The sequence below is a fragment of the Ovis aries genome, chromosome 6, assembly GCF_016772045.2.
Source record: "Ovis aries strain OAR_USU_Benz2616 breed Rambouillet chromosome 6, ARS-UI_Ramb_v3.0, whole genome shotgun sequence".
Taxonomy (NCBI): Eukaryota; Metazoa; Chordata; class Mammalia; order Artiodactyla; family Bovidae; genus Ovis; species Ovis aries.
The window spans coordinates 11,742,515-11,814,603 of NC_056059.1; positions in this window are offsets into that span (position 1 = coordinate 11,742,515).

Consider the following 72,089-nt stretch of genomic DNA (forward strand, 5'->3'; position numbering starts at 1 on the left):
AAGGAGTGGTAAGGATTACTATTTTAAGTAGGGAGATCTGGAAAGACCTCACTAAAAAAGGAGCATTTAAGCAAAGACAAGAACAATGCCAACATATTTGAGAGAATAGCATTCCAGGTAGAGGAGACAATGAATGCAAAGGCTCTAAGTTGACACATATCTGGTTTTTGACCTCTATCTTCCTGAACTGAATGTCTTTACCTATAGCTGGGGAATCACAGCCTACTCCAAAGGAGCACAGAGCAGCATCACAACTCCTGACCCTCCCACTCAACCACTCAATCTTGTTTCATTCTGGAGCACGAACAGGAACAAGAGCAGAGAAAGCTCTGCTTTTACTTGTATTCTGATATAACAGAGACACAATGGAAGAATGTCTTTTTCTCCAATCTCATCAAGTACAAAAAGATATCTCTCCTCCCACTGGGACAAGACAAAAACAGAGATAAGAAAGGAATTAGAAGTGCCTCCTTAACTGATTAATTGAATGTGATTTACTTTCCCTCTGCAGGTGGGGAATGAATAAAAACTGTCTTCCTTCTATTTTAATATTATTTTATATTATATATCTTATTCAGATATTATAAAAGAATTGACATCTTTATTCTAAGTCAGTATGAGTAAAACCTCTCTGTAATAAGAGAATCATTTCTACTGCCTTTTCTGTGACCATTGTTCAACCATTTGCATTACTCAATTGTACTAAACAAACATGTGACTAATTCTCTACATAGAGAATGAAATTTTAGCAAAAAGCTATCCAACAGTCCTATCCTGATGTTATCAGTTGCCCACATTCTTTTTATGAGGAGAAGTTATTTTTCACCGTTTTGAGTGTAACTGAAAAGTGAGGGGAAAGGGAGTGCAGAAAAATGACTCAGAATTCTCTGACTCTGGGAAGAGTCAGATGTGGATAAATTACATCCTTAAATCAACCTGGGAAGAAGCCAATATCGCTGACTATACTTTCTTCTCCAATAGGAATCTGAGTAAGTCAGAGAGAAACAGGCATAGGTGGAATGAATAGAGGCTCAAGTATATGTCCATTTTGATAGTTTTGATGAAAAGGTAATTATCATTCCAAAATACCAAAGATGCAATCAACACATATCTCCAAGGAAACTCGCAATTTAGAATTTCAAAATGTTGAACAACTGTAAAGTCAATTTCCTGTACTAATCACCAGTTTTCATACAGATAACTTTAGTATAATTCTGAACATCAAAGATGGTAGATAGGAAATTGGACTTCTCTTTAAACTAATGTAGTTAATTGAATCTAGTCCTGGAGGAACACTTACTCTTATAAAAAGCACTTGAGGCTACATCATTTTATGCATGATTCCAGCTCTAGTTCTTAAGATAAATTTTTTTCAATAAAGGAAAGAATTCAAGTAATGTTGAAATATTCTGTGGACAGAAAATTGTCGAACTAGAAATGAGCCTTGTTCATTTCATTTTATGAAAATTGAATGATGTTCTCTCCTAAAAATTACATTGAAAGCATGTTTTCAGAAATGCTTAAAAAATAGCTGCCTAAGCACATATCTATGACATCTATGACTCCCTTTCTTTTCCTATTCTGTTAGAGACAGCTCAGCTTGTATTTCAAGTGAAACTTATTCCTGGAAAGTAACAGGGCTCTCAAACACATCTGAAGCTTCTCCTCCAGAGAGAACAGGGCAATCAATGCAGGGAGAAGTTAGCATTAGAATGCCCCAGCCTACAGCCCCACAGAAGGACTCATGTCTTGAGGCCTGGGAGATCTTCCTTCCTGCTAGGATCTGAACACAACTTTGACCTCACAGCTGCTAGTGCATTCCAGCTCAGAAAACTGGATGGATTCCCTCAATAGACATAGATGAACCACCAGCCTGCTCACAATATGTATGCTGTTGGGTTAATTTCTTGATCAAACAAGCAAGTGCTGAGTGAAATAGTAAATCAGGGATTACGTGAAAATTTAAACATTCATAGTATTCGCTGATTGATTTTAAAGTGTCACATGAGGATCACAACATGGTTGGATTTTCTTACACTTATTATTTTTGTTGTGGGTTACATACAGTGGAGGGGAGGAGAAGGGATATGCTGTTTTCTTTTCAGGGAGTAGGTCCTCTAAAGGATTTTGTCATGCACTATATGTATAGTCGTGATAGAACTTCAATAATCGGGATGTTCAGTTCAGTTCAGTCGCTCAGTCATGTCCGACTCTGCGACCCCATGAATCGCAGCACTCCAGGCCTCCCTGTCCATCAGCATCTCCCAGAGTTCACTCAGACCCACGTCCATCGAGTCCGTGATGCCATCCAGCCATCTCATCCTCGGTCGTCCCCTTCTCCTCCTGCCCCCAATCCCTCCCAGCATCAGAGTCTTTTCCAATGAGTCAACTCTTCGCATGAGGTGGCCAAAGTACTGGAGTTTCAGCTTTAGCATCATTCCTTCCAAAAGAAATCCCAGGGTTGATCTCCTTCAGAATGGACTGGTTGGATCTCCTTGCAGTCCAAGGAGATGTAGTTAAGCATATTTGAGTGGAAAGTGACTGTTGGAATCAACTGTTCTCCTTCAGTGTAGCTAGGAGCCATTAGAGTTTTTGCTTGTCTAATAGCAAAGAAGCACATTCTGTATCCCTAATCATTTCAAATGAGTTTCCTGGAGAACCTGAAATGATTACTAAGAGTTTGTTTGAGGAAACCCTCACCCAAACACATGAGTAGACAGAGAAAGATTACATATCATAAGAACACACTAATTTTAAGGAGTTAGATCCAGCCAAGTGTTCAGAGCAGTGGTTACCATTGATGATATATTTAGCTGGAAAAATAAAAGACAATCTTGAATGAGCTATAATGTAAATTCTTAAAGTTTTACAACATAGCACAGTGGAATAATCAGAAGACTACAAAATAAATAGTTTAAGGAAAGAGAAGTATGGTTTCAAAATTTTTAGTTTCAATAATGAAGCTTAAAAATGCTGGAAATTGTATTATTTTGTGGGAAGTCATAGGAAACAAAACAAAAATAACATAAATCACAAGTCAAAAGATAAGAGATATGGAACGGATTCAGGGCTTTCTAAAAAGAGAAAGGGATAACTGGGCAAGAAGAAATAATCAAATAGATAATGGAAGAAAATTTCCCTGAGTAATAGAAAGTTTAAATTTTCAATATCAAGGCTAACTGAGTTTAAAACAAGATTAATTTCAAAGGGGGTAGGTAAAGAATTTTCTGAAAGAGATAAAGAGAAAATTTTATAAGCCTACAGATGGAAATAATAGATTACTTACAGAAGAAACAAAATCAAAACAGCAACAAGTTTCTCATGGAATCTAAGAAAATAGATTTCTAGAGGAAAGAACTACAGTCCAGAATATTTCATCACAACTTTTCATTCCTATACAAGACAAAAGACACACATGTAGGGACATGCAAGGAAGCTAAAACTCACCACTTTTATAATTTTAAGTAGTTGAGGAAGTTCAACAGAATGAAAATTAAGGCAAACCAAACATCAATCGGAGTCTCTTAAACTGCTTGGGCCGCCGAAACAAAACACCACAGACCAGGGACTTAAAAAGCAGTCTATCTTCTCACAGTTCAGGAGGTTGGACATCTGAGATCAGGGTGGCAACATGATTCTTCCTTGTGATGGCTTTCTCCCCAGCTTGGCGATTGCTGCATTTTCCCTGTGTTCTCACCTGGCAAGGAGGGAGCAAGAAGTAACCACCCACAAGCCAGGAAAAGAGTTCTAGCACCAGAAACCAACCACTCTGGAAACTTTAACACTGATCTAGGCCTTCCAGCCTCAAAAACTGTGAGAAAATTAATCTTTGCTGTTTAAGCCACTCAATTGGTGGTATTTTGTTATGGCAGACTAAGACAGCTCTTGGTACTGAGAATAGGGTGCTGCTGCAGGAAATACAGAAAAAATGTAGACATGGTTTTGGAAATGGGTAATCAGTAGAGGCTGGAAGAGTGTTGAGTGCATGCTCGAAGGATGTATATTAAGGATGATTCTGGTGAGGTTTCAGGCATAAAGGAGGAACATGTTATTGGAAACTGGAGGAAACATGATCCTTGTTATAAAGTGGCAAACAACCTGGCTGAACTGTGTTCTAGTGTTTTGTGGAAAGCAAAACTTGCAAGTGATAAACCTGGATTTTTAACTGAGGAAATTTCTAAGCAAAGTGTTGGAGAAGTGCCTTGATCCTTTCTGACTGTAAAAGGTGTAGAGAAATGAATTGAAGAAGGAATCGTTAAGCAAAAAGGAACCAGAACTTGAGGTCTGGTAAATTCTCAACTGACCTATATCACAAAAACATTAGAAGATATGTCCTAAAAAGAACACTAAGTGTGGCTGCTCAAGCATTTGATTGCAGAATCATCAATGGTACTTATAAATTTAATCAGGCAAAATCATCACCTGCATTGGCAGGCAGATTCTTTAGCACTGAGCCTCTGAGGAAGCCTGGAACAGCAGATAATTGTTGAAACAGTAGGATCCTTCTATCATGGTTTACAACTCTTCCAAAATATTGGCAGGCTGCTGGAATGATGTGAAAAAGCAGATGGTATTCCTTGCTGGTATCATTCTATTCATTGCCCCAAGATATCTCCTTTCTGAAGTATTCACTAAAGCATTCTCATTTTCTACTTCTAGTTGGTATTTTTAATGTACATTAAAACAATCTCAAGGGTTCTGTTTTCTGTTTAGATTGCAGAGAATGAATACCTACTAGAAACCAAAAGTTTAATACAGCATTAAGTATAGGCTTTATCTTAGACCCTATGGTGGGCAGATATCCTGAATTAAAAGAAAAATCTTTCTTAACATTCTTCATCTGTTTGAGTATTTCCACAGACTTAAGTAAAACTCAACAGAATAGTGTAATCTGTCAAGGTCCACGCACTCTTGGGTAAGGAGGGATATAACATGCAGGGTGTTAGAGGACTGCTCAGCTCCTCTGGATTGAAGTCCTGTTGTGTTGAGAGATTTTAAGAACTTGATATTCTCTAAGAAATTGGAGATGAATTTTAGTGCCTTTACTCTACCATGGTAATTTTGTCTTGTCCATCAGTGACTGCTGTGAGGTAGGTGCAAGGTGATGAGCTACTTGAAACGCTACAGCAATGCCCTCGGGGCCAGTAAAGGCTGGCTCTTCAAGCAAAACTCCTACATGATCTTGTTGCACTCCAGGATTATACCTTTGTTATGATAATAATGTCTCCATGACTTCATTAAGTCATTTTCTTTTCCATTTTTATCTGCTCCAGGTAGCTCAGTGGGTAAAGAATCCGCCTGCAGTCCTGGAGACACAGGAGACCTGGGTTTGATCCCTGGGTTTGGAAGATCCCCTGGAGGAGGAAATGGCAACCCACTCCAGTACTCTTGACTGGAGAATCCCATGGACAGAGGAGCCTGGCAGTCTACAGTCCATAGGGTTTCGCAGAGTCCGACACCACCAAAGCGACTATGTCCCCTTCTATCACCACAGACTTCCAGTTGAATGTGGGTAAGACTTGGGTTAGTGAGCACCAACTGACATAGAGCAACGTGAGATGGCTGTGGCATGGATTAATACCTCCTTTTCTCAGGGGTTTTCCAGGAGTTTAGCCCCTAGGGCATAAACAGTCTGAAGGCTATCTTAGTGACTATTCTGAAAAAGGCCTTAAATAAACCTTGTTGTAGTGGGGGAAAGACTGATACACTGAAAGTGATTAGGATGGATTCCAACAACATGAACAAACAAAATCCAAGATATGTGAATTCAAGGTCAAATGCTGTAATGGGAAGTGTAGTGGACTGGTATGCATGCTAACAAGTTGTGCTTTGGAAAACTTTGGTGGAATATATAAAAAGAGAAAATCATTTCCAGATGGACCTGCTATACTATTAGGTGACCAGCCAAGTGTATATTTATAAACTAGGAGTTCAGCAACTGCCTCAGGAATATTGAGCAGTCATGACTGAGGCAAACTTGGCCCAAAGGAATGGTTTAATCATTGATTTCAAAAAGTTTTATTTTTCCATCTGTGATAATGAGATTAAAACTTTCAAAGGGAAAAAGATACCAGCTACCAGAATATGAAAATGAGGGTAGAGTAACAAATTTGATATGTAGAATAATGAAGGAGACAGTAAGGGTTTTCCTACTAAGTGAAAATGAAGTTGCTTATTAATAACATTTTGATCAGCTGGGGAACAAACAGAATTAGTAATAAATACTCCAACTGGTAAAGTAGATATTTTACTGTAAGAATATGAATATGAAAAGCTTCTCAGTTCCATGCATTATTTGGGAAATCCAAATAAAACTACAATAAGATATTATTTTAAAACTATTAGATATATATAAAGTGTTTCTAAATTTTATTATATTCAGTGTTAATGAGGGTGTGGGAAAACAAATACCTCTGTACACTACTGATGGAGAGTAAAAATTTAGCAATATATATAAAAATTTTAAATTATAAAAATATTTAAATGAAAAAGAAAAATATTACATATTCTTTGACTCAACAATTTCACTTTCAGAACTTTACCATAAATACAAAATTTTAGCTTACACAAATGTAAATATGCAGTATAAGTTCAAAAAATGGAACAATTTAAATATCTATTGGAAAGCTTGGTGATGTCAATTCTATCCAAAATTATGTGTTAATCCGGAGAAATAATAATCATAGTTAATAATTCTTTTTATAAAGCTTGAATAAATTATTTTTATAAAACTTTGACCTTTATATGTAACAGAAAATTATGCAAAAAATGCAAGAAATTTAGTAGAATTAGAGGAAACATAATGAGAAAAGATACTATCCAGCATTTAAAACATAAATTAAATACAAAATTTAAATTTAATTGGTTAACATAGTAATAAACGGAAGAGTAAGAGAATAGATAGGAGAGTTCAGAATAATCTATGTTTATGTGGACATATTTATTGTTAAATATTTGACATTAGTGATAAAAGCATGTATTTAACAATTGGTATTTAGAGAGACCACTGATAATAGACTAGTAAAAAAAAAGTCCGGCTCTTTGCAACCCCATGAACTGTAGCCTATCAGGCTCCTCCGTCCATGGGATTTTCCAGGCAAGAGTGCTGGAGTGGATTGCCATATCCTTCTCCAGGGAATCTTTCCAACCCAGGAATCAAACCCAGGTCTCCCGCATTGCAGGCAGACACTTTACCGTCTGAGCCACCAGGGAAGCCCAGTAAAAAAAATAAGTTACTACATTTCACTGATTCTAAGACTCACACCTTTTTATATTTTATTATTTCTGAAATCAGTCTGCATCTTACAGTTAATGAAGGGTCATAGGTTAATTGGAAGTATTTTTTCTTTCTTACAGATATGTACATTAAAATAATCTTAGAGTGTTAGACTTAACAATATAAAGTAGATCCCTACTTACTGCAACATGGGAAGATTCAATCCAGAAAATGTGAAGAACTAAATGTTTACACACACACACACACACACACACACACACACACACACACACACACACACACTAGCTAAAACAAAAGATTAGCAATTTTTATTTATAATTTGGCTTCAAGCCAAAATCCTATGTGTTCTTTCAAGCCCAAGCATCAGTAATTAAGACCTTTACCTAGCGATTCTTATGAGTGGAAAACTGTCCTTCCCAGTTCAAATTTGGTGCAGAGCAGTGCATTCAGAGGGAGTTTGAAGACTCCCTCTCAGAGCGAGGAGTCAAAAACTTGGTCTCCTAGCCCCTGGATCACCCTCTAAGACGTGCTCACACACAGATCTGCATTCCTAGCCTTACTGAAGAGTGAGAGAGGGCGAGTGTCTCTGATCAGACATTTTTTAGGTGACTCCACTGAGACTTCCCATTCAAGGGGTGAGAAATGTCCCTGAAACACTTTTTTGCATTATGACTCAATATTTCCACTCCTGGCCCCTCCTTTAAGACCCAGGTTCATAAAATAGCAGGAGACTTTAGTACAGGGCTCCCTCCGTAAAGACACAATTTCCTCCACCTGCACTGCAACTCATCTGACTGGCTCTCACCTGGAGCCAACCAATGGAGGAAAAAAATGGGATACTGAGGGAGCCAGCACTTGTAGTAAGTGAATAACGGTTTAATTACTAGTTTCAGTTTGGCTCATTATTCTAGTTGACCAACTGGATATCTGGTAGCTCTTGACAATAATCATGTTATCAAGAAAATCACAAACAACAACAACAAAAAGCTTGATAATATCCAATTAAAATTATACAGCATAGAAGGAATGGCCAGAATATGTGAAATATTTCTACATATTAATAAAGGAAAGAAAAATTCACAGGAAAATAAAAACTGACACCATTACTACACAAACATACACACACAATCGAAAGATAAAAACAAAATATCATTTTACACCTATCAAAGTAATAAAGTATAATTTAAAATACTGAAAATATTCACTGTTGATTAGACCCCATGAAAACAACCTTCTTTATATACTGTTAGTAAAAAAAAAAAAAAAACCACAGTAAATTAAAGGCTAACATTCCTGACAAATATAGATGCAAAAATTCTCAATAAATATTAGAGAACTGAATTCAATTATAGACAAAAAGGATCATATACTAAAATCAAGTGAGATTTATTCCAGGGATGCAAAGATGGTTCAAAATCTGCAAATGTCATCAGGCTGATGACACATCACATTAACAAAATGAAAGATTAAATCACATGACAATCTCATCAGATGCAGTAAAAGCTTTTGATGAGATTCAACATCCACCTATGAAAAACAAACTCTTACCAAAGTGGGAATAGGGGGAATATACCCCAACATAATAAAGGCCATGTACGACAAAGGCACAGCCAACATCATACTCAGTGGAGAAAAGCTGAAAGTTACCTAAGATGAGGAAAAAGATAAAGCTATGTACTCTCATCATTGTCATTCAACATAGTATTGGAAGTTCCAGCTATGGCAATTAGGCAAGAAAAAGAAATAAAAGGCATTCAGATAAGAAAGGAAGAAGTAAAATTGTCATTATTTGCAGATGAAATGCTAATATATAAAAGTCATAGAATATGAAATTCAGTATAGAGAAATCTGTGGTGTTTCTATACACTAATAATAAAGTATTAAAGAAATTAAGGAAAAACTCCATTTACACTTGCATCAAAAAATACCAAGAAATAAACATAACCAAGGAGGTGAAAAACCTGTAGACTGAAAACTACATCAATAAAGAAAGTGAAGAAGACACAGCAAACAAGAGGATATTCTGTGTTCATGGACTGGATTAATACATATTATCAAAATGTCCATACTAGTGAAAGCAATCTAGAGATTCAATGCATTCTCTATCAAAATTCCAATGGTATTTTTCACAGAATTAGAGCAAGTAATTTAAAAATTTATGTAGAACCACAAAAGACCTTGAATAGCCAAAACAATCATGAGAAGAAAAACAGAGCTGGAAGAATCACACTCCCCAATTTCAAACTGTACAGAGAAAGCTACAATAATCAAAACAGTATGGAAGTGGCACAAAGACAGGTATACAATTCAAGAGCCCCCAAATAAACCCACAGACTTATAAACAAATGGGACTATGTCAAACTCAAAAGCTTCTGAAGAGCAATAGAAACCATCATCAAGATGAAAAGGCAAACTACTGAACGAAAGAAGATATTTGCAAATCATATATCCAATGAGGGGTTAACATACAAAATATACAAAAGAACTCAAACAACTCAACAGCAAAACACAAACCTGATTTTAAAATGGGCAGAAGATCTGAACAGGTATTTTTTCTAAAAGGACAAAGATATGGTCAACAGGCACCTGAAAAGACGTTCAGCATCATTAATTACTAGGGAAATGCAAATCAAAAGCACAGAGAGATTTCACCTCTCATCTGTTAGAATGGCTATTCTCAAAACGACGAGAGAGGACATCGTGGTCCTCTCAACACAGGAGGACTGGCTCAGGGTAGGAGGCTGGCTCCTGCCCATGAGCTGCACAGCACAGGGCACCCGGTGAGTCCAGGGGTTCCCAAGCTGCTACCTGGAAGGATCAGACAGAAAAGTGAGTGCCAAGAAAAGTCAACAAAGAAGGATTTCTCTAGGTAGTGGTATTTGGGCCTAGTGAATTTCAGGCCTCACAATAAAGGTGGAAAAAGTTACTCCAGATAGAGATGGATGCCAGATAGTTCCATTAGTTGTCCTGTCTCACACTGGTCAATATAATTTTCTGTACCCCTCAGAAATTATTAAAATTTTGAAAGATGAAAAACAAAACAAATTTTTTTAATATAAAACTCTCTTCATATAATTCATGATATTAATAGTGTGGCCGGCTTTGTAGACTGTCTTTCTCAATAACCAGTTAAGCCTCCTTCAGGAATACTTTTCTTGTCCTTAGAGGCTGGAAATCTAAAATCTCCATTTTCCAGTTGCACATGAATCTAGCAAGGTGGGGACAATGTAGGTTCTGCTGATCAGACATGCAAATCAGACTTTGAAGTTTAAATTTTGAACTGAGTTAAGCAGGAGGAGAGGCAAAGAGTGAGAATCTGCTTTGTAACAAGGATCGAGGTAGTACTTTGTGGACCCCTGGAGACAGCTTCTTGAATCAACAACTTCAGCTAAAGGATTATGGCAGTCACTGTCCAATTGAGGGCAGGGAGTATGATACTGAGGAGTGGTGGCTGTACTTGGAAGCCCAACCTGGAGTCAGCTGTTCCAGCTCTTTATATAAAAAGATTGTGAAAGTCATGAAATATTAGGTGAGAAAAGAAGGAATCAGAAATATTTTCTGCTTAAACTAGCTAGGGTGATATTTGGTGCCTATAACTGATAAATAGGTCCAAAAAGAAAAAACAGCCACTTTCCTTGATATTAAAAAGATTTTAATAAAATACAATTATCTTGATCCCTGTTAGACTTTCTTAATGAAATTGTGATATAGGTGAATCCTTTCTTAATGAAATAAAATATATACCTTTTAAACAAGTTGATATCATGCGTACTAGATGGACACTAAAAGCATTCCCCACTAGTGTACAATGCAAGGTTGCCTACATCTTCACCAGTATTTTTTGAATTTTATCTGGATGTAACTGGCAATATAGAGAAGTGAAAGGAAAAAGAACCATAAGAATTGAACAGAAGAAAAAAAAATTATTAGTTTTGTAACTAGAAAATCCAAGATGATCAAGTAAGATTTTTAGAAAAAATAATTATCTAGTTATTACATTAATATACAGGAGTCAAGCTTCTCTATTTACAAATAACTGTATAGAATAAGTGGGGAGAAACCCCATTTATAAGCCACCAAAACCAAGAGAAAATAAACAGAACCTAAAAATAAGCTTAAGCAATGTGTTAATTCCATCTGAAGATAACTTTAAATTTCCAAAAGCCATAAAACAAGGCTTGAATAAACAGAAAGGCAATTTCTTATTGCATATGAACACTCAGTATTTTAAAGACGTCTAAACTATGAATCTACATAGTTTATATGACTCCAACAAAAATACCAAGAGAATATTTAATATCTATTTTTTTAAAAGTAGATTAATTACAAAATTACAGTGAAAACAAGCATGCAAGAAAAGCTATAAAAATTCTGAAATGTTAGAGATCATGTAATTTATGATAATGGTTACTCAAAATTCATTTGAGAGCTATAGTCATTTTAAAAATGTGCTGTAGTTTCATGATTAGGTGGAGAGTTTCAGAAATATGTCATCCTAAATAAGTGTCAGCAGGGAGTTTATGATAAAAGTGGTATATGGTAGCAGTGGTATATGGTAGCAAAGGTGGTTCAATCAGAAAGAAAAGAATTTTTAAGAACTAATTCCAGATAGATAAAAAGTTTAAATTAAAAACAAAAAAAGCACAACCAATCACAGTACTAGAACAAAAAATGGAAACTTTACTCCGATCTTGCTTTAGGTAACTCCTTTTTAAAGTAAGACACAACATATAAAAACCACGAAGAAACATTTATAATTTCAACTAAATCAGAATTTTGCATGGCAATCATATTAAACTAAGCACAAAAACAAATAGTAAAACGAAAAGGTATATAATTACAACACATTGGTCATGGTACTAATTTGCATTTTTATAAAAGTTTTATTAAAGTATAATTCACAGGCCATACTATTCACTTAAAGTGCACAATTCAATGGTTTTTAGTGTAGTCATAGGATTGCACCATCACAATAATCAATATTGGGATATTTTCATCACCCCAAAAGGAACCCTGCATCCATGTGCAGTTACTCTTCATTTCATTCCAACCCAGGTCCCTTAACCCCAGGCAACCTTCTGTCTCTGTGTGTGTGAGCGCTAAGCCAACTCCGACTCTTTGCAACCCCACTGTAGCCTGCCAGGCTCCTCTGTCCATGAGATTATCCCAGCAGGAATGCTGGAGTGGGTTGCCATTTCCTCCTCCGGGGATCTTCCCGACTCAGAGAGCAAATCTGAATCTCCGGTGGCTCCTCCATTGGCAAGTAGATTCTTTACCACTGAGTCATCTAGGAAGCTCCTCTTTCCGTCTCTATAGATTTGCCTATTGTGAGTATTCCATAAATATGGTATATTACAGTCTTTTGTGACTGATTTCTTTCACTTAGCATAACACCTTCCAGGTTCATCCATGCTGTGGCATAGCATGCAATCAAAGATTCATTTTTTTAATTGAAAAACTTTTTATTGATAATATTTCATTGTATGAATATACTACATTTTATCCATTCATCTGTTGATGGACATTTGCGTTGTTTCCACTTTGGGGCTATTATGAATAATGCAGTTTAAAAACATTTCTGTACAATGTTTTGTGTAGATGTATGTTTTCATTCATCTTGGATATATATCTAGAAACATATATATATATACACAGATATATATATCTGGATCATATGTAGTTTTATTTTTGAACTTTTGAGAAACCATCACACTGTTCTCTGAAGTGACTACATCATTTTACAGAACATTAGAAGTGCAGGGGGGCTCTACTTTCTCTATATACTTGAAAAACATTTGCTATAATCTTTGTGAAGTGTTATGTGAAGATTTTGATGTGCATTTCTCTAAAGGCTAATGATGCTGAAAACGTGCTTATTTATCATCTGTACATTTTCTTTGGAGACATATCCAGATTTTCACCCATTTTTAATTTGAATTGTCTTTTTATTTATTAAGTTGTGCTCAGTCATTCCAACTGTTTGCAACCCCATGAACTGTAGCCTGCCAGGTTCCTCTGTCCACAGGATTTCCCAGGCAAGAATATTGGAGTGGGTTGCCATTTCATGAAACAGAGATATGGTGTGAAAGTATTTTCTCCCATTCTATGGGTTGTCTTTCCCCTTTCTTGATAGTTTCCTTTGAATATGGCCTTCTAAACTCCCTTTTTCCAGCATGGAATGCCCACTCTATGGCTGCCCTGGGCTGGGGGAATCTGAGTTTGCATATTCTCAGCTTGCCTCACTTGGAGTAGAGCCTCCAATCTATGCTTGGACAGGGAATGAGACAAAGAATCCCACAACCTCTTAGCCTCATTTTTTCATAATTCTGTCTCTTAAATTTGGAATTGGAGAGAATGAGAAATGCCGGTGACCTGCCTCTCAGGTGAGATACCGTATCCCTTGATAGAGAGCCGAGAACACCTATCGTGTCCTCTCTTTGGCCGCACATACCTGGGGGGAGTGGAGAGGGTTATGACTCAGGTGCCACAGACATTCACTCTTCTTCAGAATATTTGGTCAAACAGATGTGTTTTTGGGTTTTTTCTTCAAATAAATGTTTCTTCATTTGTTGTGTGTGTGCAGGACAATTTCCAACAATTTTAAAATGTGCTGTTTTTAAGATTTTCTACCAATTATTGTTGCCTTCCTGCAGACAGATCCATAAGGCTCTTAATGCCACCATCCAGGAAGTGACACTGTACTAATTTACTCTTTAAAAGGATTCAAAAATTTTTTAATAATTTAAAAATAATTTATCTTTAATTTGTCCATTCTACCTGTATTGCATCTGAACCACATTATGTTACATTTAGAAGGAACTTTTGCAATCATCTGCTACAACCATCTCATTTTATATATGAGGAAATTACTCCTTTAATAACAGAAAGATTTTTGCTGAGGTTCACACAGCTACTCAGTGCTAGAGCCAGTACACAATCCATTGCCATTCACACTTTTAATGCCAACGTGGGAAAGAAAACTATGCCAGTGTTCTAAACTCAGGGATGAGGGAAACACCATTATCACTGCCTTCTTCACGTGTGCATCATACCTTCAACACGTGCAACACCTTTTGCTTCATTTGTGTGGGGTGCTAGTTGCTAAGAAAATAGGAAAACAAGGTAACGTCCAGAATGAGAATGCGAATGAGAGGAGAGAGTTGAGGCCACTGTTGCTACAGCTTCCTCAGCAGCATGTCTGCTGTTTTTTAAAGGGTTATTTTGGACAGACAAGGCAGTAACCCCACCAACTGAGGACATGAAGGAAATGATCTTAGCCACAAATTTTAGTCATCTGAAATACTCTCCCACGACTTTTTTCCAATCCAAATTTCCTTAGTGGTTTCAAAATATTTTGTATTAAAGATCATTTCTGACCCACTGAAGAAGTCCTGAGTTTGACTTAAAGGTACTTATATAACTACAACCAAGATTGATATGCTGGGGATTTAGGCACACTGATAACCGAACTGATGGCTGCAGATAAATATATATTTAAACTTCCAACGATTTCACCAATCCACTCTTAATAGTCTCATATCTACCCTTTCCCATTGCTACCTCGGGGCTAAAAGAAGCATATGCCTGCAGATGAAAAAAAACCCACAAAATTTTCCCATCCTTCAAGTTTCTGCCTCCCTCAGCCAGGCAAAATGCCCAGTTGGCCGACTTTGAGGTCAGGTTGCAAGACATGTTTATGTAAAATATCTCCTTGAGGCTAGCAGTTTTAATAATGTCTTCAGCTTTGAACTATTGCTGAGTTTTGTTTTATTTGATCCTTGATGCAGCTTTTGAAAAGATAGAATCAAAAAGCAACTAAAAGGTCATATAAAAGAAGTAGAATAGGATAAGAGAAAATAATGAAAAAGCATGTTTAAAGGGAATGCATTTCTTAAAAGAAAGAAGAAAGAGAAATGTGAAAATAAAGAAGATAATATAACGAGGAACAAAAAATGAAGAGCAGAGTGAATACAGGAGAAAAACTAGAAAGTATGGGAAAGTAAATAAAATGAAGGGAAAGATCTAAACCTGTTAATTATACAGTTTTAACTGCTTGATTCCATACTTCCCTGTGCTGACATTTCTACTCCTGCTAATCATCATTTTTGGTGTTATTTTTGTCTGTTTCTTTTAGGCTGAAATATAAAGACTTGCAGGATGTGAATAAGCAAGTATACCTCTTAGATAAGTTTGTGTTATTGTTCCAAAATTCAAAATAGCATCCATTGCAGATTCACTATTATCTGTCAAACAAAACTTCTGAAGATAAATAAATGATATAATGAATGAATAGGCTAATAGTACTAGCCTAGAAGAAATTTTGTTGAAAAAATATTTAGATTAGAGTAACTGCCTCTTTCTCCTTGTGCCAGTTCTAGATTACGTCAGGGCCTGCAATGCAGGAGACGTGGGTTTGATCCTTGGGTCAGGAAGATCCCCTGGAGAAGAAAATGGCTACATGGCTACCTACTCCACTATTCCAATATCAGCAGTAAGAGAGACTCTACCTGAACCTAAAAAATGGGATCAATTAAAAAAAAAAATAGAGGTGGGGTATAGAACCTTGAGAGAAGTGAAACAGTACTTTACAGATAGCTAGATGATAGAGGTGATACTTGATAGACTGTGGGTAGGTAGCTAGAACCCCTGGAAATAGCTCTGTCCCAGTAGAATGAGGAAGCTGATGTTCATAAAGCATCCACGGAGTGACCGGCTTATCAATGCTAACCCTCTGTTACTTCAACCCTTTAAACTATTGCCTGTAGCTTCAAGACTTTCCAAATTCTAAACTGGAAAATTTTATTTTTGTGATTCCTAATCTTGGGCTTCCCTGCCGGCTCAGGTAAAAATCTGCCTGCCAATGCAGGAGATGTGGGTTCCATCCCTGGGTCAGGAAGATCCCGTGGAGGAAGGCATGGCAACCCACTTCAGTATTCTTGCCTGGGAAGTCCCATGGCCAGAGGAGCCTGGCAGGCTACAGACCAGGGGGTTGCAAAGAGTTGGACAAGACATAGTGACCTCCACCATCACCACCAGTGTAATAGGGATTTGAGGAGCCAAACTAACATTCTAGTTCCTGTCTCACCTTTCACTGAGGATTTGGTCTTATTGTCCACGTTAGTGGCTGGTCTGGCCTGTGTTCAGGGCTTTAGAATCTCTGAGACCTTACCTCATTCTTCTGTTTCCCTGGATGCTTGATGCTCCTCTGTGGCCCAATCCCTATTCTTCCTGGTCAGAACTCCCTGCAGCCACAGTCACATCTACCTGGATTTCAAACTACAGCCACCTGTCAGGCAGGTCTAGTGTGATGTCTCCTATCTGTTGTGAGCAAGCTACTTTTGGAGGCTCATCACTGATCCCCACTTTCCTCCTGCCCAACCTTCACCCACTGCTTGCTGACAGGAACCCTCATTCTACTGCCAGGACTCTGTCTGACCACAAGCCTGGTGGTCCCTTCCTGCCACCACCCAAGCCAGGATTATAACACATTGAGACACTGGGAAGAGCTCAAGATCTGTTCACATCACAGTTTTAGAAAGAAGGATGATAGAAAGCATTGTCATAAACTGTCATTAGCAAAAGCTAGAGGAAACATGGGAATCTTCAGTGAGTATATTACGAGGGATCTGGAAAAACCACTCATGTAGAAAGCTTCATTTTTCAACAACAGCAAGTATAAGTAAATGTACACATTTTCTCATTATTCCATTTGACACAAATATATTTTAAGATAAGCATTTAAAATGCCCCTTAAAGATAAGTGCAGTGCAATATGTGGAGACACTGAAGCCCCATCTGCTGCTCAAGAGATGCTACTCTTGCCTGAGAAGTAGGGGGCAGAGTTGTTTTTGCTTTCGGAAATAGAAATAATACTGCCATAAGCAAAAAGTCTCAGTGTCCACATTGTCTTTTCACCTAACCCAACATTTCTCTGAAAGAAAGGTATCATACAGCTAAATACTAATCTAGACCCTTTCCCACATTAAGCACGTTCTCTTTTCAGTGTGGATGCAAAGACAGCCTTTACAAGAGAAGCCTCACAAACAAGGCTGTCTTGCCGCTCACAATCATATCCTCAGGATGTGCCCAGCTTTAAAGGATTTAACAAAACCTCTCTGTACCCCTTAACTATACCCCTATGGCTGCCCATAGGGGTCCATGCCCTGTATAAATAACAGGCTTCTTCAGATTCCAAGCATCTTTCTATTAGAGAAATTTGCCGTGTCAAGAAAGCTACAGGAGGTAAAAGCCAGTGGTTCTGTTCTTTTGCATTGCTCTCTATTCTAACGTGCAAAATAGCACACGTCAGTCCTTACGTAAGAAAAATAATTCAAACATGTTTTATGATAAAGTCTTATACTAAGAGTAAAATTCATTATAAAGCCAGGAATAAACAGAATATCAGAAAATGTCCCCCATATTTGGAAAGAAGTGCACCAAAGGAAAGCTTATAAGGTTTTTGGTCTCTATCAGTCATCTTCATTTTATTGATCTAGTCGCCTAATTGAAGAGTCACCAATAAATCTGTTTTGTTCAGAGGTAGCCTTGTGACTGAGAAAAGTGAGAAGCAAGGGCCGTATCATACAATCAGGGCAACCCATTTATCAAAGCTACTCTGACAAAGAAAATAAACTGAACTATTAGTGCTATTAATCATGGCACAAATATAAATAAAATCAGGGCCAACACCTGTTATTCTTATATTGTCCTCGGAGGGAAAAGTCAAGTAAAATAAACAGACTAAACTGATCATATTAAACATAAGTGATGTAGGCAAATATTTTACATGTCTTATAAGTAAATTTTAAATATCAGTAAGCACTTCTTGAGCTGCTTCTCAAGTGTATTAATTTTCTGTATTTTTTTTTCTAACCTGCTTCCTTATGTCCTATGACATAGTAACAGGATGCTTAAACATGAGACAGAGGCAGAACATAAAACACCAAACTAATTTGTCCTTTACTGGGTGACAGTTATCACTCAACTGACTGATTTACTAATGACTCGGCAGTCAGTGTGGACTTGATACCAACCAGTGAACTGCTTATGCCGTGACACAATAGGGACTTGTTACCAGCTAGACAGAAGTTTGACACTATTAGAAGGAAGATTTCCATGCTTACTTCTCTCTGACATGTCTATGATAGCCAGGTAGATTTTTAATTTTATGTAAATTGTGTTCTGCCCTATAAAAACAAAACGTCAGAGTCAGCAAGGGGACCCATCTTAGCTGGAGGGTGAAGCATACTGATTGACCAGGCATAAGTAGCATTCCAAGATGCTCTTCAAATAAGAAATATACTAAACTGTAGACATTCAAAGCAGATTTCTGCAAATGTCTGCATTATGAATGCTTTTTATTCATGTTCTCAAATAAGTGAAATAAGTTAATGTACACAAATATATCATAAATGCCAAAGCTTTGCAGATTAAACATGTTTGTGTTTTATTAATGTTGGTTTTCAAAGGAAAGAAAATTTAGAAGAACTGAGTTATAGTTGATTGGTTGTTATTGATAGTCATTTAATTACTAGAACATATTATAGGCACTCAGACTTATAGCAGTTTAATAAAAATAAACATGCTTAAGGGTCTGCTGGAAGAGGAAGAAGCTTAGTTAGTTGCCTTACATTTGTAAAAGTATACATTCTTACCTCTGGGAGGATGATGGTGCTAGTGGAAACTTGGGAGCCAGGTATCAATAGCAGAGCCACCCCACCAGTATGTGACAACTTATCTCTGGATTTCTACTGAGGACAAAAATAAACTTTGATTTAATTTGTGTCTCTGTACATTCCAGTCCCTTTTTAGTAGCAGTCTATCCTGTCCCTTCACTAATACAATTTCTAAACACTGTCTATATCTAGAGAAAGCCTTTGACAAAATTCAACATCCATTTATGATAAAAACTCTTCAGAAAGCAGGAATAGAAGGAACATACCTCAATATAATAAAAGCTACATATGACAAACCCACAGCAAACATTATCCTCAATGGTGAAAAATTGAAAGTATTTCCCCTAAAGTCAGGAACAAGACAAGGGTGCCCACTTTCACCACTACTATTCAACATAGTTCTGGAAGTTTTGGCCACAGCAATCAGAGCAGAAAAAGAAATAAAAGGAATCCAAATTGGAAAAGAAGAAGTAAAACTCTCACTGTTTGCAGATGACATGATCTTCTACACAGAAAACCCTAAAGACTCCACCAGAAAATTACTAGAGCTAATCAATGAATATAGTAAAGTTGCAGGATATAAAATCAACACACAGAAATCCCTTGCATTCCTATACACTAATAATGAGAAAATAGAAAGAGAAATTAAGGAAACAATTCCATTCACCACTGCAACGAAAAGAATAAATACTTAGGAATATATCTACCTAAAGAAATTAAAGACCTATATATGGAAAACTATAAAACACTGGTGAAAGAAATCAAAGAGGACATTAGTAGATGGAGAAATATACCCTGTTCATGGATCGGAAGAATCAATATAGTGAAAATGAGTATACTACCCAAAGCAATTTATAGATTCAATGCAATCCCTATCAAGCTACCAACGGCATTTTTCACAGAGCTAGAACAAATAATTTCACAATTTGTATGGAAATACAAAAACCCCTGAATAGCCAAAGCAATTTTGAGAAAGAAGAATGGAACTGGAGGAACCAACCTGCCTGACTTCAGGCTCTACTACAAAGCCACAGTCATCAAGACAGTATGTTACTGGCACAAAGACAGAAATACAGATCAATGGAACAAAATAGAAAGCCCAGAGATAAATCCACACACCTATGAACACCTTATCTTTGACAAAGGAGGCAAGAATATACAAGGAGAAAAGACAATCTCTTTAACAAGTGGTGCTGGAAAAACTGGTCAACCACTTGTAAAAGAATGAAACTAGAACACTTTCTAACACCATACACAAAAATAAACTCAAAATGGATTAAAGATCTAAATGTACGATCAGAAACTATAAAACTCCTAGAGGAGAACGTAGGCAAAACACTCTCCGACATACATCATAGCAGGATCCTCTATGACCTACCCCCCAGAATATTGGGAATAAAAGCAAAAATAAACAAATGGGACATAAGTAAACTTAAAAGCTTCTGCACAACAAAAGAAACTATAAGCAAGGTGAAAAGACAGCCTTCAGAATGGGAAAAAATAAAAGCAAATGAAGCAACTAACAAAGAACTAATCTCAAAAATATACAAGCAACTCCTGCAGATAAACTCCAGAAAAATAAATGACCCAATCAAAAAATGGGCCAAAGAACTAAATAAACATTTCTCCAAAGAAGACATACAGATGGCTAACAAACACATGAAAAGATGCTCAACATCACTCATTATCAGAGAAATGCAAATCAAAACCACAATGAGGTACCATTTCATGCCAGTCAGAATGGCTGCTATCCAAAAGTCTACAAGCAATAAATGCTGGAGAAGGTGTGGAGAAAAGGGAACCCTCTTACACTGTTGGTGGGAATGCAAACTAGTACAGCCCACTATGGAGAACAGTGTGGAGATTCCTTAAAAAACTGGAAATAGAACTGCCTTATGACCCAGCAATCCCACTTCTGGGCATACACACCAAGGAAACCAGAATTGAAAGAGACACGTGTACCCCAATGTTCATCACAGCAATGTTTAGAATAGCCAGGACATGGAAGCAACCTAGATGTCCACCAGCAGACGAATGGATAAGAAAGTTGTGGTACATATGCACAATGGAGTATTACTCAGCCATTAAAAAGAATACATTTGAATCAGTTCTAATCAGGTGGATGAAACTAGAGCCTATTATACGGAGTGAAGTAAGCCAGAAAGAAAAACACCAATACAGTATACTAATGCATATATATGGAATTTAGAAAGATGGTAACAATAACTCTGTATGCGAGACAGCAAAAGAAACACAAATGTATAGAACAGTCTTTTGGACTTTGTGGGAGAGGGCGAGGGTGGGATGATTTGGGAGAATGGCATTGAAACATGTATAATATCATATATGAAATGAATTGCCAGTCCAGGTTCGATGCATGATACTGGATGCTTGGGGCTGGTGCACTGGGATGACCCAGAGGGATGATACGTGGAGGAAGGAGGGAGGGGTGTTCAGGATGGGGAACAACATGGTAGATTCATGTTGATGTATGGCAAAACCAATATAATATTGTAAAGTAATTAACCTCCAATTAAAATAAATTTATATTTAAAAAATAAAAATAAATGTGTGTATTCTAAAAAAGAAAACAGTCTTACATGTTTTTTTAAAAATACATAAAGATTATTATCTCTTAAATGCCACTCAATTTCCATCTGTTTACCCTAAACAGCACTGCAATGAACATCCCTGCACATTTTCAGTGTGTGCCTTAGCAAGAGTTTTGAGTTTCTCAGTTTACACTAAAGATGTAAGATGTGTGTGTGTGTGTGTGTGTGTGTGTGTATCTATACATATATGAGCTTCCCAGGTTTCTCAATGCTAAAGAATGTGCCTGCCAAGCAGAAGACACGGGTTCAATCCCTGGGATGATACCCTAGAGAAGAAAATGACAATACACTCCAGTATTCTTGTCTGGGAAATCCCATGGAAAGAGAAGCCTGGTAGGCTATAGTCCACGAGGCTGCTGAAGAGTTGCATGCAACTTAGCAACTAAATAACAAAATATTTATATATATACATATATAGACATCTCTTTACTAAGTAACCACCAAACTGTTTTATAGAATCTTATCACCTGTTGTCATTGCAACAGCAGTGAATGAAGGTCCCCCTTCCCAACATTTTTGCCAGTACCTAATATTAACTAATTTTATAACTTTTTGGTCAATCTAGTCAATAGAAATTTATATCTGCAACTTTTTTTTAAAATTCTTATTTCTTTCAGTTTACTCTGGTCACTCCTTTTCAGTCTTCTTGAAATGAGCATTTATCTCTTTTTTTTCAGTTATTTTTGTACCTAAAAATATATAGAAATGTATCACTTTTCCTAAGTACTAAATTAAATATATTTCATATATTTTGACATAAAATGCTTTCCTTGCCATTCGGTTCTAAAATTTTAGTAACCTAACAATTGACATCCTCTTCAACTAGTTATTTAGTATTTTTAAAATGTTTCTAGTCACATAGTATATTTTACAGCTGGCCATTTATTACTGATTTTTAATCTTAGTGCATTCTGATTAGGGAATCTAGCCTGTATGATTAATCTTTTCAAAATTGTTGGGGTTTTTATGAGGGACAAGCATATTATCAATGATTGTAAATATTTTATGTGTGCATGAAATGAACAAAAATGCTATATATTATATACACACACCAATATATACACATATATATGTGTGTATATATATATATACAAACTATATATATATATATATATATATATACACTTAATAAAAGGCTTACTAACATTGCTATTGAATTTTTCTATACTTTTACATATATTTTATGTGTTGGACACAACAATTTTCGAGTAAATCCTCTAAAATTTCCAGTTCTTTTTCATAACATATCCCCACCCACCACCACTCAAAGGGAATAAATATCACTTTCCAGGATCTAGAAGCTAAACTGATACTCAAAGCTGTGTTTTCTGTTTCTGTAATTTTTCCTCAATACTCTTAAATATAGTTTATGATATATAACTAAGTGAAAAGGGCTTCTCTGATAGCTCAGCTGGTAAAGAATCCGCCTTCAATGCAGAGGACCCTGGTTTGATACCTGGCTCGAGAAGATTCACTAGAGAAAGATAAACTACCCACTCCAATATTTTCGGACTTCTGGTGGCTCAACTAGTAAAGAATTCACCTGCAATGCGGGAGACCTGAATTTCATCCCTGGTTTGGGAAGATCCCTGGAGAAGGAAACAGGTAACACTCCAGTATTCTGGCCTGGAGAATTCCATGAACTGTATAGCCCATGGGGTCACAAAGAGTCGGACATGACTGTCCCTTTGAGGAGATGCAAATTCAGCTATTCTATTGCTACAGACATTCCTTAAGAAAATAAATTTTAAATGTATAATTTAATTAAGAAACACTCTCTAGGAAAATGCAATTACTATGAAATAACATAACACTTTTAGATTGAAAAACATTACTTATACGTTTTAATTAAAAAAAGGGAAAAATATTGGTTCATTAAAATATTTCTTCCCATTAATTGCTTCTTTGCATTTTCTGACCAATTCCCTGTAAATTATGGTTATTTCATGGTGAAAAAGCCTAATTAAAATGCAAAGTGCAAAAGAAGGACAGGATTTGGCTGACATATGTAAATGCAAATAAAAAGTGTTCTGTAGGGAAGTGAGACTTCATTGAAGGTGACACGCTTGTGGAAGGAAGACATGCTGAGCAAGCACCTCAGCTAAACAGGCAATTTGGGGCAGTGCCATAAGCTGCAGGCATTTTAGAAAAAACACATTGAAAAGGTAATTGGGAACAGCTTGGATAATTAGACCCCAAAACAGCATCAATCTTTAGGCCTGAAAAAGCAGAGGAAAACAAATTGGCAATCAATAAGAAATGGTGATGATGCAAAAGCAACAACAAACACGTAAGGAGAAACACACTTTGCTTTTAACTTGTGGGCAAATAGCATTATGAAAGTCTGTTTTTAAGTCAGATATATACAGATGTGGATTTATACATTCATGTGTGCTCCTTTATGTGTACTTGTACAAGAGAAACATGTATTAACACAAAGTAAACTGTCTTGGAAACAAAGTGGTGTTCTGTAGCACTCAGATATTTTTTTAAAAAAAAGGATTCTAAAGGAATCTTTCTTCTTTATAACAAAAATTGTGTTTGGAAACCAGGACAATGAGACTGTATAATGCAAGATCTCTTAATAGGTGCATGCAAAAATCTCACATGCTCTTAGTCCCAGCACAGAGGCAATAATTTGAAAGGAGCCTCAGTCAGACCCACTGCTAGTCCTGGAGGGCCCCCTCAAGAGAGGGAGCAGAGGACTTTCTCCGAGAAAACAGACATTGGCAGCAGCCATTTTTAGGAGCTCATTCTAACATGAGGACACTGTTTGGCAAGGGCCATTTTGGAGTCTTCTCTCTGGCCTATTAGTGTCAAGGGCTTACCAGCTCAACAGCAGGTCAGCACCAGTCCTAAGACCCCCAAGGCAAGAGACCCAGCCCCCCTGCCACCAGTGGGCCAGCATCCACTGCATGAGGAAGGCCTAGCAGCAAACTGGTCCAGAGACCAGCTCCACCTACTGGCATGCCCACAGCATCTGGCCTCATCATGAACAAAAGGGCTCACCCAGCCCACACAGGGGGTACCCCTGGAGTACATAACTCTGGCGGCCACAGGGAAAGGTGCTGTCAGTCCCCATAAAGATTTCTCCTATATAAAGGCACCACAACAAAATCAGAAAAGGCAAACAACATACCTAACACACAGAAATAAACACAGAGAACTAGGAAGAATGAGGAATATATTACAGATGAAGGATCCAGAAACCAACCATTACAAGTTGCATGCAAATTATTTTTTTTAAAAAGTTCAAGGTAACGATCATAAAGACACAAAACAGGACCGTGAAAGAAGTTATTACCAAATGGAAAGGCAGCCTACTGAATGAGAGAGCATATACAAGTGCTCCATCTGATAAAGGATTAATATCCCAAATATGTAAAGCACTCATACAAATCCACATCAAAAATACAAACAACCCAATCTGAAAATGGGCAGAGAACCTAAATAGAAATGCAGATGGCCAACGGACATGTAAAAAGATATTTGGCATGGTTAATCATCAGTGAAACGCAAATCAAAATCATAACAACCTATCACCTCACACTTGTCAGAATGGCTATTATCAAAAAGACAATATGTGTTTTTGAGGATATGGAGAAAATAGAACCCTCATGCACTGTGGGAATGTAAATTGGTGCAGGCACCATGATAAAATAGAATGGAAGTTCCTCAAAAAATTAAAAACAGAACTACCACATATGATCCAGCAACTCCACTTCTGGGTATTTGCCAAAGAAAACAAAAAAAAAAATACTAGTTTAAAAAGACCCATGTGAGACTTCCCTGGTGGTCCAGTGGTTAAGAATCTACCTGCCAATGCAGAGGACACAGTTTTGATCCCAGGTCTGGGAAGATTTCACATGCCACAGAGTGACTAAGCCCATGAGCCACAACCACTGAATCCCACGTGTCACAGAGCGCATGCTCTGCAACAGCGGAAGCCAACACAGTGTGAAGCCCAAGCTCAGCAACTAGAGCTCAGTCCTACTAGCTGCAAACAGAGAAAGCCACACACAGCAACAAAGTCCCAGAGCACCCAAAAATAAATAAATAATCAACATTTAAAAATAAATACAAATTAAAAGATACATATGTAAAATGGATAAACAATAAGGCCCTACTTCAGAGTATAAGGCCCTGTATTCAATATTCTATAAAAACCATAGTGGAAAAGAATATGTATATATATGTATAACTGAATCAGTTTGCTATACACCAGGAAATAACACAACACTCTAAATCAATTATACCTCAACTAAAAATAAATTAGAAAGATCCACATACCCCAGTGTCCAACAGCAGCACTATTTACAATAGCCATTGTATGGCAACAATCTATGTGTCCATTGATAGATGAATGAAAAGAAGATGTGGTGTATACACACACACAAACACACGCACATATATATATTTATTTACATATATAAATATATATACTTCCTAAGGCTGAGTAAGATTCCATATATATATATGGAATTTAAAATTTTTTAATGAAATCTTACCATTTACAACAACATGGAATGGACCTAGAACATATTATGCTAAGTGAAATAAATCAGACAGTTAAAGACTATACTGTATAATTTCACTTATACACAAAATCTGAAAACAAAACAAACTGACAAACATAAGAAAACGGAAACAGACTACAGATACAGAGAATAAACTGATGTTTCTCGAGGGGAATAGGGTGGAAGATGAGTGAAATATCTGAGGGAAATTAAGAGGTACCAGCTTCCAGTCAGGTAAGTCACAGGTATGTAATGCACAGCACAGGAAATATGGTCAGAGGCATTGTAATAACTATGCGGACTTTTGTGGTGATCATCTTGTAATGTATAAAAATATCAAATCATTATTGTGTTATCTGAAATTAATGTAATATTATAAATAAATTATACTTCAATAAAAAGTTGAACCAACCAATAACAACAAAAACAAAAAAAACTTCTTAAATAAACTTCACTCAGCAGAAGGAACATCTCAATAAATGTAAGTTATTGTCAGTCCTATAGATCTTCAATTTGGTAGTATATTCACTAATATTATTATAATTATATAATATATATTTATATTATATTATTAAAATTTTAAATTATATTATTAAAATGTTTAATTTTATTAAAGTTGACTTACAATGTGTTTAATTTCTGCTATAGAGCAAAGTGACTCAGTTATACATATATATATATTCTTTTTCATACAGTTTATCATAGGATATTGAACATAGTTCCCTGTCCTGTACAGTAGGACCTGGCTGCTTATCCATACTATATATATTATTTTGCATCTGCTAATACCACACTCCTAATTCTTCCTTCAACCACCCTCTCCCCCTTGGCAACCACAAGTCGCTTCTCTATGTCTGTGAGTCTGTTTCCATTGCATAGATAGGTTCATTTGTGTCCTACAAAAATAAAATTTTTCATGTGGCCATGCAGGGCTCACTGACAGTGTGTCATGAATTAAGGCTTATTATTAAACTAATTCTGAATACCTGATGTATGCATTTTTTTTAAGAGAGGGAGAATGGGTCAGATGCACTTTTCACTCCACTTTTTCAAAGGGAATGAACAAAACAGATAATAGAAACAAAAGTAAATACAAGGAACTTCTTAATCATGAAAATTGGATTATAGTTGCAAAGTCTATTCATACCACACCTTTAATATAGCAGGATGAACACTGGATATGATATAAATAATAATACATCTAAATTTTCTACTAGGTCAGGTCTTTACTGAATTCAATCAACCACAAAGGAAAAGAATGGGTTGATTACACTACTGGATGTGACTGGATACCTTCTAATGAAAAACAACCTCTGCACTGTTTAAAACTTTGTAAAAAACCTAGCACTTAGCACTCATAGTGGCACTTAAAAGATATTTTGGTGTTTGCAATTTCAGTAAATGCAACTCATACATTCTCAAGCAGTAACACAATGTCACCCTGGTTGAGAAAAGTACATTACCAGTCTTTTTATTTTCTTTCCTATGGGTCATATTTTACAAACATCTTTTAGAAAATTCAGTCTCCTTAGTTCTCAAGATTTTCCTGTGCATAGAAGCACATCTTTGTTTTAAGCCTGAAACAAACTCTTGTGTTCACTGAAACTAGATTCCAACCATAAATTTCTCCAGAATTGACTTCCTGTAAGAACCATCTATTAACGTTCCTGGATCTTGTACTAATTCTGAGTTACATATTCACCAAAAATGACTATATTATTGTGCTAATTATCCTGAAGTGGTCAGAGGACAAATTAAATCAGAAGCAGAGAAAAATTCTAGAATGTGAAATAAAACATTTGTTCTCAAGAAACATTTATTCTATAAAGACCAATATATTAGCATATTTTGGATTTTCTTCAAATTCCAAAGGTGACCGCATTAGATTTTTATACTTTCTTTTTCTGACCCTGAAACTTTTAAAGTATAAAGCTCAGATTTACATAAGGAAGGAAAAGAATTTCTGACATCACAAGGGAGAAGGCACTATTAAGATTTTTTTTAATGTTTCATGAATTGAACATTATTGAAGATAATCTGTTTCATTTCACATTCAATATGATTTGAGTAGTGTCATAGGTGCAGTTTTTTAGTCTAGAACTTGGAGAATATTTTATTTTATTGGGTAAAGAGAAAATCATGTAAGCAAGAATATTCCATGATATTCTTAGTTCGATCATGACAGTCAGTCAAAGAATTCTGAAAATCTCCAAAAGAAATCAAAAATTTTTCATGTCACTATATAAATAAAACTTTTCCCAAAACACTGTAAGTGAACTGCTAAGATTTGAGGCAAAAACTGTGGTTTTTGTTATGACTGGCCTTGCTGTTGATGGGTAAGAGCTCAGTTAATGAAATCAAAAGCATTTTAATTTAATGTGATACTTAACTTGTACCAAAGTGAGAAGGCTGCATCAGAATAGTCCAAAATTAAACACCATAGAATTTTTTTAAGCAGAAAATAATTTTTAAAGATAAAGAGAAGCCTGTGGATTCCATGATCTTATGAAAAATATTAACAAAAGAGAGATAACTAAGATTACTGTGAGTCACAGATTTGAATATCATGCAATTTATAAAATGAAATAGGTCAGTATCACTGAGACACAGCATTTGTTCATGAAAGCCTTTACTTTCTATGCATATTGTTGGATAATTTTCTACTGTAAGTACAAACAATTTTATTCAAAAAATCTTTTTGACTATCAATCTTCTTATCAAATGCTATTTCTTTTCAAAAAACTAAAATACATGTTGCCTAATATCATGCGTAGAATCATTTGTTAGGAAGCAGCTGAATATTCTTAGGGATACATAAATTCAATGATTAGCTTAAGGTCACACTACAATTCAAGGACAGCTTCAGGAATGTAACAGTAGCATCTTGGCATCGGGTTGACGGTATACTTACTGTCTCATCCTAAAATTTTCAGAGAACAGAAACAAAAGTAAAATTAAAGCAACTGGCCTCAGCTTTGTATTTGAGTATTATTTCAGGAACTTTGAGAATTCTCTAACAGTAATATTTTATGGAGTACTCCTAAAATTAAAGTTTGGTACATATTTTAAATATACTTCGGAATAAGTATACATTCATAGAACATTACAAAGAAACTTATAAATAGGTCCTTACATTTTTCATTAGACTTTCCCAGTGTCAACATCTTGTATAACTACAGCACAGTACCAAAACAGGAATTTGACATTTGTATAAACCATGAAGCTTATTCATATTTCACCAGCTGTACATGCACTTATGTGTGTGTATATTTATGTAGGTAGCACCCTGGAATTCTATCAGTTATATAGCTTCATATAACCATCACAAATTTTAGCACTTTTATTATGTCATTCCACTGACTTGTGGCCTCCACTGTTTCTTTTTTTTTTTAATTATTAACTTTCATTTTATTTTTTTATTTTTAAATTTTAAAATCTTTAATTCTTACATGCATTCCCAAACATGAACCCCCTCCACCTCCCTCCCCATAACATCTTTCTGGGTCATCCCCATGCACCAGCCCCAAGCATGCTGCATCCTGCGTCAGACATAGACTGGCGATTCAATTCACATGATGGTATACATGTTAGAATGTCATTCTCCCAAATCATCCCACCTCTCCCTCTGAGTCCAAAAGTCCGTTATACACATCTGTGTCTCTTTCCTGTCTTGCATACAGGGTCGTCATTGCCATCTTCCTAAATTCCATATATGTGTTAGTATACTGTATTGGTGTTTTTCTGGCTTACTTCACTCTGTATAATCGGCTCCAGTTTCATCCATCTCATCAGAACTGATTCAAATGAATTCTTTTAACTGCTGAGTAATACTCCATTGTGTATATGTACCAAAGCTTTCTTATCCATTCATCTGCTGATGGACATCTAGGTTGCTTCCATGTCCTGGCTATTATAAACAGTGCTGCGATGAACATTGGGGTACATGTGTCTCTTTCAATTCTGGTTTCTCGGTGTATGCCCAGAAGTGGGATTGCTGGGTCATAAGGTAGTTCTATTTGCAATTTTTAAGGAATCTCCACTGTTCTCCATAGTGGCTGTACTAGTTTGCATTCCCACCAACAGTGTAGGAGGGTTCCTTTCTCCACACCCTCCAGCATTTATTGCTTGCAGATTTTTGGATCGCAGCCATTCTGACTGGTGAAGTGGTACCTCATTGTGGTTTTGATTTGCATTTCTCTAATAATGAGTGATGTTGAGCATCTTTTCATGTGTTTGTTAGCCATCCGTATGTCTTCTTTGGAGAAATGTCGATTTAGTTCTTTGGCCCATTTTTGATTGGGTCGTTTATTTTCTGGAGTTGAGCTGCAGAAGTTGCTTGTATATTTTGAGATTAGTTGTTTGTCAGTTGCTTCATTTGCTATTTTCTCCCATTCAGAAGGCTGTCTTTTCACCTTGCTTATATTTTCCTTTGTTGTGCAGAAGCTTTTAATTTTAATTAGATCCCATTTGTTTATTTTTGCTTTATTTCCAGTATTCTGGGAGGTGGATCATAGAGGATCCTGCTGTGATTTATGTCTGAGTGTTTTGCCTATGTTCTCCTCTAGGAGTTTTATAGTTTCTGATCTTACATTTAGATCTTTAATCCATTTTGAGTTTATTTTTTGTGCGGTGTTGAAAGTGATCTAGTTTCATTCTTTTACAAGTGGTTGACCAGTTTTTCCAGCACCACTTGTTAAAGAGATTGTCTTTACTCCATTGTATATTCTTGCCTCCTTTGTCAAAGATAAGGTTAGGAATATATCTACCTAAAGAAACTAAAGACCTATATATAGAAAACTATAAAACACTGATGAAAGAAATCAAAGAGGACACTAATAGATGGAGAAATATACCATGTTCATGGATTGGAAGAATCAATATAGTGAAAATGAGTATACTACCCAAAGCAATTTACAAATTCAATGCAATCCCTATCAAGCTACCAGCCACATTTTCACAGAACTAGAACAAATAATTTCAAGATTTGTATGGAAATACAAAAACCTCGAATAGCCAAAGCAATCTTGAGAAAGAAGAATGGAACTGGAGGAATCAACTTGCCTGACTTCAGGCTCTACTACAAAGCCACAGTCATCAAGACAGTATGGTACTGGCACAAAGACAGACATATAGATCAATGGAACAAAATAGAAAGCCCAGAGATAAAGCCACACACATATGGACACCTTATCTTTCACTGTTTCTAACTGTAAAACAGCTATTGATCTTATCGAGTTGTTTGTATGTGATGAGTCACTTCTCTGGCTTCTTTCAAGATTGTTTTTGTTTTGGGCTTTCAACATTTTAATTATGATATGTAGGTGGTGGTCATTTTGAGGTTATTCTACTTGGAGATCATGGGGCTTCTTATATGTGCAGATTAATTTTGCTTACCAAATTTGAGAAGTTTTCAAATAATATTGAAATATTACTTTTGCCTCTGTTTTTCCTCTCCTTTTGGGGCTCTTGTTGTATTTATGTTGGTGTGTCTGATGGCATTCCACAGGTCTCTAAGTCTCTGTTTATTTTTTTTCCTTATTCTTTATCTTTCTGTTCCCAGAAGATAATCTCAGATGCCTTGCCTTATCTTCCAGTTTGCAAATTCCTCCTTCTGGCTGCTTATATCTGCTGTTGTGACCCCTGCTGAATTTTTCATTCCAGTTAACATACTTTTCAACTCCACAAAATCTATTGTTTTTAAATATGGCTCTACCTCTTAATTGACATTCTCTTTTTAAGGAAATGTGTTCTCATACTTTTCTTTAGTTTTTTGATAGTTAAAGTATTTGTCTAGTAAGTTGAATATTTAGACTTCCCCAGGGATAGTTCCCTTTTTTTTCCTCTGTTAGGTCATACATGCTTGTTTCTTTGCCTGTCTTGTATTTTTTGTTGTTGTGGAAAGCTAGACATTTTAAATATGAGACAAATCTGGAATTTTTTCTTTCCTCTCCCCAAGACTTGTTGTTGTCATCTGTTTGTTTAATCACTTTCTGAACTAACTTTGTAAAGTCCAGTCTCTGTTGTGTAAAGTCATTGAAGTCAGTGTTTGGTTAGCTTAGTGGCCAGCTACTTATATTTGACAAAGATTTCCTTAAATGTAAAGGGGTAAAAAGTCTCCCAGTCTTTATTAAGGGGTTCTGTTCATGTGATAGAGCAAACCCTCAACACTTTTGCTAGGCAGGTCACTCCTCTGACTTAATCTTCATTTTCTATGGTGTCTCAAGATCAGTCAAAGATGAGAGAGCATAGGGTCTCATTGGGTCTTCTCTGAGCATGTGCAGAATCCAATTTATGTGTGGCCTTTTAGATATCCAAGAATATGTCAACACTTTTCAAAGCCTCCTCTGGAAATTTCACTACTCAGTTTTTCCTTTTGTTTTTTAGCTAATTGTTTGCCCCAACTTTTAATACCACTGCAGTAAGGTGTGAAGTTAAATAATTGCCACTGATTGTTTTCAACAAACGCCCCTGGGGGAAAAGGCTGTTCACACTAAGTGATTTCTGCTGCTGCTGCTGCTAAGTCGCTTCAGTCGTGTCCAACTCTGTGCGACCCCATAGACGGCAGCCCACCAGGCTCCCCCATCCCTGGGATCCTCCAGGCAAGAACACGGGAGTGGGTTGCCATTTCCTTCTTCAATGCATTAAAGTGAAAAGTGAAAGTGAAGCCGCTCAGTTGTGTCTGACTCTTAGCAACCCCATGGACTGCAGCCCACCAGGGTCCTCCATCCATGGGATTTTCCAGGCAAGAGTGCTGGAGTGATTTCTGAGTCAAGTAAAATAAATAAAATCCTTAGAAATGGAGATTCCTGAATACTGTCAGACAGGTTAAAAAAAAAAAAAAGAAACGATGACAATTTCTTGAAAATTATTCTTGAAAGAGATGAAACTGCTCTTTTGAGTGCTCCATTGTGTATCAGGCTAACAGTTTTCACTGTGATTCTGGGCTATTAGCTTTCAAGGCTATCACAGAACTGGAGAGGAGAAGGAAGGATCAAAATAAGGGAAAATAAAATGCCATAAATTTCACAAGATTTGGTTATATTTTTTCTTGAATAGATTGCCCACAGATAGTTGCAAGCCTAGTTAATTTTTCTTGTTCAGTTGTTAAGTCTTGCCTGACTCTTACGTGACCCTACAGACTGTAGCCTACCTGGCTCCTCCATCCATGGGTATTCCCCAAGCAAGAATTCTAGAGTGGGTTGCCATTTCTTTCTCCAGGGGAACTTCTTGACCCAGGGATCGAACTCATGTCTCCTGCATAGGCAGGCAGATTCTTTAACACTGAGCCACCAGGTAACTCCAGTTAATTTTTAAATTCCTGAAAAGTTGGTTTTGATGGGCTTTGCCAAAGTCCTTATCACTTTTATTGGGGAGATAATTTTTATACTCCACTACTTTTTGCAGGGAGAGATTTTTTTTACCAGGGAGAGGTTGCTAGATTTTTATTTTTATCACCTCTGGTTGTTAGATTTTATTGAGAATTTTTGCATCTATTTTCATGAGAGATATTGCTTTGTGGTTTTCTTTTTCTGTTTGTGTATGCTGCCTTTTGTTGTCAGAGTAATACTTGCCTTATAATAAGTTAGGAAGTATCCCCTACATGTATATTTACTGGAAGACATTGCATATTTTTAATTTTCATCAAATGTTTGGTAAGATTCTTCATTAAAACCACCTGTGCCCAGATATGTCTTTACAGTAGATTTAAAATTCAATGTCCTTAGTAAATACAGAACTATTCAAGATATCAGTTCAATTTTGGCTGAGTTGTGGTAGTTTGTCTGTTTTGAGGAATTCGTCTATTCCTTCTAAATTGTCAAATTCATGAGCATAAAGGTATTTGTAACAGTCCTTTTAATGGCTGCAGGGTTCTTCTGTTAGTCCCTGTTTCATTCCTCACATTGGTTATTTGTGTCTCCTCTTATCTTACTTAGTGAAATAAGACTTCCTGCATAAAACCTGGGCCTCCTGAAATATTTTGCCTATCACAACAATGATATCTATATCCTTTGGCCCTTGCTAATTACAGTGATCAGGGAGAAGAATAAAAATTTCTTTTATTTTCTAGATAGAGCTGGTGGCTATTGCCCTGAACTAGGTTCTGAGGTTAAGCTCCAAAAGTCCAGGAATTCTATAACATTATTTCCTTAGATATTTATATTTCAATAAGAAATGAGGCTAGCAACTTGGAGACATCTATAGGTATGAGGCAAATAGGGCTATCTGGCTTCTAGAAAGACATTATTTACATACCAAACAGTCGCAGTAAGAAGATATTCTCTAAACTAAGGGGAGCACTTGCCTCCTTTCCTTTTATTAAGCACTGAAAAATCATTCTGCCTTTTCTCCCACCTGCAGGGTATCTATCTATTCATGTAAGACAATTCACCTGATTTATCACATTTCCCTAAGGATATGGATGAGGGGAAATGTTGGAAGGGGGTAAATAGGATGCATTTATTTGCTATAAGGTATTTAATGAGAAATCTGTTTATAATCCAAAACTCCTAATGTGCATAGGATAAAATGAATGAAGATGAATATTAAAAATTCAACATTTATCTTTGCCAATCTTAGTAGAGTTTTGTCAATTGTATTGACTTTTATTTTAAAGAACTGGCCTTTAATTTTATTGAATTCCTCTATCATTTTCCTATTTTCAAGTCCTAAGTTTCCTAAGCAGTTCATGTTCTTCTTTCAAGTTTCCAGAATCATTTTATTACTGTCTATTGAATGATCTTCTGGGTATTTAGTCATATTTAGAGGGGAGAAACAGTGGGGAATGAATCTATGGCATCTTATTCCAGAACTGGATGTCAATATTTTAATGATGCAAAATATATTCCTGAGAATTTGATATTGCCATCCAAAGTATAACCTCGCCAGAGGCTAATGAAGACCAAGCCACACATTCCGAGTTAAACTTGCTCTAGGTTTTTCTATTCTGTTGCTTAGCAACTATACATATCAATTGTAATATCTTTAAATAGATTGCTTTGGTTATTAGAACAACAACATTAAATCTGGTAACTTTCTGGTATATCTCTATTTTGTGATTTCTTTTGTACTATGCAGTGTTTACAGAGGCATCAAAAAAGTAAAAAAAAAAAATAAAGCATGTAAATAGGTGCAAATGTCTATTTATATTTGCTATATTTGATATTTTCATCCAAAATAAAATAAACAGAAGATTGCCTCCATGTTACACAACTATGAAACATAACCATAATATAAAAATCTATATTGTAAGATAAATTTAAAGAGTATGTGTTTTATAATTAAGCAAGTACTGAGGTTTTGCTAAAATTTTTTATTTAGGGACACTGAATTTGAAGATATTAATGCCAGGAAAAGAGATATAAAGCTATCCAGAATGACAAAGCTCCATGCCCAGGAAGTATTTAAATATCCACTTTAAAATTTTTAGAATCTCAAACTAGGTATCATTATGTGGAGATACTGGCATAGGATTAAATAATATTTATTTTCATGCATTGAGAATTGCATTTGATATGTGTACAGCTGCTTGTCAATTAAAACCATCTAATGTTTGGAGTTAATGTGGAAAAGAAAAAAAAATCTTTAGATTTTATTAATACTATTATTCAAACTCATTCAATACTATTTTATTAAACTTATGTTTTGAAAAGTTGTTTTGAAGAGACCATCTTTGAACAATAACGTTACCAGACACTTTATATCTGCACTTTGCACTTATGAAGCAAATGGGCATGTGGGCAAGAGATTTAATGAAATATATATTTAAAATTTTCAAATAGCCAATCTGAGTCTTTTTAGTTTCTAATAATCATTCAGTTAGATTTCTAGGAAATGAGCCAAGACTTATCATAAAAGGGCTAGACTAAATTATTATTTCAACTCTTGAAATCCATGCTGAAATAGTATTAAGTAGTTTTAGAGGTTCCAGTAATGAGGCATTGGCCTAAATTCCTGTTGTTAAGTAGTTAGAATAGGAAAAAGGAGTCCAGAATGGTAGTGGCTAAAAGACAAAGAAGGGAAAAGCCCATGAAAATTGAACAAAGGAAGGTCAGAGTACCAGAGTGAGAACCTCAGGTGAAGTGAACAGCCCTCCCGGCTAGCCCAGTTTACACAGAGCAGGCTCAGGAAGAGGAGGAAAAAACACATAAAAAGAGGAGCCAAAACTGAGCTTTCTCTCTCTTCTATTCACACCTTTTGTTTCAGCCTGCCCTCAACCCTAGAGGATGTATTTTCCTTTGCTTGCCAAATAAAACTGAGCTGTAACAATGGTCCACCCATCGCTTCAAATTTTTGCTGCAGCGAGACAGAACCGAGGAAATTACAAACTTCCCTGGTGTATATGGTGCTGTTTCTCAGCTTTAACCTAGCTGAAACAACTTTGGCTAGGCCCTTGCAAGGCCGAGGCCAAGCACAGCAAGAGGCCAAGCACAGCAGAAGCCCACTCGGTGAGAGCTCCCACAGGGGAAGATGAACACAAAGAAAACCCAGTGCAGTGGAAGAGACAAGAAGCCCAGCATGGTGGAAACTGGGATAGCGAAAACAGACTTGGCAGAAAGCTCACGTGGCTCAGTCTCAGATTCCAGAAGACCTCTGGTTAAGGAAGGAGGTCCTCACTCCTATGGCTGGAGGGACATATGGCTAAAAAAATCTTAATTTCTTTACAATCTCTTGTTTCTTCTTTCCTCCAACCCACGACAAACAGGCTAGTAGCAGTGGGTGCAACTGAGGAACTTCTCACTAAGTGGCAGGGGCTGCTTAGTAGCTGTTGCCCAAGTGGGCGGGGGTTCTTCTGTCCTTAATTTTCTTTGTGCCAAGGATCAGGCCAATGAAAACTGTAAGCACAGGTCAGGTATTTAGCAGATTTTCCAGCAGGTTATGAAGGGGATTCCTCAACATGTTTTTCCAACTGCTTTTTCCTCCCAGCCTTCAGTCCTCTCTCCTGGGGCTTGAGCCTGGCCAAAACCCATGCTGCCTGGCTTCAGGAACTAATGAAGCTCAGGCTCTTGATGTCTCATTGCAAAACTTCACTGAGAGACACAGAGGTAGGTAAGAGGTGGATTTGTTCAGATTCGAAGAAAGGCACACTCAACAGAAGGGAGTGCAACAGCCATAGGATGTGGTGTGGTTAGTTTTTGCTAGTTGGGTGATTTCATATGCTAATGAGTGTGAGGATCATTCCAACAATCAGGGAACCATCCACTCCTCTGTCTTTTGACAGTGACTTGGACCTGTCCTGTCACCTCTGGGTGTGTCATTTAGCTTGAAGATTGAGGATCAAGGTTTACTTGAATTTGATTTGTCCTCTTGGATCCACACAATTGCACTCATCTCACATGCTAGTAAAGTAATGCTCAAAATTCTCCAAGACAGGCTTCAGCAATATGTGAACCATGAACTCCCTGATGTTTAACCTGGTTTTAGAAAAGGCAGAGGAACCAGAGAACAAATGGCCAACATCCGCTGGATCATGGAAAAGCAAGAGAGTTCCAGAAAAACATCTATTTCTGCTTTATTGACTATGCCAAAGCCTTTGACTGTGTGGATCACAATCAACTGTGGAAAATTCTGAAAGAGATGGGAATACCAGACCACCTGGCCTGCCTCTTGAGAAACCTATATGCAGGTCAGGAAGCAGCAGTTAGAACTGGACATGGAACAACAGACTGGCTCCAAATAGGAGAAGGAGTACGTCAAGGCTGTATATTGTCATCCTGCTTATTTAACTTCTATGCAGAGTACATCATGAGAAACGCTGGACTGGAAGAAACACAAGCTGGAATCAAGATTGCCGGGAGAAATATCAATAACCTCAGATATGCAGATGACACCACCCTTATGGCAGAAAGTGAAGAGGAGCTAAAAAGCCTCTTGATGAAAGTGAAAGAGGAGAGTGAAAAAGTTGGCTAAAGCTCAACATTCAGAAAACGAAGATCATGGCATCTGGTCCCATCACTTCATGGGAAATAGATGGAGAAACAGTGGAAACAGTGTCAGACTTTATTTTGGGGGGCTCCAAAATCACTGCAGATGGTGACTGCAGCCATGAAATTAAAAGATGCTTACTCCTTGGAAGAAAAGTTATGACCAACCTAGACAGCATATTCAAAAGCAGAGACATTACTTTGCCAACAAAGGTCCGTCTAGTCAAGGCTATGGTTTTTCCTGTGGTCATGTATGGATGTGAGAGTTGGACTGTGAAGAAGGCAGAGCACCAAATAATTGATGCTTTTGAACTGTGGTGTTGGAGAAGACTCTTGAGAGTCCCTTGGACTGCAAGGAGATCCAACCAGTCCATTCTAAAGGAGATCAGCCCTGGGATTTCTTTTGGAAGGAATGATGCTAAAGCTGAATCTCCAGTACTTTGGCCACCTCATGTGAAGAGTTGACTCATTGGAAAAGACTCTGATGCTGGGAAGAATTGGGGGCAGGAGGAGAAGGGGACGACAGAGGATGAGATGGCTGGATGGCATTACAGACTCGATGGACGTGAGTCTCAGTGAACTCCGGGAGATGGTGATGGACAGGGAGGCCTGGCGTGTGGTGATTCATGGGGTCGCAAAGAGGCAGACACAACTGAGCAACTGAACTGAACTGAACTTGGATCCATTTGATTTTAATTGGTTTATGTTATGCCCTTGGGCTCTATCATTATTTCAAAAGTTGTGCTATGCCCCCTTCCCTCCTCCTTCATGCTCTTTTCCTGAGCCACATCTGGGCCCACAATGTTGCCTCTACAATCTTCTGGATGGTCAACCAGAAAATAGCTAGCCCTTGGGAGGGATATTCTGTATAACATTCAATCCCTCTAGAGATTCAGGCTTTCATCTTCCATGTTTCCTACAACATGGGCAACAACAGCATCTCTCAGTGAACCTGCTAGGGCGGGCAACAAGCTCACAATGCCTGCTAGTGTGACCTCCCTTCCAATTCCATCAGTTGACATCCCTTCAAAGGCACCTGGGCTTCCAAGGATAATGTTTGCCAATTTGGGAGTTAGCTCTGCAGGCTGTTTGGGCCCAAACCCTTAACACCCTTCTCCTAAAGTTACAAACATATCCCCATGGGACATCTGGTCTGTTGCCTCTTATCAATTTGTTCTTAAGCCACTTACTAACTCCTACAACCAGGACCCTGCCCCCTTGAAGACAACATTGCTCCACCCCACTTACTATTAAAATACTCTTAATGTCCCTGACAGGGCCAGATAACCCATTCGTTTGTCATTACTTCTGTTATTACCTAAAGTGGGTCTATGACGATGAAATGTTTACCATTGGAAAACCCTAAGCTGTTCTTATGGAGGACTAGGGGAGAAAATTAGTGACTTACATTCCCTTAGAGCAGTAAGAGGATAAGGCTTATGGCTATTTCACCAGGTTCCCAGTCTCAGGGCACAGGCTTGGATTGCTTTACATCATGATATCTATTCCCATCTGCAGTGAACAAACTGGCAATGAGTTAAAATTACAACCCCTTAATCCTACCCAGCACTGGTCACACTAGAGACCTTGGGGTTGCCCAACTCCTGTCCAGGGGTCCCAGGAGGTCGACCTACCTAGGGATCTGGTCCTTGAAAAGTTGTCATGCCTCAACCTGCTCAGGGATCCACCAGTCCAGGAGTCTGAGGAGGTCGTCATGCCTCGACCTGCCCAGGGACCCAATTCTCAGGAGGCTGACCTGCCTCAACCTGCCCAGGGATTCGATCTCCAGGAGGATGTCACACTTCAGCTTTCCTGGGGATCTGCACCCTGAGTCAGGGATGCCCAGCTCTCAGGTTGCAACAGGAAAGGAAGAAAAGGAAAGAGACAAGGCATCCCAGATGCTGGCTGCCCTCCAGGGAAACCCAATGGCAAACCCTGAGTCCTTAAATGACAAAGCACGAGCCAGATGCCTAATCTGTGGACAGGCAGAGCATTGGGCCAAAGAGTGTCCAAACCATGACAAGTCTCCTGAAACAGCTTGCTACAAATGCCATCAATGGAGACATTGGGCGGCACTCTGCCCTGGGGACCCAAGAGCCTCAGAGTCAAGCGCCAAGACTTATTTCATGATAGTTCAACAGGACTGAAGCGGCCCGCTCCAGCCAGCCCACCTGTCACAGATAACCATCACGGGGCTGGAGCCAAGGGAGTAATTGGATGTGGCAGGTAGGTCTGAGAATTTCTTGGTTGACACAAGGACTACCTACTCTGTCCTGACCTCCTACCCTGTAGCCTTCTCCTCCCAAACCTGTACCATTTTGGCTGCTACAGGAAAAACAATTACTAAAAGGTTCACCCAGGCACTTTTTTGTTGTTGGGATGGACAAATATTTTCCCACCAGTTTCTTGTGGACCTCTTCCTTTTGGGAAGAGATATACCCACTAAACTTGGGTCCACCCTTGTGATGGGAAGCTTTTCAACCCCTAGAGCCCTACAGCTTTTGGTTACTACTAAGGAACCCACTACACCCTCATCAATAGAGAAGGACCAAAAACTATGGGAGGACAAAGTTAACCGCCAGGTGTGGGACCAGGGGACTCCTGGACAAGCCCACTAAGCTGAAGCAGTCATCATTGTCCTCCAAGATTCAACTCTGTTTCCTAATTGGAAACAATATCCCCTCAGATAAGAGGCTATAGAGGGACTACAGCCTCTAATAAATAAATTCCTTGCCTGTGGGCTATTGGTCCCCACCAGTTTGCCATGGAACACTCCCTTTTTGGTGCCCTTTACAGTGGGAGACTGAAACCTCAGCGGACAGACGGACTGCCTCCGGGAGTCTAAGGATTTGATCACCATATTTGATTGGGGACCTTGAGGTAGCCTCTTTCTTTCCAAATAGCAGCATGTGCATGTAACACCAGAAAGGCATACTTGGAATCAGTGTCAATGGCTACTCTTTTTCCTTTTCCCAGGTACTAAAGCTTGAGTCAGGGCTATGAGCTCAGCTAATTGGGCTGATGTATCTGGTGGCAAAGGTTTAGCCCCTATGGTCTCAAAATTGGAGACTAATGCATATCTGGCTCTTCTTTTTCCATCCAAGGTAAAGATGCTTCAATCAGTATACTAGATTTCCTCAGGATTGGTCAGAGGATCTTCTGACAGTACCTCTTGGGGTTTTGTCCAGTGGTCCAAGGTTTCTAGGCAAGAGTGAAAGGGGAGAGAGCCCTCGGGGATAGGCAGGAGGGTGGCTGGGTTAAGAACCTCACAAGGGGATGTAGTGAGGCCTGGATTTTCCATTAGCACTAACTTCATATCTGAGGATCAGACATCTGATATCTGATCCTTTGGTCAGATATCCATAAATGGCCTCCCCAGTTCAGGAGTTGTTTCACTTGGTGGCTGCTAAAAATAGTTTGCTTCCAAGAGAGAGATATAAGCATCTTCTATTAGGATTGCAAGATATCAAAGGCAAGGAGGCCAGCCTTGGGCAGTTGGGTTGAGTCTCTTGGATAAGTAAGCTACAGGTTGGGTCTCAGATCCCAACCTTTGAGTGAGCACTCCCAAGGCTATTCCTTTCTTTTCGTGGCAAAAGTTGGGATGCTTTTTCTGGGTCTGATATCAAGGCAGGTGCTTGAGTTAAGGCTTGTTTTAGTATAGCCTCTGCCTTCTTTTGAGGAGTTCCCCACATCAGTGGGACTGAGTCATCCCATCCCTTCAAGCTTTCATATAAGGGCTCAGCAATTAGACCATAGTTGGGTATCCAGATTCTGCGATACCTAGTTAGCACCAGGAAAACTCGCAATTGTTTTCGAGTTGTGGGGGAGGGCAACTGGAGGATTCCTTGTACTTGATCAGAGCACAGCCTCCTGGATCCGTGTGTAACCTGAACTCCCAGGTAAGTGACCTTTGTCTCAACCATCTGTGCTTTAGCATAAGAGACTTTATATCCCCTTTCTGCCAAAAAGTTTAGAACCTGAATTGCATGTTGTTTGGCATTTTCCTCATCTGGAGAGCAGACTAGTAGGTCATCTATGTATTGTAACATTTTCCCATTAGATCCCAGGTCCAGATCTAGAAGATCACAGCTGAGAGCCTGTCCAAACAGATGGGGGCTATCTCTGAACCCCTGAGGTAATACTGTCCAAATCATCTATTGGTGTTTTTCTCCTGGAGCCTCCCACTCAAAGACAAAAAGCTATTGGGATTCTTTAGCCAGTGGTACGCAAAGGAATGTATCTTTGAGATCCAGGACTGTAAACCACTTGGCACTGGGCAGGATTTCTCCCAAGATTACATAGGGATTGGGTACTGTGGGGTGGAGGGGGACTACAGCTTCATTTATGATCCAGAGATCTTGAACCATTCACCAGGTTCATCCTTTCTCTTCACAAGGAGAATTGGGGGTGTTCCACAGTGAATTGGTGGGGACATATAACCCACAGGAAAGGTTTAATTTATTAGAGGCTGCAGTCCTTCCTGAGCGGGTGTTGTTTCTGGTTTGGAAACTGAGTGGGATCTCAGAGAACAATGACAACCAGTTCACCTTGGTGGGCTCATCCAGGAGTCCCCTGGTCCCATCAGTTCAGTTCAGTTCAGTCACTCAGTTATGTCTGACTCTTTGCGACCCCATGAATCACAGCACGCCAGGCCTCCCTGTCCATCACCAACTCCCGGAGTTCACTCTGACCCACGTCCATCGAGTCCGTGATGCCATCCAGCCATCTCATCCTTGGTTGTCCCCTTCTCCTCCTGCCCCCAATCCCTCCCAGCATCCAAGTCTTTTCCAATGAGTCAACTCTTCTCATGAGGTGGCCAAAGTACTGGAGTTTCAGCTTTAGCATCATTCCTTCCAAAGAAATCCCAGGGCTAATCTCCTTTAGAATGGACTGGTTGGATCTCCTTGGAGTCCACGGGACTCTCAAGAGTCTTCTCCAACACCACAGTTCAAAAGCATCAATTCTTTGGCGCTCTGCCTTCTTCACAGTCCAACTCTCACATCCATACATGACTACTGGAAAACCATAGCCTTGACTAGACGGACCTTTGTTGGCAAAGTAATGTCTCTGCTTTTGAATATGCTATCTAGGTTGGTCATAACTTTCCTTCCAAGGAGTAAGCGTCTTTTAATTTCATGGCTGCAGTCACCATCTACAGTGATTTTGGAGCCCCCCCCCCCCCAAATAAAGTCTGACACTGTTTCCACTGTTTCCCCATCTATTTCCCATAAAGTGATGGGACTGGATACCATGATCTTTGTTTTCTGAATGTTGAGCTTTAAGCCAACTTTTTCACTCTCCTCTTTCACTTTCATCATGAAGCTTTTTAGTTCCTCTTCACTGGGGGTAAATTTCTCCTCCCATAGTTTCTGATCCCTCCCTATTGGAGAGGATGTAATGGGTTCCTCAGTAGTAACCAGAAGCTGTAGGGCTCTAGGGGCTGAAAAGCTTTCCGTCACAAGGGTGATCCCCAGTTTAGTGAGTATATCTCTTCCCAATAAGGGAGTAGGACAGAGACAAGAAGAAACTGGCGGGAAAGTATTTGTCCACCCCAGCAACAAGAAGTGCTCAGGTGAATCTTTTGGTAATTTTTTCCTGTAGCAGCTAAAATGGTACAGGTTTGGGAGGAGAAGTCTCCAGGGTAGGAGGTCAGGACAGAGTAGATAGCCCCTGTGTTAACCAAGAAATTCTAGGACTTACCTGCCACATCCAGTTACTCCCTTGGCTCCAGCCCCATGATGGTTATCTGTGACAGGCAGGCTGGCTGGAGCAGGTAGCTTCAGTCCTGCTGAACCATCATGAGGGAAGGCTTGACACTTGACCTTGAGGTTCTTGAGTCCCAAGGGCAGAGTGCCGCCCATTGTCCCCACTGATGGCATTTGTAGCAAGCCATTTCAGGAGAGTTGTCATGGTTTGGACACTGGCCCAATGCCCTGCCTGTCCACAGGTTAGGCATTTGCCTCCTGCCTAATCCTTCAAGGACTCAGGGTTTGCCATAGGGCTTCCCTGGAGGGCGGCCAGCATCTGGGATGCCTTGTCTCTTTCCCTTTCTCCCTTTCTTGGCCCTTGGCCTCCTTCTCCTGTTCTCTGTTATAAAAGGTATTCATGGCTGTCTGGACCATCTCATCTAAAGAGGCAGCAGGGTCTTGCTGCTGTAGATGTCGTAACTTTATCCTGATGTCTGATGCACACTGGGATAGGAATTTGTCCTTTAAAACCACCTTTTCCTCATCACAGTCTAAGTGCAGACTGGTAAACTTTTGGAGGGCCTCTTTTAGCCCTTCCAGAAAGGTAATGGGGTTTTCTCTGGGTTCCTGAGTTATTGCTGGGACCTGGTTACTTTTTGCTGGGCTGCTTTTAGTTCTGCCTTTACACAGATCAGAAAATGATCCATTTCCCAGATGTGCTCAGGGTCATTATAATTCCAATTAGGATCTGAAGAGGGGATAGCAGGTTCCCCTACTGGGGATTTCATCATTTGATATGGTAAGCCCCGTAGCATACCTTCAGGCTTCCTTTAAGACCGCAGCATGCTCAGGGTCAGGTAAAGTTTGACTGAATATGACCGTGACGTCCTTCCATATCAAGTCAAAGACCAACGTAATGTGTCGGACGGTATCTATATATTTGCCTGGGTTATCTATATAGCTTCCCAGGTCTTGTTTGATCTGTCTTGGTTCTAAGTGGGAGAAGGGCTTATGGACCCAGGTTTGTCCGAATTTTTCTCCAGTTTCAACTAAGGGACATACTCGAGTTGGCTTTTGTGGAGGGGGTGCTGCCAGATATGGGGGCGTGTTTGGATACAAGGAAGGGGCACCAGGCAACTCGGGAGTTACAGGAGGTGGGCCTTCATGGGGACCTTTCTTCTCTTGGTTATCTGTGCCTAACACCACTTGCCTAGTAGGCTCACTTTTAAGGCATACAACAATCCCATACTTAAGACAGAGTTTCTTCTTATCTCTTAGTCAGAAGAAAATTTGGACATAGGGGATCTCAGTCCATTTCCCTTGTTTTTTGCAGAATGATTCTAGTTGCAGGAGGGTATTGTAATTTAAACGCCCATCCTCAGGCCAGTGTTCCTCATCCCCCAGAGGATACTGTGGCCATGCAGTGGCACCAAAGAATTTCAAGTGACTTCTCCTTAGAGGATCAGACATCTTCCAGTTACCAAGGATGCATCTCAAAGGCATCAGTCAGGAAGTGGACTGGTTATTTCCCATCTGAAAGACAGTGACGACAGGGAGGAAAAGAAACACACACACACACACACTAATAGGCCTCCTTCTATTTTATGGGTGGACTTCCTTAGGGGTGAGTCTTTGTGAAGCTTACCCTACCCAGTAATGTTGCAACCTGAGAGCCGGGCATTCCCGAGTCAGGGTGCAGATCCTGAGGCAGGCTGAGGGATGACAGCTTTCTGGAGATTAAATCCCTGGGCAGGCTGAGGCAGGTCAGCCTCCCCAAAATTGGGTCCCTGGGCAGATCGAGGCATGTTGACCTCCTTGGACCCCTGGATTGGCTGATCCCTGAGCAGGTAGAGGTGTGACACCTTTCCGAGGACCAGATCCCTAGGCAGGTCAAGGAAGGTCGACCTCCTGGGACCCCCAGACGAGTTGGGCAACCCCAAGTTCTCCAGAATGACCAGTGCTGGGTAGGATTAAGTGATTGTAATCTTAACTCATTGCTGGTTCGTTTACTGTGGATGGGCATAGATATCATGATGTAAAGCAATCCAAGCCTGTGCTCTGAGATTGGGAAGCTGGTGAAACAGACATAAGCCTTATCCTCTTATTGCTCTGAGGGAATGTAAATCAGTAATTTCCTCTCTTAGTCCTTCATAAGAGCAGTTTAGGATATTTCCAATAGTAAACATTTCATTGTCATATTTAGGTAATAGCAGAAGTAGCGACAAAGGAGCAGGTTATCTGGTCCTGTTAGGGACATTAAGAGTATTTTAATAATATGCAGGGTGGAGCAATGTTGCCTATAAGAGGGCAGGGTCCTGGTTGTAGGAGTTAGTAAGTGGCTTAACAATAAATTGATAAGAGGCAACAGACCAGATGTCCCCTAAAAGTGGAGTGGAGATTTGGTCTGGGGGTATGACTGCAGCTATGAAATTAAAAGACGCTTACTACTTGGAAGAAAAGTTATGACCCACCTAGGTAGCATATTCAAAAGCAGAGACATTACTTTGCCGACTAAGGTCTGTCTACTCAAGGCTATGGTTTTTCCAGTAGTCATGTATGGATGTGAGATTTGGACTGTGAAGAAGGCTGAGTGCCGAAGAATTGATGCTTTTGAACTGTGGTGTTGGAAAAGACTCTTGAGAGTCCCTTGGACTGCAAGGAGATCCAACCAGTCCATTCTAAAGGAGATCAGCCCTGGGATTTCTTTGGAAGGAATGATGCTGAAGCTGAAACTCCAGTACTTTGGCCACCTTATGAGAAGAGCTGACTCATTGGAAAAGACCCTGATTCTGGGAGGATTGGAGGCAGGAGGAGAAGGGGATGACAGAAGATGAGATGGCTGAATGGCATCACGGACTCGATGGACATGAATCTGAGTGAACTCTGGGAGTTGGTGATGGACAGGGAGGCTTGGCGTGCTGCAATTCATGGGGTCACAAAGAGTTGGACACAACTGAACTGAACTGATGTTTGTAACTTTAGGAGAAGGGTGTTAAGGGTTTGGGCCCAAACACCCTGCAGGGCTAACTCCCAAAATGACAAGCATTATCCCTGGAAGCCCATCTGCCCTTGAAATGATGCCACCAACAGATGGACTTCTAGCAGACATTGTGAGCCTGTTGCCCGCCCTGGCAGGTTCACTGAGAGATGCTGCTGTTGCACATGTTGTAGGAAACATGGAAGATGAAGGCCTGAATATCTGGAGGGATTGGATATTATACAGCATTTCCTGCCAAGGGTCAGCTATTTTCTGATTGACCATCCAGGATTGTAGAGGCAACATTGTGGCCCAGACGTGGCTCAGGAAAAGAGCATGAAGGAGGAGGGAAGGGGGCATGGCACAACTTTTGAAATAATGACAGAGCCCAAGGGTATAACATAAACTGATTAAAATCAAATAGGTCCAAGGTGACAAGTCAGATTCAACTAAACCTTGACCTCCCCCCACCATCTGTAAGCTAAATGACACACCCAGAGGTGGCAGGACAGTTTCAAGTCACTGTCAAGAGACAGAGGAGTGGAAGGTTTCCCAATAGTTGAGATGATCCTTCCACTCATTAGCATATGAATTCACCCAGATCACAAAAACTAGCCACACCATATTCCACGGCCGAAGCACTTGGCCTCTGCAATGACCCACACCCTGCAGAGTGCGCTTCTCTTCGAATCTGAACAAATCCACCTCTTACCTATCACTGTGTCTCCAACTGAATTTTTGCAATGAGATATCAAGAACCTGAGCTTCATTAGGTCCTGAAGCCAGGCAGCATGGGTTTTGGCCAGGCTCAAGTCCTGGGAGAGATGAGCTCAAGGACGGGAGGAAAATGCAGTGGGAAAAATATGCCAAGGAATCCCCTTCATAACCTGCTGGAAAATCTGCTAAATACCTGATCTGTGCTTACAGTTTTCATTGGCCTGATCCTTGGCACAAAGAAGATTAAGGACAGAAGAACCCTCACCAGCCTTGGTAGCAGCTACTGGGGCTCAGCAGATAGTGCAGAATTCAGGACACACTGAGGAGTAGCCTCTCCAGAGTCCCTCAACTGCACCCACTGCCACTTGCCTGTTTGCAGGGGAGTTCAAGGAAACAAGAAATGAGAGATTGTAAAGGAATTAACATTTTCCTAGGCATATGTCCTTCCAGCCATAGGAGCGAGGGCCTCCTACCTTAACCAGAAGTCTTCTGGAATCTGAGACTGAGCCTCATGAGCTTTCTGCTGAGTTCGTTTTTCACTGTCCAGGTTTCCAGTACACCTGGCTTCCTGTCACTTACCCTGTGCTGGGTTTTCTTCCTGTTCACCTTCCACCACGGGAGCTTTCACTTAGTTGGGCTCCTACTGTGCTTGTCCTCCTCCTTGCTGGGGCCACGCTGAGCTTGTTTCAGCCGGGTTAAATCAGAGTCACGGCACCGTAGATGTAGGGGGTTGTGTAGTGTCCTCGGTTCTGTTTCATCACAACAAAAATTTGAAGCAATGGACCAGCATAACAGCCCTCGGACAGGCCAGTGTCACAGCTCTCGGATGGACCAGTGTTACAACTCCGTGTTACAGCTCAGTTTTATTTAGAAAATAAAGGAAAATATATCCTCGAGGCATGAGGGCATGCCGACACGAAGAGAAGAGGGCGGGAGAGAGTGAGAAAGTGCATGTGCACAAGGGAGAGAGATCGGGAGACCCCCGACTCTTTGGCTCCTCTTTTTATAGGATTTTTTCCTCCCCCTGGGCCTGCCCTATGTAAATCGGGCTAGGCAAGAGTACCTGAGGTCCTCACTCCGGTCCTTGGACCTTCCTTTGTTCTGTTTTCACTGCCATTCTGGACTCCTTTTTCCTATGCTAACTACCTAACACAAGAAAACATCAGAAAAGTCAAATGCAGAGACATTCTACAAAACAACTGATAGGTACTCATCGAAACAGTCAAAGAGTGAAACACAAGAAAAAATTAAGGAACTGTCACATATTGAAGAGGAATATGGAAACAAAAGCTAAATGCAATGTAAAACTCTAGGTCAGATTCTGGTACAGAAGCAAATATACTAGCAGAAAAAATAGTGAATTGGAATAAGATCTATAGTTTAGACTAAATTTGAATAAAGTCTATAGTTTAGATAATAGCATTATGTTAATTTTAACAATAACCATTCTACAGTTATATAAACGGTTAACACTAGAGGAAGCTCAGGCTTCCCTGCTGGCTCAGTGGTAAAGAATCTGCCTGCCAATGCAGGAGAACCAGGTTTGTTCCCTGGGGAGGGAAGATCTCCTGGAGAAGGAAATGGCAACTCACTCCACTCTTCTTGCCTGGGAAATCCCACGGACAGAGAAGCCTGGTTGGGTCCATAGTGTCACAAAAGAGTCAGACCCAACTTAATGACCAAACAACAAGAGGAAGTTCAGGGGGAAGGGCATATATAAACTCTGTAAAATATTCATAGCTTTCTATAAGTCTGAAATTGTTTCAAAAGAAAAAGGAAAAAAAGGATACTGTATTATATTGTAGAATATTTAATCCAAAGCAAATTGCTAATTCAACAACAATATATCTTGTGCTATTATTCCTTCTAGAGTAACAAGGAACAAACAAGTGAAACTTTCTCCCCTGCGTTCTCCTAGATTGAGGCCTGCTATATCTCAATTTTTATTCAGCCACATATTTGTTATGACTGAACTACAAACCCAAAATACTGCAGTGTGATGGAAGAGACACTTAAATAAGGTATGGTTTTTCTTATTGTAATCAGTCTGTATCATCAAAGCAAGCTACACAGCTCAAGCAAGAAGCTTACATGATGAGGTGTTCATTAAGCTCTTTCCAGATAGATCTCATTTTGATAGAAGATACAATACCTAAAATTTGCAATTATTTTTATTGCAGGCACACTGTCAATAAGTTCTCTCTAAAACTTCTTGTTCAAACTTTAATGGAACCTATTTTATACAAATCAAAAGTGGAGATTTCCTCCTTTAAAAAAAAAAAAGATACCACAGAAAGTCTTGCAACTGAAAATTTGAAACTGAAAAACATTTTAACTCAAATAACTCCACACTTTAAATATTATTTGGGGGAGGTGGGCAGAACTGAACTATAAGACTTCAATGAGTAACATTATAGACTTGAAAAGTGATCTGAACTCCAAATAAACTGCAATTTGCTTTCCTTTTTTATAGTAGAAAAAGCTTAGTTCTTTGTCACACTTTTTACCCTAAACATACTCAGTATCAAAGCTCTTAGATAATTTAAGTCATTCAGTAGGATCCAAGGTAACAGAGCCAATATTTAACTCACACTGTTTACCATTACTGTCTATTCAGTTTCACCACTCTTACTAAATTTACTTATAAGTTGAAGTCCACAAAATTTCCACTAGGTTATTTTTGCAATGATCTATATTAATGGAAGTAATTTAAATGCCTCAATACTAATCTAATTCTCCTGGATTCACATATTAGGATCTAGCCGTAAGTAACTCTATAAATAAACTGTTCTTCTTTAATTCATCAGAAATTGCTGCCTTCACAATTATTTTAAGAATAAATTAATTTACCAGTTGCTTAAATTGCTTAATATGTCATATAAATTTTCTTCTCGTAAGAATAGCAAGCTGACATCCTTTTATTCTCTATTCTCTTTCCATTTCCTCTGTTTCATAATCTACATGATATGGTCACAATACTTTCTCTGACCATCATCTACAGATCTATTTACCAATCCAGTACTCTACAATCTTCAGTTTTGGCAACTGGATTTCATAATTAATGTCCAGTCTTCACTCTACTACAATTTATATGAATGCTCACCTTGATAACATTTGTGACATCAGAGCCGCTAAGTTTCAAAACATCTTGACCCTAAGGACCATGATCTCCATTTCAGCTGCCCACATTAAACCTTCCAAGGTGTGTATCCTTCAAAGCTTGACCTTTCCTGTGTGTCCAGTCCCTCTTGTCTAGTCCTATCTCCCAGTTCCTCTCCTGACCTCACTCGATTTCTTACCATTTCTTCCTGACCATGGTCAATCTTGCCATCAAGAATTGATCTCTGCTTTACATACCTCAGCAGTTCCCAAATCTGTGTTAGTACTGCTATTTCTCCATATCTATTTCAAATAACTAAGCAGAACAGGAGGAAATTCACATTATTGTGCCAGCTGAAGGCACTATAAACCATGAAATCTAGTTGCACTGAATAATAAATATTGTTAATTATTATTTTACTTATCTCAAATACATTATCTCTTCAATAACCCCTTCCACTAGCTTCAACCTTTGCCCATCTTTAGATACAGCCAAATCTATTATCAAATAACTTCACCTTCTTATTTATTTAAAAAGTATGCAACTAATTCCTTTAAATTTCTTTTCTTTTTTTCTCAAATGTTTAATTCCCCATTCTTTGCTATTTACCTTCTGACACAAAAGGAGACAACGAAAAAAGCAAAATAATAATAATGATTTGCTATTTGCTTACTGGGTATCCTTAAGCCAATTGTCTGTCACCTCAGTTTCTTCATCTGTGAAATAGGTTTTATACATCTTAAATATACATCTTAAAGTTATTGCAAAAATTTTAAAGAGATATTAAAAGACCTGATACAGAGCACTCTACAGCTAATTGGTACAGTATAGTGTTAATCACTCAGTCCTGTCGGACTCTGCAACCCATGAACTGTAGCCCGCCAGGTTCCTCTGTCTGTGGAATTCTCCAGGCAAGAATACTGGAGTGGGTAGCCATTCTCTGCTCCGGTGATCTTCCCAACCCAGGAATCAAACCTCAGTCTCCCGCATTGCAGGAGGATTCTTTACCATCTGAGCCACTAGGGAAACCCCATAGGTGATTATCTGTATTCAAAAACTTCTATCCTTTCCCCTTCACTTAATCTCTTAATTTCATTCTTTCTTCATTTGTCCAGTCATCTGCTTCCTCTCTTATCCCTTTAATTCAATGTTTCTTGACTAATTATCTTCATCTCAGTTTATAAACATAATAAATGTATTCAGTTCTTAAAATAAATCACGTCCTGTCCTTACCCTGTGTTTTCCTCAAACTATTATTCCTTATCTCTGACTCACAGCCCTGCTTTCCTTAAGATGTCTTCTTGATTTGCAGACTACATTTCCTTTCTTAACCTAGACTCACCAACCCACTGACACCAGGATTTTTTGTCCACTTTGCTGAAATTTTTCATTATTAAAGCTGCTTCATAGTCGTTCAGTCACTCTGTGGTGTCTAACTTTTTGCAACTCTATGGACTGCAGCACGCCAGGCCTCCCTGCCCTTCACCATCTCCTGGAGCCTGCTCAAACTCATGTCTATTGAGTCGGTGATGCCATCCAACCATCTCATCCTCTGTCTTCCCCTTATCCTCCTGTCTTCAATCTTTTCCAGCATCAGGGTCTTTTCCAATGAGTTGGCTCTTCGCATCAGGTAGCCAAAGTATTGGAGCTTCAGCTTTATCATCAGTGATTCCAATGAATATTCTGGACTGATTCCCTTTAGGATTGACTGGTTGGATCTCCTTGCAGTCCAAGGAACTCTCAAAAGTCTTCTCCAACACCATAGTTTGAAAGCATCAATTCTTCAGCATTCAGCATCCTTTATGGTCTAACTCTCACATCCATATGTAACTACTGAAAGAACCATCACTTTGACTATATGGACCTTTGCCATATAGTAAGGTCTCTGCTTTTTAATATACTCCCTGGGTTTGTCGTAGCTTTTCTTCCAAGGAGCAAGCGTCTTTTAATTTCATGGCTGCAATCACCATCTGCAGTGATTTTGGAGCCCCCAAAATTAAGTCTGTTACTGTTTCCTCTTTTCCCATCTATTTGCCATGAAGTGATGGGACCAGGTGCCATGATCTTAGTTGTTTGAATGTTGAGTTTTAAACCTTCATAAGGCTGCTTAATGATTATTTGTCAAATCAGATGACCCCATAAATCCTGACCATGCTGCAACATTCTGCTCATTTTAATATCTCCTCTCTTGTAATTTTGTGATCCTGTATTCTTTTCATATTTTTTCTCATGCCTTTCTGAGGGACTCTAATTCTACACTCTTTACTGGCTAATTTTTCTTTAGTTATCTCATTAAAGCATATTTCCCCAAATTCAGGAGACAAAAAAATTAGTTGATATACCAAATTTAATATTAACCACAGTCACAGTTTTACAAACTCACCATGAAGTATACTTCCAAGTATCAGTTTTGATCTCCTCACTGTGTTCCAAGTCTGTATTTCTAACTTCCAATGCTAGCCCCACAGTGATACTCTGTTAGAATCTCAAACACATTAAATCAAAGCCCAGACTCACATGCTTCATTCAAAACTGTTCCTTCTTTCAGGTATGTTTCAGAGTTCATGGCACTGCCACACTTCCAGACACCTTGATTTAGTGTTAAAGAAATACTTAACGTTTCCTTTAGCTACTACAGTTATTTAACACATCCAGCCAATTTTAACATAAAACATTCTGAGATTTGTTCCTTTCATTTCTCTCACTATTATTCACTCTCCCAGACACTTTTTCTATATTTACTGGTCTAAAACCAAGTTTTTCCTAAGGTGAATTATAACCTCAGCCTCATTTATTCTCACTCCTTAATTACCATCATCTAAAACAAGATCTGGAGAAGGCAATGGCACCCCACTCCAGTACTCTTGCCTGGAAAATCCCATGGACGGAGGAGCCTGGTTGGCTGCAATCCATGGGGTTGCGAAGAGTCAGACACGACTGAGCGACTTCACTTTGACTTTTCACTTTCATGCATTGGAGAAGGAAATGGCAACCCACTCCAGTATTCTTGCCTAGAGAATCCCAGGGATGGGGCTGCCATCTATGGGGTCGCACAGAGTCAGACACGACTGAAGCGACTTAGCAGCAGCAGCTGCAGCAGCAGCAAAACAAGATCTGATTGACATCACTACTGTCCTTTAAAAAAAGTTTCACATTACTGAAAACAGTGCAATTTTTTCGCAGATCTATCTTGGCTGAGTGACCTAATCAGAGCCTAACTGCAAAAGTTACCATCTCCTATGCTTCTTACCCTGCGCTGTAATCTCTAGCCATGTGAACTTCATTTATGTGCTATTGTCTCTGTACATATGTTCATGATCCTTTAATAATCACATCCTCCTGTCAACTCGAAGCCAACTTTTAATACCCAGTTTACACACCTTCCAGATTTACACTTCAACCAAACTTTTCCTTTGTCAAGGGAACTTTTCCTTTGAAAGTGCACTATACAGTTAGCTTAGTTGACCTTTATTAGAATTGTGCATGGGCTGATGATCCCATGTGAGACTGTTACTTTCTGAGCACATATCTTTTAATACAATTGCTCAGACTGTGATCTACAGACTGGGTCATCAAATTAGTTGATTGTTTGTTATTCTAGGGCCCCCTTTGACTGTCTACATCTCTATCTCTAGGGATAGGATGGAAGAATCTGCTTCTTAATGGTGTCATATACACTAATGTATGAGCTGTTAACTTGAAATAGCATTGACTTTGGAATCAGATACATTTGTGTGAAATTATGGCTCAGTGTCTTTCAGCTGTAAGACTCCTCTCAGGGCATGAATTTTCTTTAGAATAAAAATAATAACATCTATTATATGAGTTTGGTGGAAAAAATACATACAATGAACTATGTCTAAAATACTATAGACATTCAGTTATTCTTTCCCTAACTTTATATCCAACACTCTACATGCTCAGAAATGCCATACTGATTTTATATCATATAATACCTACCAAAATACCTCACACATCAAAGGATCCAAATGTTTACTTTCAGAGAAGGCAAAAAGGAAAAACAATCTGTTTTTAGAAATACTGTACTAGGTTTTTTTAGAAGGTTAATTAGAGAAATTTAGAAGATTATTTAAAATCTTCATGAGTACTTATGAAACCTGTTAGTGGTAACTGCAAACAAAGATGTGGAGATATAGGAGACAGGTTTTCCAAACCTCAGGAGCAGAATGATTTTACACATCCTAGAGCAGTGATGAAACTGAGAGAGACCCAGTTTCCTAAAGTGCAGTGGAATTTAGAAAGGTTTGGGAAATAGCTGGAAAACTGGCAAGGCACAGTGCATAGGACAAAGGATGACTTCACAGCTAGCTATAGAGACCAGTGACTAAAGACCAGATGGCAATGACGATGCTCCAGCAGCTGCCATCAGGTACAGGGAACACTGAGTAACAGATGTCCTTCCCCTCCTGTGACCTGGCACTCTGAGTTCTCTGGAATTTAATTGGAAGCCAGGCCAGGGAGTGTGTGAACATTGAACTAAGATTAAATTCCTATCAACTGGTAAAATGGGAAATGAAAATTAAAACTTATTTAAGTAATACAAATAAAGAAAACATTACATAGCCTAAAATTCATACTGGCAACAAAATGTAGATTGAATTTAAAGTCAGGTTAACTTTAGGGTAGACTATATTTATGTAATTACTGTATTTATCAGATTTAGAAGGAAAAAATGACAACTTAGAGGAAATATCATAGTTTGCTGACTTAATTTAGCATTAGCAATTGCTATTTTGGAATATATGGTCACTTATAAGAAAGGCTCTTATCAGTGTTACTTCTTGCACTTTCTCTCTTACCCTTACAAGAGACTGTCCTGTTTATTATGCACCTGTAGAATACACTTTTAACATCATTCATGCAATAGCACTACTTTTTACATCAGTGGTTTTATTGCATATGAATAAAAAATTAGGTGAAATGTAGATGCTGTATAAAGTCTAAAGAAACTCATACTTGCAATTATAAATTTAACTTTCAAAATCACACTTTCTACTGTTACCAAGATTGTATAACTAAATCTTCAGCTTTTAGTTAGGAATACCATTCCTCTTAGGCCCTGATGTATGCCATTGATTAAGTCCTAAATTATCCATAGAAAGATGCAGAGCCCAAAGCCTCGTCAAGTCTTTCTGTAGCCTGCGGTGTTATATCTGGCCTCTGTACCTAACGCAGGAACTGAAAGGAGTATTTATAGTTCCTGCTTAAATGGCACAGACACCCAAAATTAATGTCTGCTCATTGCTACTGTGCTAGAACTATATAATTTGGCTTCCTCCCTGCACATGAGACAGATTTTTCTTGATTTTTTATTCCTTCTAAAATTATAATTATTTTAATTTGAATCAAATAAAATAACCCTGTGGCACATGAAAATTTAAATGATGTGCTTAGTAGCACCAGAAACTATATGCATGAAAATAATCAAGGCACTCTGTCATAGAAAAGCAAATATGAGAGTTCTATAAATGTAAATAATTTATAATGTAAAGAAGTTTTAGAAGATCCTTTATCTTATAAAAATGACATGTGCTTTTTGGTTGATTATAGAAACATTTGAATATCAGAAAATATAACAAATTAAGAAAACTAAAATGATTTTAAATTCACCTATGAGAGATACAACCCAATATTTTGATGAGTTTCATTCCATTCCCTTTTAGGGAAGAAAAAGTATACAAGAACAAATTTATATAGTTTTTGAACTTTTTTCTTAATAATGTATCCTTAACATCTTTGAATGCAATTAAATCATCCACAGCATCATGTTTAAAGGCTGCACAAAATTCTATTGTAAAAACTTTAACACAAATTGACTAGCCCCTTTCTAATAGGCTTAGTTGTTAAAAAAAAATTTAACTCTGATAAATCAAGTTCTGATAAATAACTGATATATGGAATATTTATAAACACTCATAATTAATTCTTAAGGATAAACTCCTAGACCTTAATATCAGGCTATGGAGTATTCTCTTTAATCGACTTTTTGTTGTCAAGGCCAGCTCATGACAGTTCTCTACCAGTATTCATACCCTCTGCAATACTTCAGAAGGATCGTGTCCCCAAACCTTCACCAACATGGAGCATTTTTCTGTTTATTCTTACCAATTTAAGGTACAAGTCATAGCCATCTTACTTTGCATTTACTTACCAATTAATTTTAACCTTTTCAACATATTTATTAGTTGCTTGCATATATTCATTTGTGATTTTTTTAAAAAATTCTTGCTCTTTTTATATTTTAAATAGGCACTTATTTTTCATTTTGAACAGCTTCCTTTAAATAGTAAAGAATTAACATTTTGTGTAAAATACATTGCCAATATTATTTTTACCAATTTATCACTATCCTTTTAAACTTTCCATTCAAGTATAGTATAGGTGAAGAAAAGTGCACGCAGCTTGATGAATTTTTACAAACTGTACACATTTGTGTAATTAGCAGCCACATATGGAAAGAAAGCACTGGGGCACCAAGAGACCTTTTTGCTTCCCCTAGTCTTCTTTTCCTCCTGTTGACTTAAAAAAAAGGAACAGCGTCAGAGTTGAGAGTTGAGTGTTATTTGGGGGAAAATGAAGACCACAGCCTGGGAAACAACACCTCAGGTAGCTCTGAGAAACTGCTCCAAAGAGGTAGGTGGAGAAGGTCAATACATATGAGATTTTGGTGGAGGGGGAATACATGCAATCAAGCACATATTTTTCCAAAAGCATCTACTAGTCTCATGAAGCTTTTGCTTGTCACAAGAACAGTCGTTGCCATGAAGGATATTAGTGCATTTCTAGATATGGGGAGGTACAAGAATTGGAGAAGGGCATGGCAACCCATTCCAGTATTCTTGCCAAGAGAATCCTGTGGACAGAGGAGCCTGGTGGGCTATAGTCCATAGGGTCGCAAAGAGCTGGACAAGACTGAAGCAACTTAGCACAGCATACACAAGAATATGGCTCATAAAATCAACTCCTGAAAATATTAATATCTAATTATCTGAATTATTATTGTCTTGCCAGTTTTTCCTGAGCACAGTGCTTCATCTCTGCTCTCTGCCCTGAACTCTTCTCAGGTGATGCTGAAAATCAGTATCTGCAGCAAATAACTTAATCCTTAGAGAGGCAGATGGCAAGCCGTGTTAGTGGCTCAGTCGTGTCTGACTCTTTGTGACCCCATGGACTGTAGCACACTAGGCTTCCCTGTCCATAACCAACTCCTGGAGCTTGCTCAAACTCAGTCCATCAAGTCAGTGATGCCACCCAACAATCTCATCCTCTGTCCTCCCCTTCTCCTCCTGCCTTCAATCTTTCCCAGCATCAGGGTCTTTTCCAATGAGTCAGTTCTTCGAACCAGGTGGCCAAAGTATTGGAGTTTCAGCTTCAGCATCAGTCCTTCCAATGAATATTTAGGACTGATTTCCTTTAGAATGGACTGGTTGGATCTCCTTGCAGTCCAAGGGACTCTCAAGAGTTTTCTTCTTCAACACTACAGTTCAAAAGCATCAATTCTTTGGCTCTCAGCTTTCTTTACAGTCCAACTCTCACATCCATACATGACTACTGGAAAAGCCATAGCTTTGACTAGATGGACATTTGTCAGCAAAGTAATGTCTCTGCTTTTTAATATGCTGTCTAGGTTGGTCATAGCTTTTCTTCCAAGGAGCAAACATCTTTTAATTTCATGGCTGCAGTCACCATCTGCAGGGATTTTGGAGCCCAAGAATATAAAGTCTGTCACTGTTTGCTTTGTTTCCCCATCTATTTGCCATGAAGTGATGGGACCAGATGCCATGATCTTCAGTTTTTGAATGTTGAGTTTCAAACCAGCTTTTTCACTCTCCTCCTTCACATTCATCAGGAGGCTCTTTCATTCTTCTCTCTGCCATAAGAGTGGTGTCATCTGCGTATCTGAGGTTACTGATGTCTCTCCCAGAAGTCTTGAATTCCACTATATTGCACTGTATGGCACTAACCCCATTGGTGATAGCATGTGAGTCGTTTTCAATTTGGGAATACTTCTAGCATTATATATTAAATAAATCATGGTCAATGAAAAATAAATAGTTGAAATATAAACTTTAGGAAAGCTTCAGGAAAGTGAAAACAAAATCAAGTGATGAAAAATGTGACAAAAATAAGAAATTTGGAAGATAAATCTGGGAAATACAACAAACAGAAAACAGAAAATTAAGATAGATTAAGCTATTCTTAAAATAAAATAAGCAAACCTTTCCCAGTTCAAGAAGAAATAAGCTTTCAGATCAAAAGGGATTAGCTCTCAAAAGAAAGACAAATGAAAGATGACCCAAAGGTAGACAGAGAAACATGAAACTTAAGTACATCAAGAATAATATTATCCCTTGGAGTAGGTGGATAGAAGAAATGGGTAAGGGGATCAGAATGTACAAACTTCCAATTATAAAACAAATAATTACGGGGATATAACACATTGTATGTGCTGTGTGTATGCTGTGCTTAATCACTCAGTCATGTCTGACTCTTTACAATGGCATGGACTATATCCCTCCAGGCTCTTCTGTCCATGGGGATTCTCCAGGCAAGAATACTGGGGTGGGCTGCCATGCCCTCCTCAAAGCATATAGCATAGTGACTATAATTAATAATATTGTATTGTATATTTGAAAATTTCTGAGAGTAGATCTTGAAAGTCCTTACCACAAGAAAAAAGTTTTAACTATGTGTAGTGATAGATGTTAACTAAATTTATCATGGTGATCATTTTACAGTAAATATATCAAATCATGTTATAACCTGAAAATAATATAATGCTGTACATAAATTACATCTCAACCTTTAAAAAGAATAAAATCACCCAGAAAGAGAGGGAAAAAAAGCTTTATGTTCAAATTAATTAGAATCCTATTGGTATCTCTGTTTACAACTGACATACTATAGGTAGAGTATAATGAACCAATGCCTTCAAAAATGTAGAAAAAAACCACATTAGTCCACAATTTTATCTATCTACATCATTATTAAATCTGTTGGTAAAATAGAGATATCATTAGACATTCAAAGCATTAGAATATTTATCCCCAACATATATTCTCTCCATAATTTACTGAAGGATTTACTCTAGGGGAAAAAAAGTGGAAGTATAAACATATAATAAGATACAAAGTATCTAATCAAAGAACTCAATAAAGGGAAGTCTCAGCATTCAAGTGTTCAGTAGGTCTAAAGAGCAACTAGGTAAGACTTCAGGAAAGCAAAAAGCAATACAAGATAATCAGAGTCCAGAGATAAAGAAACTACTCAGGAGGTGGTCCTAAGATGGCCAAGGAATAGGGGGAGGAGACCACTTACTCCCCCATAAATTCATCAAACGAACATTTAAACGCTGAGTAAATTCCACAAAACAACTTCTGAATGCCGGCAGAGGACATCAGGTACCTGGAAAAGCAGCCCATTGTCTTCGAAAGGAGCATCCCTCCCTCCCCACAGTGCGACTGAACAAGCGAGCCTAAAAAAGTGTCCACCACTGCCCCCGTGTGTCAGGGCGGAAATCAGACACTGAAGAGACCAGCAAACAGAAGAAGCTAAAACAGAGGGAACCACCTTGGAAGTGACAGGTGCAAAAGATTAAAACCCTGTAGTTAGTACCGACTACATAGGAAGCAGGCTACAGATCTTGAGAAATATAAGCCAGACCAAGGAACTATCCAAAAATGAACTGACCCCACATTGCCCACAACAACACCAGAGAAAGTCCTAGATATATTTTTACTATTTTCGCTATCATTCTCTTTTTTTAATTTTTTAAAAAATGTTAAGTCCTCTATTACTCCTTTAATTTTCATTTTTATAACCTACTATTACTTTGCAAAAAAAGACCCTATTTTTAAAGCAAACTTCATATATATATATTTTTTTATTATTATTTTGTGACTATTTTATGACTTTTTTCTTTCTTTTCTTTAATATTGTATTTTTGAAAATCCAACCTCTACTCTAGATTTTTAATCTTTGCTTTTTGTTATTTGTTATCAATTCTGTACCTTTAAGAACCCAATCCTCAGTACCCATTTTTACTTGGGAGCGAGATTACTGGCTTGACTGCTCTCTTCCCCTTTGGACTCTCCTTTTTCTCCACCAGGTGGCCTCTGTCTCCTCCCTCCCCCTTCTCTTCTCAACCCAACTCTGTGAATCTCTTTGTGTGTTCCAGACAGTGAAGAACACTTAGGGAACTGATTACGGGCTGGATCTGTCTCTCTCCTTTTGATTCCCTCCTTTATCCTCCTGGCCACCTGTTTCCTTCCTCTCTCTTCTCTTCTCTGTGTAACTCCGTGAACATCTCTGAGTGGTCCAGACTGTGGAGCGCACATAACGAAGTGACTACTGGCTAGCTTGCTCTCTCCTCTATTGATTCCACCTCATCTCATTTGGGTCACCTCTAACTCCCTCCTCCCTCTTTTATTCTCCATGTAACTCTTTGAACCTCTCTGGCTGTCCCTCACTGTGGAGAAACTTTTCATCTTTAACCTAGATGTTTTATCAATGGTGCTGTATAGATGGAGAAGTCTTGAGGCTACTGTAAAAATAAGACTGAAAACCAAAAACAGGAGGCTTAAATCCAAATCCTGAGAACAGCAGAGAACTCCTGACTCCAGGGAACATTAATCAACAGGAGCTCATCAAATGCCTCCATACCTACACTGAAACCAAGCACCAACCCAGGGCCAACAAGTTCCAGAGAAAGACATACTACACAAATTCTCCAGCAACACAGAAACACAGCCCTGCGCTTCAATATATAGGCCAAAGTCACTCCAAACCCACTGACATCTCATAACTCATTACTGGACACTTCATTTCACTCCAGAGAGAAGAAATCCAGCTCCACTGGCCAGAACATTGACACAAGCTTCTCTAACCAGGAAACCTTCACAAGCCACCCGTACAACCCCACCCACAGTGAGGAAACTCCACAATAAAGAGAACTCCACAAACTGCCAGAATATAGAAAGGCCACCCCAAACACAGCAATATAAACAAGATGAAGAGACAGAGGAATACCCAGCAGGTAAAGGAACAGGATAAATGCCCATCGAACCAAACAAAAGAGGAAGAGATAGTGCCAGGAACCCCCACAGGAGATCCCACCCATGACAAAGGTCATGTGGAGAAGATCTGACGGGCAAAGGCAGATCAGAATTCAAGGGACTCCCTGGACCAGATCAAGCATCTACCCCAAAACCAGAATCTGTCTGTCTTACTATTTTATGCCTTTCACCAACTCTTCTGACATTAACAGGGGGCTATCCCCGACCACCTTTCTCTGGAGAAAATCAAACTTAAGGCTCTAGCTAATAAGTCTCTTGGACATGAAAGGAATAAAACCCCCTTTGTTGGCATTCTAGCTTGCTTGGCAGGTTTATCCAGACTCTTGCAGCTACGCATATGATTGTTCACAGCCTCCCAACTGTGAGAGGCAAGGGAAGCCTAAAACATAGAGCCTTTCAAAGGGTTAAAAGTTATTAGACTCGTGCTGGTGTAGGATTTCATTATTGGGCCAATACTTACTCCCATATCTCTTATCCACTGTGCACCTGGGAGTGCATTAGTTAACATAGTTGGAATGTAAGAAAAACAAGTGTAGCCTTGAAATTAACCACATCAGACCTTTGAGCTAATTGGTTCTTTCTTGTAACTCACTGCACCTTTGCTCCATGAGAAATGTAACTCTGTTTATCATTTTCTGAGGCTGACATAGATTAGAAATATAAAGAAAAAACACTTCAAGGGAAAATAAGTTTTCTGGTTGGGCAGCCTTTATCAAAAGAGGCTCATAAAATGTCTACAGGCCTCCAAGGCCAGAAGATAATGTACACATCATTTGTGGGAAAGGTATGCAGAAAAAATCCTGGTTTCGATAAGGGCAAAACTGCTGTGTTTGGGCTGATTCTACATGACCTTGCATCCTTCATTTCCCTCTATGTAAAAGTCAAGGTATAAAAGTCCCTTTTGAAAATAAAGTTACGAGCCTCGCTCACTGAAGAAGCTTGGTCTCCCAGTGTCTTTCTTTCTTTCTTTCTTTTTCTCCTCAATTTTCTTATCTGCAACATTTTTTCTTTATCTCTCTCTCTCTCTAAATCATTTTCCTCGCCAACGCTGTTTCTCCTGAGGGTTCCCCTGGATCCTGCGGGGGCTGGACCCCGGCAAGACAGGGAATCTACCTGATAAAAAATTCCGAATAATGATAGTGAAAATGACCCAAAATCTTGAAAACAAAATGGAATCACAGATAAATAGCCTGGAGACAAGGATTGAGAAGATTCAAGAAAGGTTTAACAAGGACCTAGAAGAAATAAAAAAGAGTTAATATATAATGAATAATGCAATAAATGAGATTAAAAAAACACTCTAGAGGGAACAAATAGTAGAATAATGGAGGCAGAAGATCAGATTAGTGACGTAGAATATAGAATGGTAGACATAAATGAATCAGAGAGGAAAAAAAGAAAAATGAATTAAAACAAATGAGGACAATCTCAGAGACCTCTGGAACAATGTTAAATGCCCCAACATTCGAATCATAGGAGTCCCAGAAAAAGAAGACAAAAACAAAGACCATGAGAAAATACTTGAGGAGATAATAGTTGAAAACTTCCCTAAAATGGGGAAGGAAATAATCACCCAAGTCCAGGAAACCCAGAGAGTCCCAAATAAGATAATCCCAAGGTGAAACACCCCAGACACATATTAATCAAATTAACAAAGATCAAACACAAAGAACAAATATTAAAAGCAGCAAGGGAAAAACAACAAATAGCACACAAGGGGATTCCCATAAGGATAACAGCTGATCTTTCAATAGAAACTCTTCAGGCCCGGAGGGAATGGCAAGACATATCTAAAGTGATGAAAGAAAATATCGTACGGCCCAGATTACTGAACCCAGCAAGGATCTCATTCAAATATGAAGGAGAAATCAAAAGCTTTACAGACAAGCAAAAGCTGAGAGAATTCAGCACCACCAAACCAGCTCTCCAACAAATGCTAAAGGATCTTCTCTAGACAGGAAACACAGAAAGGGTGTATAAACTCGAACCCCAAATAATAAAGTAAATGGAAATGGGATCATACTTATCAATAATTACCTTAAATGTAAATGGGCTGAATGCCCCCAACCAAAAGACAAAGACTGGCTGAATGGATACAAAAACAAGATCCCTATATATGTTGTCTACAACAGACCCACCTCAAAACAGGGGACACATACAGACTGAAAGTGAAGGGCTGGAAAAAAATATTCCATGCAAATAGAGACCAAAAGAAAGCAGGAGTAGTAATACTCATATCAGATAAAATAGACTTTAAAACAAAGGCTGTGAAAAGAGACAAAGAAGGACACTACACAATGATCAAGGGATCAATCCAAGAAGATATAACAATTATAAATATACATGCACCCAACATAGGAGCACTGCAATATGTAAGACAAATGCTAACTAGTATGAAAGGGGAAATTAACAATAACACAATAACTGTGGGAGACTTTAATACCCCACTCACACCTATGGATAGCTCAACTAAACAGAAAATTAACAAGGAAACACAAACTTTAAATTGTACAATAGACCAGTTAGACCTAATTGATATCTATAGGACATTTCACCCCAAAACAATGAATTTCACCTTTTTCTCAAGCACACACGGAACCTTCTCCAGGACAGATCACATCCTGGGCCATAAATCTAGCCTTGGTAAATTAAAAAAAATTGAAATCATTCCAAGCATCTTTTCTGACCACAATGCAGTAAGATTAGATCTCAATTACAGGAGAAAAACTATTAAAAATTCCAACATATGGAGGCTGAACAACACGCTGTTGAATAGCCAACAAATCACAGAAAAAATCAAAATATGCATAGAAACAAACGAAAATGAAAACACAACAACCCAAAACCTGCGGGACACTGTAAAAGCAGTGCTAAGGGGAAGGTTCATAGCAATATAGGCTTACCTCAAGAAACAAGAAAAAAGTCAAATAAATAACCTAACTCTACACCTAAAGCAACTAGAAAAGGAAGAAATGAAGAACCCCAGGGTTAGTAGAAGGAAAGAAATCTTAAAAATTAGGGCAGAAACAAATGGAAAAGAAACAAAAGAGGCCATAGAAAAAATCAACAAAGCCAAAAGCTGGTTCTCTGAAAGGATAAATAAAATTGATAAACCATTAGCCAGACTCATCAAGAAACAATGGGAGAAAAATCAAATCAATAAAATTAGAAATGAAATTGGCAAGATCACAACAGACAACACAGAAATACAAAGGATCATAAGAGACTACTATCAGCAATTTTATGCCAACAAAATGGACAACTTGGAAGAAATGGACAAATTAGAAAAGTACAACTTTCCAAAACTGAACCAGGAAGAAATAGAAAATCTTAACACACCCATCACAAGCACAGAAATTGAAACTGTAATCAGAAATCTTCCAGCAAATAAAAGGACCAGATGGCTTCACATCTGAATTCTACCAAAAATTTAGAGAAGAGCTAACACCTATTCTACTCAAACTCTTCCAGAAAATTGCAGAGGAAGGTAAACTTCCAAACTCATTCTATGAGGCCACCATCACCCTAATACCAAAAACCAGACAAAGATGCCACAAAAAATGAAAACTACAGGCCAATATCACGGATGAACAGAGATGAAAAATCCTTAACAAAATTCTAGCAATCAGAATCCAGCAACACATTAAAAAGATCATACATCATGACCAAGTGGGCTTTATCCCAGGGATGCAAGGATTCTTCAATATCCACAAATCAATCAATGTAATACACCACATTAACAAATTGAAAAATAAAAGCCATATGATCATCTCAAAAGATGCAGACAAAGCCTTTGACAAAATCCAATATCCATTTATGATAAAAACTCTCCAAAAAGCAGGAAGAGAAGGAACATAAGGTAAGGTAAGGTGAAGTCGCTCAGTCGTGTCCGACTCTTTGTGACTCTGTGGACTGTAACCTACCAGGCTCCTCCGTCCATGGGATTCTCCAGGCAAGAATACTGGAGTGGGTTGCCATTTCCTTCTCCAGGGGATGTTCCCAACCCAGGGATTGAACCCAGGTCTCCCACGTTGGAGGCAGATGCTTTCACCTCTGAGCCACCAAGAAGGAACATACCTCAACATAATAAAAGCTATATATGAAAAACCCACAGCAAATATTATCCTCAATGGTGAAAAATTGAAAGCATTTCCCCCAGGGTCAGGAACAAGACAAGGGTTCCCACTTTCACCGCTACTATTCAACATAGTTCTGGAAGTTTTGGCCACAGCAATCAGAGCAGAAAAAGAAATAAAAGGAATCCAAATCAGAAAAGAAGTAAAACTCTCACTGTTTGCAGATGACACGATCCTCTACATAGAAAACCCTGAAGACTCCACCAGAAAATTACTAGAGCTAATCAATGAATATAGTAAAGTTGCAGGATATAAAATCAACACACAGAAATCCCTTGCATTCCTATACACTAATAATGAGAAAGTAGAAAAAGAAATTAAGGAAACAATTCCATTCACCATTGCAACAAAAAGAATAAAATACTTAGGAATATATCTACCTACAGAAACTAAAGACCTATATATAGAAAACTATAAAGCACTGGTGAAAGAAATCAAAGAGGACAGTAATAGATGGAGAAATATACCATGTTCATGGATTAGAAGAATCAATATAGTGAAAATGAGTATACTACCCAAAGCAATTTGTAGATTCAATGCAATCCCTATCAAGCTATCAACGGTATTTTTCACAGAGCTAGAGAAATGATTTCACAATTTCTATGGAAATACAAAAAACCTCGAATAACCAAAGCAATCTTGAGAAAGAAGAATGGAACTGGAGGAACCAACCTGCCTGACTTCAGGCTCTACTACAAAGCCACAGTCATCAAGACAGTACGGTACTGGCACAAAGACAGAAATATAGATCAACGGAACAAAATAGAAAGCTCAGAGATAAATCCACGAACCTATGGACACCTTACCTTTGACAAAGGAGGCAAGAATATACAAGGAGAAAAGACGATCTCTTTAACAAGTGGTGCTGGGAAAACTGGTCAACCACTTGTAAAAGAATGAAACTAGAACACTTTCTAACACCATACACAAAAATAAACTCAAAATGGATTAAAGATCTAAATGTAAGACCAGAAACTATAAAACTCCTAGAGGAGAACATAGGCAAAATACTCTCTGACACAAATCACATCAGGATCCTCTATGACCCACCTCCCAGAATATTGGAAATAAAAGCAAAAATAAACAAATGGGACCTAATTAAAATTAAAAGCTTCTGCACAACAAAGGAAACTATAAGCAAGGTGAAAGGCAGACTTCAGAATGGGAGAAAATAATAGCAAATGAAGAAACTGACAAACAACTAATCTCAAAAATATACAAGCAACTCCTTCAGGTCAATTCCAGAAAAATAAATGACCCAATCAAAAAATGGGCCAAAGAACTAAAGAGTCATTTCTCCAAAGAAGACATACAGATGGCTAACAAACACATGAAAAGATGCTCAACATCACTCATTATCAGAGAAATGCAAATCAAAACCACAATGAGGTACCATTTCACGCCAGTCAGAATGGCTGTGATCCAAAAGTCTACAAGCAATAAATGCTGGAGAGGGTGTGTAGAAAAGGGAACCCTCTTACACTGTTGGTGGGAATGTAAACTAGTACAGCCACTATGGAGAACAGTGTGGAGATACCTTAAAAAACTGGAAATAGAACTGCCTTATGACTCAGAAATCCCACTGCTGGGCATACACACTGAGGAAACCAGAATTGAAAGAGACACGTGTACCCCAATGTTCATCACATTACTGTTTAGAATAGCCAGGACATGGAAGCAACCTAGATGTCCATCAGCAGACGAATGGATAAGAAAGCTATGGTACATATACACAATGGAGTATTACTCAGCCATTAAAAAGAATACATTTGAATCAGTTCTAATGAAGTGGATGAAACTGGAGCCTATTATACAGAGTGAAGTAAGCCAGAAAGAAAAGCACCAATACAGTATAATAATGCATATATATGGAATTTAGAAAGATGGTAACGATAACCCTGTATGCGAGACAGCAAAAGAGACACAGATGTATAAAACACTCTTGTGGACTCTGTGGGAAAGGGAGAGGGTGGGATGATTTGGGAGAGTGGCATTGAAACATGTATAATATCATGTAAGAAACGAATTGCCAGTCCAGGTTCGATGCAGGATACAGGATGCTTGGGGCTGGTGCACTGGGATGACCCAGAGTGATGGTACAGGGAAGGAGGTGGGAGGAGTGTTCAAGATGGGGAACACATGTACACCCCTGGCAGATACATGTTGATGTATGGCAAAACCAATACAATAGTGTAAAGTAATTAGCCTCCAATTAAAATAAATAAATTTATATTTAAAAAAAAAGAAACTACTCAAACCAGTAAAGGAATACAATGACCTTCAAGTAAGGGCATGAAACACAAACTCCAGGAGATCATGAAGGACAGGGATACCTGGCGTGTTGCAGTCCATGGGGTTGCAAAGAGTCAGAGATGACTTGGTGTCTGAACAAAAATAACAACATAGTCCAAGCAGTACATACATCAAAGCAAGAAGATGGCGCCCACATTTTCTACCTTTGGAATCAATGTTTAGGAAAAGCTAAAAAGACTCAATTATGGTTACAAAATATACTGCAATTTTTACCTAATTGGCAATATGTATGTAAAGAAACAGGGACAGCTGCTAGGAGATGGAAAGTGGATAAAAGGGAAAGTGAAAGACAAAAAGATAAATGATGGTCAAAATTGAGAAAATAAAAGACACTGAATAACAAATAGAAGTTAGAATACATAATTTGTGTAGAAATATAGACTCACTACTGCTCAGCAGTACAAAATCAAAATTTTATACAAAGTACAAAATCAAAAAAAAAATTTGTACGAAGTACAAAATCAAAAACAAAAATTTTAGTTTTCTCTAAAATTGATCTAATATTTCTAACAAAGCTCCTGTTAAACTCAGTGCTAATTTAAGCTTCTTTCTTTTAAATAATTCAGTTTATTTCTCCCCTCTCATTTACTTTCCTTCCCTCCAAGCCTAACTTGATATGGACTCTCGTAGGAGAAGGTGGTGTCAGCTCCTAGGTCACTGGGCCTCCCCAGTACTGTCCCCTACTCATCTGGGCACTCATTGACTTCCCCTGTTAATATCTGCAGTGAAGAACTGTGTTTTGTTCTCTTGGCTCTGTCAGGCCTGATGAGCTTGCCTTTTTGACCTAACTGGGCCTTGGCTCTCGCTGGATGCCCCCTCTTTCACGTCTCAGCAAAGACCCCCTTCAGCACCTTCCTTTCTTCACACTCAAACCTTCCTGCTGTGGCCCCAGAAGCAGGCCAGCTGGTTTCCATCTCAGCTACTTCCCTGTCCCCAGGAGATTAGAGGAACTTATGAATCGATTCAATATCACAAAGCCATAAATTGCATTCTTTCTCTCTGTAACCACACGAAGCCTCCACATGTATCCTTCAGGGTTTGTGAACAAATACATTTCTGCAGACCTCATTCTCTGGCTTTCCCTCAACCACACAGGTCTCCACCCCCCATCCCCAGGGCCAGAAGCTAGGGGAACTCATGTAAACAGGTGTTTCTACTGCCTCTCTCCCTCTTCTCTTTCCCACAGTCCACTGACTACAAAGGGCTTTCATTTACTCCCCTTCTTGTCTGGCATGCTTTCGTCTACAACATACTCTCCATATTCCATTTGACTTCCACCCCTTGACTGATAATGATGGAACTGTTATAGGAGGGGAAAAGGGAATAAAAAGATATTATTTTAATGGTTTCAAAATAATTATATACATAAATTTAACCAATAGAGATAATAAAAATGATTGTTGAATGTGCCTATTTTTCAGAAGGAAAAGAGCATGTGCCAAAAGAACTGAAACAAAATGCTTAAAAACATTGCTCTGGGTAAGAGAATCATAGGTGAGAAGGGAAGGGCTTTTTATTGTGAATCCTTGAGTACTACTCAACACACTATTTTACAATCCACGTTCTTATGTCTTTGCCCCAATTATGCCACGAATTCATCAGGAATAGTTTCCAGCAGTTCAGCCTTCTTGCCATTGATTCTTAAAGTCACTCTCTTTGGTGGAGCAGGCTGGCACTTCAATTGAACTCAGAGACCCATTTATTTGTCTTTATGATGACTTTCCTTCATATATTTTGGGAATCTAGCTCTAATGTTGGAGGAATTAATATGCTCATAATCTTCAAGAACCTTGCCTATAATTTGTTTAGCATTATAAATCCTTCCAGCTTTACCAAGGTAATATTTGTGGAGCAGATGTTGCAAGACTTTAAGAAAATAATCTTTCCAATGGTGGTGGTGTCTCCATCTATAAATGGGGATAACAGGGCAGGTTCAATAAGAGGAACTGGAGATACAAAGACACACAAAGCTAAATTCTTCCATCTAAATTTTTTGGGTGCATGACTAATTATTCAATATTTTTGAAATAAAAATTTAACCATAATATGCCTAAGGTATTTTTTCATTAAGTTATCCTGGTAAATAAGGAAAAATTTTAAATCACATTCAGGTATTCCTTATTTCAGAATGTATTCCTCTTATCATATTGTGCATTTTTATTCTGCGCACTTGTTTTGTTTTCTCATTCAGAAATACAATACTAAATTAAGTCTTATCTATCCAGAATAATCTCCCTATCATTATCCTTCTTCTATCACATGCTATTTTCAGGACATCTACCAAGTTTATTAATAACTGATTTAATCTTGCATGATATTTATTCTCTTCTTTAGTGTTTAATGCATATTTTAATTCTATTTTTAATTTCCTACTAAAAACTGCAAAGTTTTCTCATCTCCCCAGCTTGCTTTTTAACTTCCACCTTTTATATTAAATGGATACTTCCTCACTCTTTTCATAAAGTCTAATTCTTTAAAAAGTTTTTACTAACTCAATGCAGAAAGTTTTAAAATGTATTTCAATTTTTCCTATAATAAATCTTTTCCAAGTATATGTTTTTTCCACTTCTTCTAAATTATATTCCCTTTTAATGTTGAAAAGTATTTCCATACCCTCAGTTTGTTGAGGTGTTTTTTTCCTCTGTTGACTCATCCTAGAATATAGAGTGATTTATCCAGGCCAGATGTCAGCCATAAACAGGACAGAGGGCTCTTAGAACCATACAGTGACCACCTGGTTGCTATTAGAACCCTATTTCCAGATATAAAGTTTCAGTTGGAGACTGGTTGATAAAATTTCACTTCCTCAGGTCAGCAAGACTGGGAGCTTCAGAAAGAAATCAGAGCCTTTGAAGGGCAACTTAGTCTCTACAAGCCTGTCTCTCTCTTCAGTGAAACTGCAGCTCTACTTTCTAACTTTGGTTTCCAGCTTCTTTGGTTTCCAACTTCTTTGCTGTCCAGCATTTACTGTCAATTCTGAGGTGTGACTCTACAGGTTCCCCTTTCTGGTTATGACATTAGTCAGATCAAAATGGAGCTGCATCACCCCGCTGGACTCTGTGGTGGACCTTTGACCTCTTCTTTTACATGCAGTGCCAAAAACATAGTTCTATCCTCAATCCTTTGACCTCCCTTGTGCTTTTATTTTAAGAGATTTTTCTCTCTTTCAAACAAGAAAAATATAAATCACATTTCCATTAAAAAGTTCACAGAGTATTATAAAATTTTACAGAAGATACAATTTATTTTTCCCTACATATTTTGTTAAATTTATGTTTACCCCCCTTCCAAAATTAAGTAGTCTGTAGGAAAAAAAAATAGCCCAGAAATTTTATTACAGTATTCTAAATATTCAAGTACCAATGAAGTGTGTATGTCCATCATACAGACATGTCTGACTCTTTGCGACCTCATGAACTGTAGCCCACAAAGCTCCTGTGTCTGTGGGATTCTCCAGGCAAGAACACTGGAATGGGTTGCCATTTCCTTCTCCAGGGGATCTTCCCAACCCAGGGATAAACCTGGCTCTCCGGCATTGCAGACAGATTTTTTACTGTCTGAGCCACCAAGGAAGCCCCAAGTACCAATAAAGAGTGAATATATAAGGGATGCATGAAACATTTGCCTTTGGCTCATAAGTTCTACACTTTACTTATCATCTTGGTCCTTCCTGGTTTTGTTTGCACTGAGACCCTTTCCTGCTGCTTTCCTTGCCTGCCTCTATATCATGGGGTGAGGTGGGTATAGGAGTACAGGGTACTGAGTCCTGCCAGCTTCATTTCCAGACGTCCATGTCTCTTGGCCCTGGCTCATTGTAATTCAGGAAAGCACTAGCAGGTCACTTGAAAAAGGGAAGAAGCAGAGAGGCAGCCAGCCATATTCCTTCCTCTGCACCACAGGTGGCATTTCCAATTAATTTTTTCCTGTCTCTTCAACTCTGATAGGTCTATTGTGATTGCATTTTATCACAGGTAACCCTGTGCCCTGAGCTTTGATAAAACTACCTCTGTTCTGTATCCCTCCAACCTAGGAATGGTGGCATCTTGTAGCTGTTAAATTTGAGTTGCCTTGCCAACCTGATGGCTTCTTAATTCTTTTGTC